The following is a 72,089-nucleotide window of genomic DNA, read 5'->3' as shown; positions in this document are numbered from 1 at the left end:
ATTTTTGACATACCCTGCGGGGCTTCGCAGCGGGGTGGAGTAGGTAATGTGGCATCAGGAGGCAAAAGCGCTTCCTGAAGCTCTGGTGCTGAGAGAAGACTCGAAGCACTTACCTTGCTCCACACACCTGGCGGGGGGCGGGTTAGTGACTGAGGAGGAGGTCCCGCGGAGGCGTCCTCTAGACTTGTCAGAACCGGGGGACAACAGTCTTGGGGCTGGAGGCGAGAGGTCTGCGTCCAATGTACCGGGACTGTTGAGGTGTGGCGGCAGAGTGTCGTTAGAACGGCATTTGCGGGCCATGTGATCCAGAGACAAAGGGAATTGCAGCTGTGAGCGGGCGCGAAGACCCGAGGAACCAATCATCCATCAGCTAAGGCTGTGGGGAGGACGGAGGGTTCCAGTCCAGCCCCACACTGACGGCGGCCCGGGAAGCATGTTGGACATCTGGGCGTCAATCTCAGACTGGGCGTGCTGGCCCGAAGGTGGTAGCCCAGTCGAGTCATCCGCGTCAGATGCCGGACCACCCTCCGATGCAGCGTCGAGCTCATCCGGCTCAGGGGGCTCAATAGGTAGCTGGCTGTGAGGTGAGCCGCTGTTGCCTCAATCCCAGACGGAAGTCAACCAGCATGTCGGGGTGGTTCGCGGGGACGTACCCGGAGAAACCGTGTTCGCTGCCATCCCCAAATCGCCTTCATTGCCAGCCGGGAGCGACGCGGGGGTCGGCTGGAGTGGTGTTCCTTCTGAGGAAGGAAAGCCACGACCGCAATGTTGCCATGGTCATGTTGATGGTCATGTGGATGGCTCATGAGAACATGAGCCATCCACAAACGCTGCCTCGATGTGATCGCTGCCCAGACACACGAGACAGCGGCTGTGGCCGTCAGGAGCATAGAGCACTCTACCGTATCCAGGAACTACACAGGGGCGGAAGGGCATCTTTATAAAGACGTGTCCTGAATAGGATGTTCAACGGCAGCTGTGTATATGCTCTTTTAGAGAAAATTTTTTTTTTTAGAGAAATAACTCTTTTACTGCGCTGTTGAAGCGCCCAGGGGCAAAGCTGCACTGCCGTGCAGAGAAGGAGAAAGCCACTGATATGCGGTGTAGATCCAACAGCAATCGCTCAGAGATGGGAAGAACAGTGTGTGACTCGCAGCTCGCTGCATACACAACCAGTCGGCTCCGAAGAAAGTTTCTGAATGAAACAGACGCATTTCCCTCCCTTTATACCTGTATGTCCGGGGCGGGACATGCAAATTCTGTCTGCCAATTTCTCATTAGCCTTTTCTCATAGATCAGAGATGCAAAAGGCTCTCAAGAGGGAGCCCTAGTGTCGCTTCCTCGACACAACGTTGAAGTGAGCGACAGACGAGGAACTAGGTCAAGTAATTAATGAAATCCATGGTTATGACTATTTTAAAAAGCTAAGCTATACTAAACTAATGTGTCTTTAAACTAAACTTTAATAGTAAGTAATATACTACTCAGTGTAATGCATAAAACCAAAAACATCCTCTACGTTACCCAAATTCACTACACAGAGTGTAGTCATCATGCTACAGTCTGCAGCAAGGACCCTCTCGATGAAAAAAGCTGAATATTGTTGACCCTCCTCAATGTGAAATGTCCACAGGGTGTTGAGTTGTTTTTTTTAGTTGCAAATGATGTAATACAGTCAACCGGAATGCATATTTTATTATGCCTAACACAAACCTCAACCCTAAACCAAACTTTCAGAGTTAAAATGTAATTTTACAGGGAAAATAGTTGGTCAATGAGTGGTTAATACATCAGAGATATCTATGATGTTATTGCTGATTTCCCTTTAAACACTTGGCTGTTTTCCATTTATTAGAACATTGGATTTCAGACAGAGCAAATTCTGGAAGAACATAATCCATCATTTAGACATCAAAAATCCACTTGGCTTCAAAAGAGACGCAGAGATGTTGGCTCTGCCTGATAGTGTTGACAGCACATCCATACATCTAAGAATAGAAGAGTACAGCTTGTGGTCTTCATGTTTAGTCCTAAAGGCTCTCATGAATGGATAGGGACCACTGGGGGGATTAATTATCCTATTACTGAGCATGCCCAGATCTCAAAAGGGCTTTTCTTGTGTTTTACCATTACTTGCTGAACTGGTGGATTGGAGCTCTAAGCACACCATGTTTTGATTCAAAGGCTTTAATTTGTTTAGTATAGCATAATGCTTGTGCTTTGTTGCACTGTTGAAAACACTTTTCATTATATTGGTGATTCACAACCAGGGTTGGGAGGGTTACTTTTGAAATGTTTTCCATGACAGATTACAGATTACATGCTGTAAAATATAATTTGTAATGTATTGTGTTAGATTACTCAAGGTCAGTAACGTATTCTAAATACTTTGGATTACTTCTTCAGCACTGGTAGATTTTTTTTATTTGTTTTGACTATAAAAACTGTTCCCTTTACAAAAAGCTTCACTATGATGCTGCGCTGAAGAACGCATTGGGAACACGTCTCAGTTGTGACCAGCTGTGAATATATATGCAACATTGAATGGAATTTATAGCCTCTGCTGATGTAATCATTGGACGCACCTGGCACAGTGGCTATAAATAGATGTGTCACCGGTTCATCATCAGATTTTTCGTCTTCAGAGCCATTCTGTGCTGTATGCTATCACAAAGCTGTCAAACTTTCTTTCCTCTGTTAGGAGTTAGATTCTGTTAGGCAGTGTGCAGTGAATCTTTTCTCCTTTCTCTGCTTTCTATAAATATATATATAAATAGAGAGAGAATGACTGAGAATCAGAGTAAACGATGCATGTTCCCTTGTTTACGCTCTATTGCCAAGAGGGACACGCATCAGTTTTGCTTTGTTTGTTTGGGGGAAGAGCAAGCTGCTCTCGCATTGGAAGGGGGCGTATGCGAGCATTGCGATCTGCTTTCGTGCGAAATGCTTCGCGCTCGCCTCGCTTACTTCCGGGAGTCAGCGCCCACTCTTTCATCGTGGGGCTCTCGCATATATCTGGCTGAGGAGCGAGAGACGGGTCCGTCCCTATCGCTCGCTCTCTCCCCAGATCCAGCTGATCCTTCTCGTAAGCCTGAAGTGTGCCTCGGCGCCTCTTTGTTTCATGAGGGGGGCGCTGAACCTCTGTACATTCCACGCATAATAATAAAGCGGCTGAGAAATTACTCTTTGGTGGTTACTCGGGCTGTGGCCAGACTACAGCTGGACTGGCCACTCGAACAAGAGACCCCCCCAAACACTCCAAACTATAAGACAAATTTCTGTCTGGTGGCAAAAAAAAAAAAAAAAAAAAAAGGAAGGGAAGGGAACGCTATATTAGTCCCTTCCTTTCTTTGATGACCTCTATGACGAGCGCTCATGGAGGAACCCATATACTTCCCATGTCCACGTACCCTCGACGTCTTTATACTCGACTATCGTGGGTGCTGAGACACGGGGGTATTCAATGATGCCACCGGTCGAAGAGTTCGGCATCATCTTTTAAAAAGCCCTCCCTCCCCACGAAGCCGTGCAGGACCACCTCCACACTAGTGGGGAAGGCGTATCAAGCTAGCGGGTCAGGCAGGCCGCCCATGGCGGTGTTGCAGGCATACCAGGCTGATCTGCTTAAGGACCTGAGTGCAGGTTCCGACCTCAACGAGGAAGCGTTTTCTGAGCTTCGTCGAGCCACGGACCTATCTCTACGCGTGACCAAACAGACAGCCCGTGCTATTGGCTATGTCGGTCTATGTCCACTTTGGTCAGCACGGACCTATCTCTACGCGTGACCAAACAGACAGCCCGTGCTATTGGCTATGTCAGTCTATGTCCGCTTTGGTCAGCACGGAAAGACACCTGTGGCTCAACCTATCGGGCATCAAGGACAAAGATAAAACTTTTCTCCTTGATGCCCCAGTTTCGCCTTCTGGACTTTTTGGAGACACCATGACTACGGTTATCTCCAGGTTCCAGGAGGCAAAAAGCCACGAGGAAGCATTCGGGCAATTCTTCCCTCGCCGCACTCAGGGGGCGGGGCCACCCAGTCCCGCCCCAGTCCTGCTAGAAGGGAGGCTCAAAAACAGAGCGTGGCGAGTCATGCTCCCCCTCGTAAACGACTGGGGACAGGTTCACCGCCCCCCAACAGCCTCCAAAGCAAGACCCCAGGGAGGTTATTTAAAAAAGGAAAAAACCCTGAGGGTCTTGCGCTCAACACGGTGGGGGTAGCTCCCATCGGGACGGGGCGCGTGTACTATCCACTTCGCCCCTCCCGGTACCCTCACGAATCCTCTCCTTTCCCTCCACCTCTGGTGTTTCGGGAGACAGAAGCTTCCAACTAAATGTTGGGTGTACCGCTGTTACCTGCCTTATTCCAGGATGCGGAACACCCGACATCCCTTCAACAGAAAGTGTCGAAATTAGTATCCATTTCAAAAAACCTGGCAGCGTGGAAATTTCTGCCCGGTATTTCTATGTGGGCTCTAAGAACAGTAGAAAGAGGCTACAGAATTAAATTCTCTCGCCATCCTCCGCGCTTCAACGGTGTGGTCGCCATTTCCGTGAAACCGGAGCAGGCATGCCTACTGTGGAAAGGACTCAAAGACTCTTGGTCTAAGGGGCCATAGAATGTGTTCCCCTTCCAGAGAAAGAGTCAGGCTATTACAGCAAATGCTTCTTGGTCCCCAAGAAGGGTGGGGGGTTGCGTCCGATCTTAGATCCTCGAGGCTTGAACCACTCAGTCAGGGCGTTCAAGTTCAAGATGCTAAATATCAAGATGGTCGCGTCACAAGCCCAACATCACGTTTTGGCTGGTCACGATCGATCTCATGGATGCATATTTTCTTATAGAAATTCTCCCACAGCACAGGAAGTTCCTGAGGTTCGTATCGGGTTCTTCCATTCGGCCTAGCCCTATTTACCCCGCACATTTACAAAATGCATGGATACAGCACTGGCTCCTTTGTGACTCCGGGGTATCCGCATTCTGAATTACATGGACAACCGGCTGATCATTGCGCAGTTCCAAAAACTGGCAGTTCATCACAGGGATATCATCTTAGCTCATCTTGTTTCTATGGGTCTGAGACTCAACGTCAAAAGAGCGTTCTCCCTCCCACCCAGGGAGTTACCTATCTGGGAGTTATCCATCCATCCATCCATCCATCGTCAACCGCTTATCCTGTGTACAGGGTCGCGGGGGGCTGGAGCCTATCCCAGCTAACATCGGGCGAAAGGCGGGGGACACCCTGGACAGGTCGCCAGTCCATCGCAGGATCTGGGAGTTATATGGAATTTAATCACGATGCGGGCTCATTTGTCTCCCACTCTAATCATTTCCATACAGAACACCCTGAGCATATTCAGGCTAGGTAAAGTCTGCACTGCTCATCAGTATCAACGAACGTTTTTGTTGTGGCTCAGAGCCAGGGGGGTTTCTTCCAAGGGCCAAATCCCCTATGCTAATAAGGGTTACGCGCCGCAGGCTTCGTTCCCTTTCTATGTGGTTCAGAACCCGGTTTCTTACATTGGGTCCCACTCTAGGTGCGTCTCATTGTCGCAGGCTGCTAACGACAGACGCCTCACTGATGGGCTGGTAGCGGCCTTAAGTGGTCGTTCAGCTTAAAGGGAATAGGAGGGTCGTCAGCTCGGTTGTCACAGTAACTGTCTTGAGTTGATGGCTGTATTTCTGGCCCTGAAATACTTCCTCCAGAGGCTACCATGTCTTGGTGCGGGTGGGCAATACAGCGGTAGTCTCTTACATAAACCATCAGGGAGATCCACATTCATGTCAGCTGAATTTCTGACACGTTGGATTCTCCTTGGGCCCAGGGAAGCTCCTGTCACTCAGGGCGGTTTATATCCCTGGATGCCCGTATATGCAAGCAGATTTACTGTCCAGACAGAAAATACCAATGGGGGAGTGGAAACTCTACTCTGAGGTAGCGGGTGAGATTTTTCCCGGGCAGAAGAGGACCTCTTCGCCTCTATGAACAGCGCAATGTCTCCTCTGCTTCTCCCAGAGTCACCCAGCCCCCTTGGATCTGGACGTAAAGGCACATACATGACCCGGAATGCATCTGTATGCATTTCTTTCCCCGGTTTTTCTGCTCACGTGAGTCTTCGCCAAGGTTCGCCAGCAAGGGTCTTGCCTCCTACTGATAACGCCGCGCTGGCTGAACAGGTTATGGCTCTCGGAGCTAAATTCTCCCCTCGACGGCTCGCCTCGGGCGATTCCGAACAGGAAGGACCTTCTTTCTCAGGCACAGGGGACTGTATTTCATCCCCGTCCCGACTTGTGGAACCTTCTCATGCTTGGCCCCTGTTGGGTACCAACTGAGGTACACAGGGCCTTCTCCTGAGGTTACCGATACCATTTTAAGTGCTAGGGCTCCCTCCACTTGGAAAAAATCTGGGTAGATTTTACAGGGCAGAACAGGACCTCTTCGCCTCTATGAACGGCGCAATGTCTCCTCTACTTCTCCCCGAGTCACTCAGTCCCCCCCTCTGGGGCTGAACACGGTGGCACATACATGGCCCAGAATGCGCCTGTATGCGTTTACCTTTATTAAAAGTTCATATTGCAGAACCAGTTAACTGCCAGATTGCTTCAGTTCTGGACTTTCTGCAGGAAGAACCGCCAGCAAGCCCCACCACTCTCAGGGTCTATGTGGCCGCCACTTCGGCTTGCCATGCCTTGATGGACAGAGTGCCCTTCAGAGGCACCCTCTACTTGCTCGCTTCATTCGTGGAGCCATGCGACTGTGGCCTCCTGCTAGGACCATGACCTCTTCATAGGACTTGGCAATAGTCCTTGACAGACTTCTGACTCTCAAGATGGTTTTTCTTATGGCGATTATCTCTAGAGAGAATTGGGGACCTACAGGCTCTGTCTGTTTTGCCAGCTTGTTTAGAGTTTGCCTCAGGAATGACCAAAGCAATTTTGCACCCTCATCCTGACTACCTGCCTAAGGTGCCTTTCGCGACCCTACATCAGGTCACTCTCTAAGCCTTCTGCTCCCTGCCGTTTGCAACGCCGGAGCAGCAAAGGCTTCCCAGACTGTGCCCAGTCTGTGCCCTTCAGACTTATGTCCACTGCTGTAGCCAGTGGTGTAAGTCAGGGCAACAGCTCTTTGCAATGGGAGCTGCATGAGTGGCCACCCCCAAGCAGACCATGTCGCATTGGGTGAGGGATACTGCTGCTCTGACCTTCGTGGCGCGCTGTCAAGCATCGCCAGTAGGTGTCAGGGCTCACTCTACCAGAGGGCTTGCCTCCTCTAAAGCCTTGGCTAGAGGTCTCCCTCTGCAGCAAGTCTGTGATGCAGCAGGTTGGTCCTCTCCGCACACATTCATTAGATTTTTATAGTTTGGATGTTGCCACTCCGGGCTCTTATGTCCTTGAGTCGACATCTCAAGCTCATGTCTGAGGCCTCTTACGCTCTTGTGAGCACACTACACAACTGTAGGGGGTCTGGACAGCCACAGTGCAGTGGCATGGGTATTCTCGTTCCCAAAGCGCTCTTCAGAGCAGCATCATAGTGAAGCTTTTTGTAAAGGGAACGTCTCGGGTTACATATGAAACCCTTGTTCCCTGAAAAAAGGGGAATGAGATGCTGCGCTTTTCTGCCGGACTGGGATGCCCCGGGACTGCTCTTCAGACGAAATATCTGACGATGCACCAGTGACACATCTATTTATAGCCACTGCGCCAGGTGCATCCAATGATTACATTGCAGTTACAATTACATTACAGGCTATAAATTCCAGTCAATGTTCACTGACGTGTTGCATACATATTCACAGCTGGACACACTTGCCAAAGTGCTTTTCAGCGCAGCATCTCATTCCGCTTTTTTCAGGAAACAAGGGTTACATATGTAACCCGAGATGTTTTAATGATTTGTAGATATTTTTAGAGGAAAACAATACAAAGATTATTATCAAGAATTATTATTATTATTATTATTTTGTCCAAATATCAAAAGTCTTACTAGAAAAAAAGATATTATGATCCAACATTTGTTGGCCTGTTTAGAGTTTGCCTCAGGAATGACCAAAGCAATTTTGCACCCTCATCCTGACTACTGTTGGCCTGGTAACGTGCATGCAAAATGGCTAGAAATAGCATTTTATCTTAGTGTAAAGCTGACAATTTACACAAGGTTTATTTCTATTTCTTCTGCTCCAAACTTCAAACTTACTTCTCTGTCTGCTGGTATGAATGTAACACATCATAAGAAAGTGTTTCATCGCTGTTCAAATGCACTTTTGATCACATCATTTATATGTACAAATGTTTTCCATCTGAAAGGACTAAATATTAAATGAAACAAATGACAATATAACGCAAAGTAATCTCTTCAGTAATTAAAACACTTTTTGAATGTAACTGGATTCTAATTGTAACTGTAGTGGAATAAATTTACATTTTGTATTTTAAATATGTAATCCTGTTACATGTATTTAATTACATGTACTCTGTTACTCCCCAACCCTGTTAACAACTGATCTGTCACAGAAGCAAACTGCTAGTGAGGGCCAGAAGTTGAGACTTGTGAGGATGTCAGAGGAACAAATTTAAATTAGCTACATGGTGACTTGTAAATGTAAATTACATCATTTTGACAGTCAGCATGTCTAAAGATTGTCATAGAAGTGTTCTGGAATGTTATCAATGTGTGCTGGATATGGGCTGGGACTCAACTCACAGTCAGCATGTATTCATGCACTTTAATTGTTCGATTTAAGCTGGTCTAAAGCAATTATTCCTCTTTTAAAATGTCATGTGAATGCTAGTCCAACTTTTGCAAAGTTGGATTGACAGACCTAGATAATATGATTATAGCTCAGCTTCGTCCAGCATGTACACGTGTTATTTGGACCAAAATTGGCCTGCCATTGTGTACATACTAGTGGTGCTAAAAGTGAGTTGTAAAGCAAGTTGTCTTTAGTTTGTAAATGATGTAATACAGTCAACAGCAATGCATATTTTAACCATAACAGACATTTTAACCATATGCCCTAACCCAAATGCCAACCCTAAACCTAACTGTCAGTTAAGTAAAAATACAACTTTAGAGTGAAAATGCAACCCCCAAATCACACTTAGCATTATTAAGTTAATGCAATTACAGTACTTCCTGATTACGATGGGACCAGAACCCATATTTCAGTAGTGCCAGAGTAAAAGTTAAACATCTTTGAATTGAAGCAAAATTTTCTGATGGGAGATGCCGCAGAATGGGTTCGATGTCACCTGCTGGTGCTTGATTAGGCCTATAACTGCGCATGTAAACATATTGAGAGATTGTAATGTGTACTAGGGTGTATTTGAACACTTCCAGGAGTGTGCTGGGAATTGTATTGGAATGTGGTGGGAGTACAATGGAAGACTATCAAGTTTTTAAACAAATGTTCATGTCTACCAAACAAAAAGCATTAAAGTGATAAATGAACCTTGTATAAGGGAGTTCAAACCATGCTTTGTAGTTTGACCTTGAGAATACTGGAGTATTTAGTGTTTTTCAAGGCTGCTTTGAAAAGCTATACAAAGATTTAGATATTCTGATGCCAACTGGGCTGTCTAGCATATCTGTTTTTTGTCTGACATATAACTCTTAATAGGTTTTGTACTAACATTATGATACACTGCCAAAACATTGCCTTGATTAAGTCCTCCCTGAAACCACACACACCTTCTCAAACACATGCCACATTGGTTTCTTTGGTGTGGCTGGCGCAAGTTTCATCAATTTTACTACTCCCATGAGTTACTGAATAATACTGTGTTGCTTCCATAAAAAATAAAAAAAATCTGGTACAGAACAGACCAAAAAAAAAAAAAAAAAAGAAAAAGAAAAAAAAAATACATCTTTGTGGAGCTTAAATTGGGCAGTTGTGCAAGAGCTCTGAATTGAGCCAGAAATATCTCAAGGCCATTACCTCATACTGAATACAGAACATTAACAGACCAATGATTGAGAAGACTGACAAAACACTGAAGGCTTTTACAAGACATACCTGACCCAGGTGTAATCAACCAAGATGTTAAGAGGAATAGTGAAAATTCTGTTATTACTTGTCCCAAACACATTTGACTTACTTTATGCAGAACACAAAAGGAGATGTTTTAATAAATATTGCGGTCCCTCTTTTAATACAATGGCTGTTGATAGCAACTCTCTTCAAAGCTTTAAAATTACCCAAAGTATCATACATTTATGAGACTTCTAAAGGAATACGATTTGGTCAGAAACAACCTGAAATGTTTTTTTGTAATTTTTCAGTGAAAATCTTGACATCTTTTGCACATTCTTGAGCGCTATGTAAGGAGCTTGTTCACAGTGACTCATATGTTCATGCGCAAACTTGCTTTATTCCATACTTCTTTCATAGAACTCATAAATGTGCTATGGAAGTCAGAATTACAATTTTCGGGTGAACTATTGCAGTTCAGAAACTGTGCAGGTAAATGCACTAATAAAATAATTTGTTAGGAAACCAAATATATATATATATTTGGTTTCCTAACAAATCACTATGTACAAATACAAATCTGTTACATACAGATATACTAAGCTGTGTATTGCATGTAATTATTGCTCAATGGGGCTGTTTTAACTGTTCATGAGATGGATAGCCTGAGTGAAAAAACAATTCTTGTGCCTGACAGTTCTGGTGCTCAGTGCTCTGTGGCGCTGGTCAGAAGGCAACAGTTCAAAGAGGTAGTGGGCTGGGTGAATGGGGTCTAGAGTGAGTTTTCCTCACTCTGGAAGTGTAGGGTGGGGGGCAACCAATAATCAACTCAGCAGTCCAAACCATCCATCGTAGTCTTCTGATGTCCGATTTCATAGCTGAACCAAACCAGACAGTTATTGAAGTGCAGAGCTCAATGACTGTTAAGTAGACCTGTATCAGCAGTGCCTGTGGCAGGTTGAACTTTCTCAAATGGCAAAGGAAGTACAACCTCTGGTAGACCTTTTTCAGAGTCAATGTGGGTCTCCCACTTCAGAGAGCTGGTAGAGCCCAGGAATTTGAATGACTCCACTATTGCCACGGTGCTGTTAAGTATGGTGAGCGGGGTCAATGTTGGGGTGTTCCTCCTAAAGTCCACTATCATCTCCTCTGTTTTGAGTGTGATCATCTCCAGGTTGTTTTGACTGCACCAGACAGCCAGCTATTCAACCTCTTTTATGTATGCAGACTCATCGTCATCGTGAGGCCGATGACAATAGTGGTGTCTCCAAACTTCAGGAGCTTGACAGATGGGTCCTTAGTGGTGCAGTTCATTTGTGTACAGGGAGAAGTGTATTGGGGAGAGCACACATCCCTGAGGGGCACCAGTGCTGATCGTTTGATGCAGCAGGGAACTTCACAGTTCTCCAGTAGTTCACCCCAAAATGTAAAACTATATTTAAAGTCTTCTGAAGCCATATGCTCACATTTTGTAATGAACAGAATTAAATTTAAGTCATTATTCACTATCAAATAAAATGATTAATAAAGTGCTGAAATCACATATGGTGAATACATAAATATAAATGAATACTTTGGCAACGCCATCACCTACGTCACAGTTGGAAGTGGTGGCAAAAAGACTGGTGTTGCACCAGCGCAAATTGTAAAACAAACCTGTAGTTAGCTGACCCAACAGTCCCTTAAAAAGGGGTTTTACCTTTAAATTGTCTGGTTAAGCTAAATGAAATGCTGTAAAACTGTAAAAAACCAAGGGCTTCACTTTTATCGGATTCCATCAACAAAGCAGATTAAACTGAGGAGATAATTTTCAACTTAATGTTTGCAGCAAACATTTTATTAAAGGTATGTTATTAACTATTATTATAATAATAGTATAGCTAAGAATAATTATTTATTTATGAAGGCTTTGTGTAGTACTTTCATTTAATCAATGATTATAACTAGCTATGTTACTAGCAATAGTGTACCCAAACCTAGCTAGTTTTGAACCTGAAGGCAAATTTTATTCTATATTATCCTTAAGTGATATTTAGAGGTGCTATATATCGCTAGCTGTCAAACCTAACAAAACAGTGTGCCAGCTTTCTGCCATCAACTACTGCGCATGTGCTGCAATGTTTGTAAACAATGGTCTATAATCAAACCCCTAAGTGGCCATATTTGTGACTCCTCCAGGCAGCTGCTTTCTACTTAGCTGTTATACACTTGAATAGTGAAATATTGGTCAAGATTTTATTCAAATTACATTTTACATATCAGCAATAAAATCCATAATAGTGCTTCTTTAGCTCAAATCACATTGAAAATGCAGTTCTTTCAGCGTATTCGTGAGGCTAGCTAATGCACATGTAAACTGTCCTGCTTGACCTGCTCTGAGCGAGATCCGAATCGGCTTCTTCGGCATGGGAGTCGGGCATGCTAACGAGGAGGCTAAAGGCTACAGCCTCTAGCATCAGTTGCCAGTGCTCCTCTTAAGGCAAGGGGAGTGAGGTTTACATACTGCACAGCTACCTATCAGCTGGCTCCCATTTCACACATATGTATTCTCGAGTAAACTGACAGGCAATGTCTCTCTTAAAAAGGTAAATGGCTCTTTTAGATGAAAGACAGGACCTCATTTTAGTTGCCATATTTGTTGTTATGATTTCTCCCATACATGAGTGACCAGTCTCATCTTTATAATATTTCTGGTTAAACCAACAAAAGTAATTTTTAAAAGGTCAGATCAGGTAGAAATAGTTCCTTAAGGTAACAACTGGATTTTTTACTTTTTACAGTGAACCTGCTGAAATATGAGAAATAACATTTGTCATTCTGCTATGGTTTAATGCAATGATAAAAAACTTGATATGTGAGAAAGATATAATGACTTCAGTGTTATTATGTAAATGTTTTAGTATGCGAATCGCCAAGAAACAAAGAACAACATTGAGTTTTTATTAAAACACATACAGTATAATGTAGGTGGTGAATCGTCATTGCAATATAAACCTTTCTATTGTTTGGACATTTCCTGAGACTGATAGAGTCTAGGCAATTTTAATTTTTTTTACATCCGGTATCAAACTGTTTTTATGTCAACCCCATCACTCAGTTTGTCCCGTGTGCTCGTTGTCTGCTTAAGTATAATGAATTAAATGTATTGTTTGTAAAAATAAGCTACATAGAACTTTGACATGATTAAAGAGAGACTGCTAAGACTACCATTCCCCTTTTTTGTCTTTTTTTGTTTATTTGTTTTGTAGTCTTGAATAATTATTGTCTGAAATTGCTGAGGGTTTTAAGAGGTAACTCGCCATCTGGCTTTATTCACTGAAAAAGAGAACTTCTCAAACTGCAGTAGAGATCAGTTAATTGTATTCCTTACAAGCTCTTTAATATGGCAACTCTGAATAATAATGTTAAAATCACTTGAAGGGTGAAAGCCTCCCAGTTGTATTACTCCCATCCATTCATGGCAGAGTAAGTGTCTGGTTAAATTACCTCCTTTGCCAGCACAGATTTTTGTTCACTACTTCGCTTAACACGACACCCTTATCAGAGCCCGGTGTCTGTAATCTCCCCCTTGTCAATTTGCCATGCAATCACCACAAATTAAGATTAAACCCACACTGTTCTCTCCTGTATGATGAAATCATATTAACAGAAACAATCCAGTGGTCCAGCTGTGGAAATGCAATAACTTTTTGCCTTGTAAAACATTTGTTGCACTGATTAACTGGTATTGAATGTATTGGTCATTCATTATGTAATTTTGTATCTAATTTAATGCACTTGTGATTTACCTTATTTTGATGAAAATTACTACTTTCAGCTTTATAAAGGCCAAGCATCAGTGAAGACAGTCTTGGGGATTTAAGATTTGGCATTGCTTGTGGATTCCTGGCATCCATTGGTTCCACAACCTTAAGATAACAAAAGGCAGTTTTGTTGTGCAAGGGCATGAAAGCGTTGAAATTGTGCAATGACTGGCTGACAAGAGAAGCAGCTATGGTTCACATCTTATAATCACTGTTGAGAGAGAAGCACAACATGAAAATTTTAGTTAGTCAGAGCTAATCCAAATATAGTATTTCTTGTGAATTAAAACTTAAAATAAAACTACTGGAGGGATAGAAATGTCAGTTAAACAGACTTAAGCACTCATTGCTTTTAAAATTGGTTACTACTTAATGAAAATACAATTATAAAAATGATTCATTATGGACACAGTATACCATTTAGTCAGAAACAACCCACAATTGAAATCATTTTGCAGTGGAAATCCTGACATATATTGTGCAATCATGAGCGCTATGAGAGAAGCTCATTCACAACAACTTGCATTGTTTAGCACAGAAAACAATGGAAGTTCATGTAAAGCAATCATATGACTTCAGAAGACTTGGAAAATGACACACAACTTGCATGGGTTACTTTTATGATACTTTTCAGTCCATTTTAAGCTTTAAAGTGAGGCACTATGGACAACCATTGTTAGGGCTGTTGCAAAATGAAAATTCTCTCATCATTTACTCACCCTAAATTCATCATCCCAGGTATGTATGACATTCTTTCTTCTGCTGAACACATTTTAAGATAAATAGAAGAATATCTCAGGTAGGTCCTTAAAATGGAAGTGGATGGTGATTAGTCCTTTGAATCTCTAAAAAGAACAGACAGTCAGCATAAATGTCTTCCATATGACTTCACTGCTTAAATTAATGTCTCCTAAAGCGAAATGTTCCCTTTACAAAAAGCTTCACTATGATGCTGTGCTGAAGAGCGTTTTGGGAACACGTCTCAGTTGTGACCAGCTGTGAATATATATGCAACACTGACTGGAATGTATAGCCTCTGCCGATGTAATCATTGGACGCACATGGCGCAGTGGCTATAAATAGATGTGTCACCGGCGCATCATCAGATTTTTCGTCCTCAGAGCCATTCTGTGCTGTGTGCTATCACGAGCCTGGCAAATTTTCTTTCCACTGTTAGGAGTTAGATGGGGGGGAGGAAAAAAAAAATATATATAAATATGACAGAGGGTCAAGACAAACGATTCGTGTTTCCCTGCCTCCGCTCTATATCCGAGAGGGACGGCTTCAGTTTTGTTTGTCTGGGGGAAGAGCATGCTGCTCTCGCGTTGGGGCGGGGCGGGTGCGCGCATTGCGATCTGCTTTCGGGCAAAATGCTTTGCGCTCGCCTCGCTTACTTCCGGGAGTCAGCGCCCACTCCTTCATCGTGGGGCTCTCGCATATATCTGGCTGAGGAGCGAGAGACGGGTCCGTCCCTATCGCTCGCTCTCTCCCCAGATCCAGCTGATGCTTCTCGTAAGCCTGAAGCGCGCCTCGGCGCCTCTTCGTTTCACGAGGGGGCGCTGAACCTCTGTACATTCCACGCATAATAATAAAGCGGCTGAGAAATTACTCGAGGTGGTTACGCGGGCTGTGGCCAGACTACAGCTAGATTGGCCACGCGACCAAGAGACATTTGAGTGTGGGTGCTGCGCTCGACGAGCAAGCTTTTTCTGAGCTTCGTCGAGCCACAGATATTTCTCTCCGCGCGACCAAGCAAACAGCCCATGCTACTGGCCGGTCTATGTCTGCCTTGGTCAGCGCGGCGTGGCACCTTTGGCTCAACCTTTCGGGTATCAAGGACAAGGATAAAGTTTTCCTCTTTGATGCCCCGGTTTCGCCTGCTGGCATATTCAGAGACGCCATGAGCACGGTTATCTCCAGGTTCCAAGAGGTGAAAAGCCACGAGGAGGCCTTCGGGCAGTTCCTCCCTCGCCGCACTCAGGGGTCCGGTCCGTCGGCCACCCAGACCCGCCTCGGTACTGTTAGTAGGGAGGCTCAAAGGCAAAGTGTGACGAGTCGTGATCCTCCTCCCAGGAATTGGGGACAGTCTCGTCACCCTCAGCACCCCCAAAGAAAGACCTCAGGACCCTAATTTCTAAAAGAAGAAAACCCTGACGAAACCCTGTTCGCTTTCAGGGGCAAAGCCTTCCAGTATCGGGTTCTTCCATTCAGCCTAGACCTTTTTACCCGCACATTCACAAATGCATGATGCAGTGCCAGCTCCTTTGCGACTGAATTACATAGACAACTGGCTGATCTAGCGCAGTTCCAGGAACTGGGAGTTCAGCACAGGGATATCATCTTAGGTCATCTAGTTTCTCTGGGGTTGAGGCTCAACGCCAAGAAAAGCGTCCTCTCTCCCACTCAGAACGCTGTGTTTCGGGGGATTTCTGTCTTTTCTTGTATGGAGTTCGATCACAATGCGGGCACAACTGTCTCCCTCTAGAATCGAGTCCACTAAGAATACCCTGCGCGAAGTCAGGCTAGGTCAAGGTTGTACTAGGTCTCAGGATTTTTCCCAGGCAGAAGAGGACCTCTTCTCTTTAGCATGTGCTGATTATCAGACCAACAACGCTCTTGCATGTATCATACTGCTTAAATAATAACCCCCCCCCCAAAAAAAAAAAACATCAGAAACTAATATAAATCCTTCATCAATTACATGTTTTCAAATAAATGCTTCTCAGCAGTGGCTTAACAGGCAACTACAAGTAATCACTAGAATTAGAACTTCTTTGCAAACTTTTACGTATTAAACGGTCCACCAACTCAGTGTTAGACCCCCTGTAACAGAAGGTCCTGTTCATTTTCGAAGCCTGAACTCTCAAATGACATAGATTGAAAACAGGTCCCTGAAACAGGCAAGTGAAGCCAAAGAAAATCTAGATGTGGCCTCTTTGTTCACAGAGCTATTCTTCTTGTTTAACTAGCTGGCTGTCTTCACGCTTGGCTTATGATTTCTTTGGTGGTCCATAAAAGACTTAATGGCTAAAAATGGGTTAAAAGGTTACAGTGAGATTACACCATCCTCTAGCTTTCACTAAATGTGTGAATGTATGTGATGAGTTGGGGTTTAATTTTGTTAATCAAACATAAAATGGTTAATTCAATGTTATTTTTGCTATTTATTAGACTAAATACACAACAGGTATTTCAAATTCTGTGTCTTGGAAAAAACAGTGTCTGTTTTTCTTTCATTTATTTGCCACGTGGTAATTTCTTTGACTTCAAAATAGGTCCAAACTTCCTCTGCCATCTTGAAGAATTAACCTCAGTAACGCTTATCTTCTAGATTTTCATGGGTATTCTCAAAGTTGAACTGCAGGTGAGGTCAATCCCGAGGCAGAATAGATCCGAAGCAGCTGAGAGTTTTAATGTACTGGAGTTGCACAAACTGTGTGCGCTGTTTGGATAGGAGAATGGCCTTTCATTGCATTAAGACATTCCCGATTCATCAAAATAAGAATTAATGCATCCAACATTTTCTGGATTAGTTAAACATTTGACAATTGGTTTAGATCATTTGGCACCATGATTACAGTATAACAATGTTTTTTTAATGTGCACTGTGCAATGCTGAAAAACTTCACTTCCTTTTTTGTTGGTGTTTAACGTAATCGCTATTTAATGTTAGACCTGAAATGTGAAGTTATTTGTTCCCTATCGAGAGGTCTCTCCTATTGCGTAAGTAGCTTACGCTATGGGAAAACTCAGTTTCTCGAGAAATATTGAAGTCTTTATGTAAAACGCATTGCAGCTGCACAGCAGACAGCAATGAGCGAGGCAGCTCGGTCATTGGCTGTGCTGCAGCAACTTGCTCGAACCAATGACGGGGCGACTCTGAACGCGTGACCAATGGGCGTGTGCTTCGCGCTCGCGCGCTCAGAGCCCGCCAAGATGGGCGTGGCTTAGGGCTATATATTAGGCACCCCGTCATGAGAGTTCTTTAGATTTAATCTCCTTCAGCAAAGACCTTCTCTTCGCTGGATCCTCCGGATTGTTGGAGTCTTTCGCCCGCCGTCGAAAAGCCTACCGCTATATCCTTTTACTGCAAGCGCTCGCCTCTGCGACGCTTTTTGATTGAGTAAAAGTGTAATTTTTCAAGGCGTTGTTGCAAATGCCTTCAGCCTGCGCCTCGTGCAGAGGCCCTCTTCCTGACGGGGATCGTCACATCATTTGCACTCGCTGCCTGGGACCTGACCACGCAGAAGCTGCTATCACTCGAGGCGGATGCCCCGAATGTGACTCCCTGGGCCTCACCGAGCTGCGTGCTCGCTTTGCCACCTTCGCCGCGAACGAGCCTGCTACCACCGTGCTGCCGTCCCCTCTGTTCGAGCCGCGCAAGAAAAAGTGGCGCTCACGGAGGCCGCCAGAGCACACGGACTTCAGTGACGTCACGCCGGGCCAGTCCCCGCGTGTTTCACCACAGAACTCCCCGCCGCCAGTCCATTTCAACGCAGGCGGACCAGCACCCCTCCAACAGAGCGGTGGGTCTCGTCTCGTTCGGCGCGTCAGGGGACGACGGTGAAAAGGATGACAGCCTTTCCATTGATGCTGCATCCGACGACTGGCCGGGCTCGGCCTTCGACCCCGCGCCGTCGACATTAGCGGACATGAGCACGGGCACCAGCATGGACTCAGAGATCGTCCGCATCCTGTCTAAAACGGTAAGAGAGTTCACTGAACGCTTCACTGAAGCTCGGAAGGATTCGCAGGCTATGCGTCACTTCCTGCCCAAGCGCTCCAGCTCGTCAGAGAGCCGACAGAGACCGCCTCAGCAGCAGCAGCGAGCCAGGGCGGCGCCTCCCGTCTCCAAAACGTGTAAAACATTACACAGTCCCCTTACAGGCGGCTGGAAATGTCTGTACAGCAGTCAATGGGCCAGTCACAGAACTCGCTCACCTGCAATCAAACGCCGTTTTAACGGCAACACACAGAAATCACATTTTCTGCCTGTGTCACCAAGGGGTCACGTGTTCACACTAAAGTGCACATTCCAATGTAGATCGTGTGCCTATTGTCATGTATGCACCACTACACACAAGCACTGTTCCCACAGTTATAAACACTTCCCCAGTAAAAGCGGGAAATACTATAAAAGTAGCACGCGTGCCTGCTGCCTTGCATGCACCCCTACACACAAACACTGTATGCATAGCCAAAAAAAAACCCCGCCGCGAGCGGAAGACTTTATGAAAGTGGCGCGCGTGCCTACTACAGTATATGCACCCCCACCCATAAGCGCTGCCCATACAGTTTCAAACAGTTCTCTGTCTCATGCCGCAAACATCACAGATGTGATGCGCGAGCCAAGAGACTCCCGCTAAGAGCGGGAAGCTTTATGAATGTGGCGCGCATGCCTATTACGATGTATGCACCCCCACCCGAAAACTCTGTCCATACAGTTTCAAGCATTTCTCCGACTCATGCTGCAAGCATTTCGGAGATAGCGCACGTGCCTGTACTCTCACATGCACCCCTGCACTCGGCACTCAACACGGCTGCTCAGCGCGCACCTGCGCCTCTGAGAGCTGTAAACTCAGTGTTAGCACAAGGCAATTTGCCGGTGGGGCCAATACGTCACTGCGACACGCCCCCAGCCAGCATTCAGCCCATATCTGTGCGAGCAAAAGCCTGGGAAAAAATCCCCGACATGCCGAAATGGGTTTTGAACATAATAAAACACGGTTACTCACTTCAATTTGCTCGCAGACCACCCCGCTTTTCAGCGGTGGTCGAGACGAAAGTGAGGAAAGTGAGGTGTCACATGTTCTACGCACCGAGGTGCTCAAACTGATAGAGAAGGGCGCTATAGAAACTGTTCCTCCCTCTATGAGCAAGGCGGGTTTTTACAGCCGCTATTTTCTCGTCCCGAAAAAGGACGGTGGCCTCCGCCCCATCCTAGATCTCAGACATCTGAACAAAGCTTTAATGATTCGCTCGTTCAGAATGTTAACAACCAAACATATCCTCGCGTAAGTTCGCCCCGGGGATTGGTTTCTATCAGTGGATTTGAAAGACGCTTACTTTCACATTCCGATAGCGCCTCATCACAGGCCTTTTCTGAGATTCGCTTTCGAGGGACAGTCATACCAGTACACGGTACTACCATTCAGCCTATCATTGGCCCCCCATACATTCACGAAATGTATGGACCCGGCACTTTCCCCCCTGAGACAGCGGGGAGTGCGAATACTGAATTACCTCGACGATTGGCTAATCATAGCACAATCAGAGGGTCAGTTAACGACGCACAGATCTTGGATTATCAGCCATCTAGAATGCCTGGGTCTGAGAATCAATTTTGCAAAGAGCGTGCTATCCCCCAGCCAGAATATCTCTTTTCCGGGAATAGTGCTAGACTCAGTGCAGATGACAGCGCGCCTCTCATCAGAGTGCGCGCTCTCTATTCGACGCCTTGCAACATCATTCAGAACGGGCGCGCGCACCCCCGTCAAACGATTTCAAAGAATGCTCGGTCTCATGGCCTCGGCATCAGCTGTACTCCAGCTAGGATTGTTGCACATGCGTCCTCTCCAGCGCTGGCTCAAGAGCCGTGTCCCCACTCACGCGTGGCGCTCGGGCCACTTTTTGATCAGAGCGAATCACGGCTGTATAAAAGCCCTGATGCCCTGGAAAGCCGTCAACTGGTATCAAACCGGCGTGAGTCTGGGCGTGAATACGCAGAGAAAAATGATCACGACAGATGCCTCCAAAATAGGATGGGGGGCCCTTTACGAGGGCAGGCCTGTCTCCGGCTTTTGGTCAAACCCGGAAAAGCGCCTACATATAAACTGTCTGGAAATGAAAGCGGTCTCCTTGGCCCTCAGAGCCCTGCTTCCGTACCTGAAAAACGAACACGTCCTGGTCCGAACGGACAACATGACGGTAGTTTCGAATATAAATCGCCAGGGTGGACTCAGGTCGAGCTCCCTGCACTCTATGGCCAGGGAGCTCATCTTATGGTCACAGCACCACCTGCGCTCGCTGAGAGCAGCGCATGTGCTAGGCGCCCTGAACCAGGGAGCGGACATGCTGTCCAGAGACAAGGTTCTCCCAGGAGAATGGTCTCTCCACCCCCTGACGGTTCAGTGGTTATGGCAAACCTTTGGCGAGGCAGAGGTCGACCTCTTCGCCTCCAGGGAAAATGCGCACTGCCCCCTTTTCTTCTCAAAGAGCACGGACGCGCTCGCCCAAGTCTGGCCGAGCCGCCCCTTGTATGCTTTTCCCCCGATCGCGATGCTACCTCAGGTCATCAGTCGGATCAGGGAAGTGAAATGTGCAGTGCTCCTGGTAGCCCCACTCTGGAAAAACCAGACGTGGTTTCCAGAACTGATGCAGATGATGCAATCTGCCCCATGGCCGATTCCGTTGAGGCTAGACCTCCTCAGGCAGGAAAACGGGATGAGTCTTCATCCCCGCCCCGATCTGTGGGCCCTCCATGCATGGCCCCTCAACGGGTTCCTGAGAACCTCCCCAGTGGAGTTTTGAGAACCATCACTGAGGCGCGAGCGCCCTCTACAAGGCGCTTATATGCCCGAAAGTGTTCAGTGACTGGTGTGATACCAACAGCTTGAACCCCAAATCGTGCGAGATACCAAGTGTACTCGCCTTTTTTGCAAGAGCTGCTGGAGGCGGGCCGCACACCCTCCACGCTCAAAGTCTATGTGGCTGCCATAGCGGCGTCACACAATCCTGATAAAGGACGTTCATTAGGGAAAAACGACCTAATCATTCGTTTCCTAAGAGGCGCTAGGAGGATGAACCCTCCTCGCCCCCCCTCGGTGCCGATCAGGGACCTGGCCACGGTCCTGGACGCACTCAAGAGTGCCCCGTTCGAACCTCTCCGAACCGTGCACCTTAAACAGCTCTCGCTCAAAACTGCGCTCTTGGTGGTGCTCGCCTCAGTCAAGAGAGTGGGCGACCTGCACGTGCTGTCATCAAGTGCTGCTTGCCTGGAATTTGGACCTAACGACTGCAGAGTTGTCCTTAGGCCAAAGCACGGGTATATTCCTAAAGTGCTCTCCACACCCTTCAGAGTACAGGTGATATCTCTGGCAGCCTATCGTCCCCAGCAGGCGAAGCGACGCTAATTTACTCTGCCCGGTCAGGGCGCTCAGAGTATATTTGGAACGTTCTGCCCTGTTCAGACAGACAGAACAATTATTCGTATGCTTTGGCGGCCGCACTAAAGGTCTCGCAGTTTCAAAGCAAAGAATATCGTGCTGGATAGTGGATGCTATAGCGCTGGCTTATGAAGCCAAGGGCCTTCAATGCCCCTTAGGCGTCAGAGCTCACTCTACGAGGAGCATGGCCTCCTCGTGGGCGTGGTCGAGTGGGATACCCATTGAAGATATTTGTGCGGTGGCAGGCTGGGCCTCACCTTCGACATTTATCAGGTTTTATAACCTACAGGTCCCCTCATTGCATTCCAACATTCTATCAGCCTGACTATAGAATGGACTAGAGTATGTATATGCTGAGCATTATCTCCTCCCTTATAGGTCCGTCTCTGACTGACTTAAAGGATTTTTTATGCATATCAGTACATAAAAAACTCAGTACATAAGATATGTGCTTGTGTTTGTACTATGAGCACCCCACCATGGACCACCTTGGAAGGCTCTATACTATCCCATTATGTAGCTCGCCGTTGGCCGGCTCGTGGAATAATCACTTTGCTTTAAGGCTCAGGCATCTGCCTCTGGCTTTATAGAGCGAAGTCCGCATGCACGGCGTTTTGCATGGTGTTCCCATAGCGTAAGCTACTTACGCAATAGGAGAGACCTCTCGATAGGGAACGACTCGGTTACTAACGTAACCTCGGTTCCCTGAGAGGAGGGAACGAGTATTGCGTAAGCTGCCGTGCTAGTACTTGGTCAGTTCGCTTCAGTTGATTGAACCTAAAGAACTCTCATGACGGGGCGCCTAATATATAGCCCTAAGCCACGCCAATCTTGGCGGGCTCTGAGCGCGCGAGCGCGAAGCACGCGCCCATTGGTCGCGCGTTCAGAGTCGCCCCGTCATTGGTTCGAGCAAGCTGCTGCAGCACAGCCAATGACGAGCTGCCTCGCTCATTGCTGTCTGCTGTGCAGCTGCAATGCGTTTTACATAAAGACTTCAATATTTCTCGAGAAACTGAGTTTTCCCATAGCGTAAGCTACTTATGCAATACTCGTTCCTTCCTCTCAGGGAACCGAGGTTATGTTAGTAACCGAGTTGTTTCATTGCCTAAAACGCTTTTATTGCATTTGTGCTGTATGTGCGCATCATCCTCATTATGTAAGAACTGTAGTAGTTCTTGTGACTATATGGAAACTATGTTTCTCCTTTGAATTTAATCCTCTCAGTAGTGGAAATATTGCTTTTGTCTTTAGTGGAAATATTCTTTATTTTTAGCAATTGGAATGACCCCACATTCTCACCATATCCAGTATGCCAGAAATCATCACTCTTAGATTAGTTAGCATAGTTTAGGTGTAACTATGCACACTTCCACATGAATTCAACAAATCAAGCAAACAAAAAAAAAAAAGAAGAAGAAGAAAAAAAGCAATGCAAGTGAATGGTGGCCAGAATTTTGAAGCTTCAAAAAGCACATAAAGGCATCATAAAAGTAATCCATAAGACTCCAGTGGTTTCATCTATATCTTCAGAAGCGATATGATAGTTCTAGGTGAGAAACTGATCAATATTTAAGTAATTTTTTGCAATAAATTGTCCTCCCTGCCTAGTATCTGGCGATATCAAAAAGAAAGCTGCTTTGAAACGAGGTGTGTTGTGAAAGGCGCTATACAAATAAAATTGACTTGACTTGATATGCACAAAGAATTTGAATCGTAAAAAAAACACAAAAAAAAGAACAATGTGAAAGTGAAAGTGGAGATTTATATAAAAAGGACTTAAATATTTATTTTTTTCACTCACATCAATCATATCACTGCTAAAGTCATTGATTGAACCCCTGGGGTTGTGTGGATTACTTTTATGCTGCCTTTCTGTGCTTAATGGACTTTCAAAGTTCTGGCCTCCATTCACTTGCACTCCTATGGACCTACTGAGATGAGATATTCTTCTAAAATATTTGTTTGTGTTCTGCAGCAGAAAGAAACTCATACACATCCAGGATGGCATCATGGTGAGTAATTGATGAGAAAATTGACATTTTTGGATGAACTATACCTTTAACTGTCTGCTTATGAATGCAGATATTTATGGCTTCCACGCACATTTAGGTCATAGCTGAAATATATCCCCCATCCAACTGTATTAACACATTTCCTTAAAGAGATCATTTACCCACCCTCATTTTGTTCTAAATACCTCACACTTTTTTCTTTATTTGAACACGAAAGGAGATTTTTTTTCCCTTAAAGTGAAAGTGAATATTAACTTCTTTTTGTGTGTTCCGCAAAATAATTGCAGTTGAACATGTGAATAAACATGAGGGTGCATAATGTTTAAGTTTAAAAATAAGTTTAAGCATCAAGTTGAGATGATAACAGTGAATCTTTTACACATGCTTTGATCCTTTAACTTTCCATATGTTTCCGATTTTTGTCTTGTTAGTAAAGTGTTTGAGCAGTAGCCCTAACAACGCATTATCTCACCTGTGGCTCAGCCTGATATGTGAAGCAAGGGAGATGACTGAGCTCTCTCACACAATAGGAGAGGATTATCAGGCCTGAGGTAGTCAGTTTTTTTTGGCCCTTTTTCCCAGGATAGTCAGAACAGTCGTATCAGCAGAATTCCAATGTCACTGAATGCCATGGAATTGTCCATGACGCTTCATCCGGCCTTTGTTGAAGAGATTAGTAAGTGTGGCATGACAAAATGACCTGAGCCACTACACTTTTTGGCACAGTTTGAGGCTTTCCATTAACGTATACATGCATACACATTTCCCCAGAGTGAGGGGACGCCTTGAAACATTTTGTGTCATTTCTGTATTTATTTGTGCACAGTTGATGAATGTATACATAGTATACAATGGATTCCAATAAACATAAGTGCCTTTCGGTGTATTAACACCAAAAATGAAACAAGGAAGCACCTTTTAGATGAATAAGAGTAAACAGGAACAATAGATCTGGTTTACATTGGTCATTTGCACAAGTTACAATACATCTTCATATATCCAGCAGAGAATAGATCTAATACATACTCAATAAAACATTGTTAATTGTCTATAGATTGTGATTTTTACAGCTATCAAGTCATAGTGGACATAGCAGACAGAAAAGACAATATACGTTTTCATGTTATTGAGGGAAATATTAAAGATCAAATGTGTACATCTGACTTTTTTTTCTGATCAAATTCAAGAGAAAAAAAGATAAAGTCTTTTAGATGTGGCAAAGAAATCACTTTTCTGTAATGACAAACCATTGCCTGTTTAGTAAAATTTGTAAAGCCTTTATGTACAATCATTTGCAGTAGAAAGGCTGTATCAACATCAGTGTCTTTAACAGAAATACATTTAGAAAGAAAATCAAGACAACTAAGGACATTCTTATGAAATACTTACATACTTAGCTGAATTAATAAAGTTGTATATTAATTACTTTTGTCCTTTTGTGTACAGTACCATATAGTGTCATCAAGCTTAATACTTTAGTTTTATACATTAACATTTTAATTCTTATTAATGTAAATATGTGTTTAGTATTTGTCCTCTTCCATCCCAAAATTACAAGGTAATTTACTCATAATGTTTTGCCCCAAAAGTCTTTTTTGTGCGTGATCTAAAATCTGCTAGTTGAACCTTCAATGATTTAAAACACTTTACAACTCTATTTATCTATTGGCTAGCTCAGCTTTATATATGAATACAAATTAATAATAGTGCATGGACCGAGTTGCCCTATTTGCGCATATAACATGCTTCACATTTAGATCAAATTCTTCACATGTATATTTAAACAAAATCTGAATGCTACAAACCCACACTTTTGCCACAATTTTTACCGATATCTTCACTTCATCTACAAACCACCTGCAGAGATGCTGTTTTTTTTTTTTAATGGCACTTTTACAAAAACGTGCAACAATTTACAACTTAACGTGGTCTGTGTTATTTGGCTGCTTTGAAACACATTGTCCTTTTCGAGGTAGGTGATATCGAACTGTACCTTACAACATAACATACAATGAAACAGTTTGCTCCTTTCCAAACTTATCAGTTAACAATTTTTTCTTGATATTATACCTGTTGCAAAGGTCAGCCACCTGATGCAGGGCCACAGATAAGGGGGGACAACTGGACCTTTTATTCCAGGCCTGGGCTTGAGGGGGGCCCGGACTGAAGGGGGGGGTCTACAGAAGGGCTATTCCATATTGTAGAGCACATCTAAAATGCGTTCAGCGGGACATTCAGGGCTTGACATTAATACACCTGCACACATGCCAAATGCAGGTAGAAATTCTGTCGCTCTTACTAGCCACTAATTGTATTCATCTCCTGTTCTGCGCTTTACAAGCAGTAAATATGCTTCTCAAACCTGATACATACATCTGTGTGACACACAAACACACAGACACACAAACAGACACACACACAAAGAGATCCAACCTGGTGTCATAGAGTCACATTACTACACCTATATTTTGCTAAATAATTTTTATGTCGCTCTTGAATGTATTGAGGCAGTTTCCTGGTGAAATGAACACTATAGGCACTACAACAACGATGACTTCTTTTCATTTTCACACAAATCACTAGAGAAATGGCTGTGTGGTAAATGATTATCAGTTCATCATTATCAGTTTTACTATAGTGCATGACTTCTTAGGTGATACATTTGAATGCTTATTCGAATTCAATCAAGTTGCTCGGTAGCTCAACTGATAAAGTGTTATACCTGCAATGCAAAGGACTAGGCTACGAGTCCTAAAGTAGCATAAGTGACGTAGAAGCCACTTAAGAATCTGCCTTTTTCAACTCACATCTGCTTTTTTTGACACTACTAGTGAGCTTGACTGCTACGTGCATTTTCCATTTCCCTTTTTGATTTGTGTTCAAATCAAATTCATGTTTTTACAGCTGATTTTCTGTAAAGCTGCATTGGTGCATTGTTTTTTTTTTTCTACTTTGGCAACAAAATCTCAATGTTCTCTCTTTGCACTGTCAAACAAACAAGTGATAGCCAGTGCTGGAGCATTTCACCAATCAGAAATTAGCCAAAAGTAATGGCCAGCATCTTCCAATCACTGCCAACCATTTAAAAATAAATACAATGATACACTATAAATTCTGAATCTATACTGATTAACATTATCCCATGTCTGCAAAGCATGTTGAGTGGTCCAAAAATCCTCTGCAGCCTGAAACTTAACTTTTGAAAGGCAGTTTGGATTTAATGCACTTGGCTTCATAGGAAAGATATAGGATGCTCCCTTGCTATTTAGTGAATGACTTAACCTCCCTTATGCTGTCTGCCTACCCTGGTCTCAGAACAGTTTGAAATGCACCATATTTTCATCCTAAAACAATATAAAGCCTCTGAAAGCATATATTTTTTTCTCAATGTGAAAATGCTGTTGTACACATTATTTTACATTGTATTCAGGAGCGTGGCATTTCGTGATAAATCGCCCAAATCTTAAAAATAGCATATCGGGTGAAACTAGATACTCAAATCTTTTCACTAAAACAGGTTTAATTGTACAAACTTAATTAGGTTTCTTACCAGTTTTGTTGGCATTTCTCCCAAAGACAAACTCTTCTGTGATCAGCGCCATTTTTTTTTGTCACATGACTCTGCACGTCGGAAGTTTAACCCTTTACTTACAATCCAGAGTCTCCTGAACTGAGATCAGTAATTTTAAATTTAAATGAAATTATGTGTTGCATATAGCAAAGCCAAAAAACAATGTCCACGCATGTTTATGTGGGGTAGCACAAGGTTAAGTTTTAGCATAGGGTAGATTTTGTTGATTTAAAACTCGATAGAGTATCAACCTTGAAAACCTCATCTGTTTGTGAGAACATTTTACTCACTTTTAGTGCTACAAAGTGGACATTTCACCTTGGAACTGCAGTGATACATGTAATAAACCACGTAATGTCATTTTGCAAAAATGTCTCCATGTTCATGTAATTTTCATGAGATTAGGCTGAAGGGATCACAATTTTTCTCCAACTGACGGCAATGGTCACTAGCAGGGCTTAACAGTGCAAAAGTCCAGTTCTTGTGGCTTTCTTTTGCTCGAGCAGTGATCTCTGGGTAAAAGCAGCCCTGTCTGAGTTATGCAGCGCAGTGGACGTCTCTTAAAGCCTTTCCCACAGGTTTTAGAACATGTGGACCATTCACCGATGCTCCATATAGGGCAGGGTTCACCACACACCCGCATGGGACTGGGTTTTTGGGTGCTATCACAGTGTGTGGCTGTTTGCCCGTCTGAGTTCAAACACTGTATTCGTCTGCTCTGGACCCCATTCCCACAGGTAACAGAGCACTTATCCCAATCCGCCACTACCCATTTATAAGAAGGCATCTGATAGGCTGGCTTTTTCAGTTCCACTTTATTGCTGTTCTCCAACACACTGTTCTGCGCATGGCTCCTATGTTCCTTCTTTAAGATCTTGTCCTCCTTATTCCCCACAGTCAGGTAGAAGGAGTACCGCACACGAGGAGGTGTCATTTTACCCACTGACAACAATTCCACTGTTAGGGGCTCTTTCAGAGGTCTGGAGGCTTGTAGAATCTCCACTGATGTGCCGGTTCCACTGTAGCGCAGTAGACTTCCCTTTACAATAATGTCTTTTTCTACGGCTGACACCACAAAATTTCCATTCAGGAGATACTTGCCATAGACATTCTTTACTGCTAAATAGTTGTCATCATTGACCAAACCACGGTAACCACGCTGCCTTACGTCCACGTTTGCGGCCCCAACAGGTAGAGTCACCACAAAGTTATACCCATGTCTAAAAAATTAGATCAGAGTATTGCTTCAACTGATGTTAACCCTTTAAGCAAGTGGTTCTCAACTGGTGGGGCTGTTGCTGTCTGCAACACTGCTAAATGAAAATAATACAATGCAACTAACTGTATAGTTTGAAGGATAGCAAAATAAACAGGCTTATTGACTTTAGAAAAGGAGATAATGCTTTCCATATCTTTAATTATTAATGGGATAGTTGATCCAAAAAATTAAAATTCTGTCATTATTACTCGCCCTTATGCCATCTAAGATCTTTCTTTTGCAGAGCACAAATGAAGAGTTTTAGAAGAATATTGAATGCAAGTGAATTGTGACCAAACATTTGAAGGTCCATAAAGCACATAAAGACAGAATAAAAGTAATCCATATGGCTCCATTGTTTTAATATATGTCTTCTGAAGCAATGCAATCACTTTGGGTGAGAAACAGGTCAATATTTAAGCCTTGTTTTACTTATAAATCTCCACTTTTTTTTAGTGGAGATAGTGGAGTGGAGATTTATAGTAAAAATGACTTAAATATTGATCTGTTTCTCACCCATACCTATCACATTGGCCCTAAAGATATAGATTTAACCACTGGAGTCATATGGATTACTTTTATGCTGCCTTGTGATTTTTGGAGCTTGCAAGGTCTGTTAACCATTCACTTGCATTAAATGAATCTACAGCGCTGAAATACTCTATTAAAAATCTTTGTTCTTCTAAAAATCTTCATACACATCTGAATGAGAATTCTCTTTTTAGGATGAACTATCCCATTAATGTCAAAACCTGTCTCAAATCAAACTCTACAGTATCTTGGTGCTTGATCTGCAACTTGATAAATTAGCTAAAACAAATACAATATTTGAACCAGTGTTTGTTCTATGTTTTAGACTGGTAAATCACACTGTTCTTGCAGTGTTTTTCTTTTGTTTTTCTATGTAAACATGCACTAGGCTAGACGGACGTCTTTGACCTTTGCCCCCCATTTCACTGTGTCGCCTACAATATTTTAGACAGCCGTATCAGGTTAAATAGAATGTTAACTTTTAAAAATGTGAAATTAAACAAATTATTTGTGCTGCGTCAAGCCTTTTTTTTTGTGCAAAAATGCATTCATTCTGACATGGCCCTAAAACTTCTAAAATCTAATGTTTCATATTGTGCAGTTCATAGAAGCATTTATACATTTCATTGATTGATTATAAGGACATTTTTCTTTCAGTATGTACGATAAATAATTTTGGAACTGTTTCAGGTCGCCACTTTAATGTAAAATTTGGTTTCTGAAGCAAAACCAGTTGAGAACCACTGCTTTAGACTCTTTTTGACACTGTTAAAACATACAAAGTGAGAAAGCACTTACATAGGTTTTGTAAACATTCCAGAGACTTTTTTGCAGTTTTTGTTGTCTCCGCCACATACACCACACTTGTCAAACTTCATGTCGGAGCTCAGCTTGCCATCACAGCCAGCCTTAATGCACTTTCCTTGAACACAAACCGCTGAGGTATCGGGCGAACAAGGTGTTCCGTCCACCACCTGTTATATAGTGGTAGATAACCTTTACTTTTAGTACTTGCACCACACATATAGACACTGGGAACCATAAAAGGAAACACAGAATGGGAGAGGCTCATCTGTTATTAGTTTTAGATCAAAATTAATTGTGTAACCATTGTAAACTGATACACTATAACTTTATTTGTTACTGATCTATGAGTTGTGCTCTCTTTCCATCTATGAGTTAAAATGAAAGCAACCCTGCACTTCATCACTCCACACGGCCATATCTGAGAGATAAGCGGCCACCATTTTTACAAGCCTCTACCTTGCTTTGAAAAGGGGATGTTATTATTTCTCCTGAACAAATGAACCACTAATTTCAAAACCACTTAGACCTTAGAAAATTAAGCAATTTTTTGCAGAAATATCAATTTACCAACCTTTTGTGCAAGGACATAAAAGTATCCAGTTCCATTGGCTCGGCAGATAAGCTTGCATCTGTCCTTAACAGAGACTCCAGAGTATTTAGGAACCCATACAACAGAGGGGCTAAGTCTGTTAGTATTGAGATTAAAGCCATTGAATGCCTCACACTGCTCCTCTCTAAAGCTCTTTCCTGCCAATGACAATGAATTAATCAATCAATCAATGTTAAACAGGACTAAACCATGTTATTCCTCATGAGTTGGAAACAGTTTACCTGACTCTTTACAAAACTCCAAGTTGCAGGAGCGATGCTTCACTCGCAATCCATGGCAGTACTTGCCCCCATTTGCAGAGATGGGGTTGTTACAATCTCTTTTAGCCAGCTGTACCCCTCCCCCACACGTACGGGAACACGGACCATATGGACCCCACCGACCCCAACGACCATCTACCTGCAGAAACAGTCCACATTGCTCAGAAACAATGACATCCTTGCTGAAAAGACAAATGTAGCTGGTGTTTTGGATGCTGGTCTATAGTATGGGATACTGGTGTACTCATGTTCCAATCAAGCTGCTTAAATAATATAACCAAGAAGTCCAGACAGACCATGATGGTCGACCAGCTAACGGTTACAGTAACATTTCCACTTTGGTGTGCATGGTTTTGTACAGTTTGGTTACAAACCGTTCCTGGCCTGGATTTGTTAACATTGTAGCTATCCATGCTTAGGACAGAGAACCATTCTGGTGGAACAGCTGTAGTGTTTGGGTAAATCATGATTGATAACTAGCCCAGTCAGTCCATTCTAATCCTGATTATTATAGATAAATCCTATAATATTGAGGATCACTCACCTTAACTGTGGTGGCATTTTGCTTATCAGTACAACTCCCTTGGTAGCATAGCTTGTTGTTGCCACAGTTAGTACCATCGGCCCAAGGAAAGTGGCGAGTCTGGCACACCAGCTGTTGTTTAGCTTTCCCAGTGCACCACAGTTTGGAGCAGGGCTGCATGTATGGACAGGGCTTAGATCCTGCACCGAAGGCCAGCTCGCATTGACGGCTGAGTGAGTAGCTGATGCCTGGAGGGTCCTCTGGTAGAGCCAATAGCTTTTGGGGCTGATCTAGCAGACAGTCACCTAGAAGTAAAAGTTAGTTCATACAAATTGTATATCTGATATGTCCATAATTTGTGTAGTGTACCATATCCTTGATGTATTCATTGATATTGTCTTCTTGTATTTCTTTTTATTTTGTATGTCTCTGCACATTCCATGGCTGGATATCATCCCTAATTGCTTTCTCCCTCTTCTCTATTATATTCTGGTCCCTATATGACTCATTCAATGTAATTCTGTCAGTTGAACATTGCTTACAAAAGTTATAGAATGCTGAAGTTTGGGTTTGTTCAAATCCCTAACCTAAGATATAAATATCTTTCTATTAAATATTAAGCATTTGCAGACATTTGGCTCTGTATAACATCATACCAAGGCATTACAAAGGAATATAGATCATAGATGTTCTATTTGCTAAACCAATTTTGACTGTGTCAGTACTCAGTAACCAGTCTTTGATTCAAATATTTCATGGCAGCTTTTCATCTTGTCTCAAATCACGCTGCGTTGCCAAGAGGCATATTGTCTTGGCTGCCATCTAATCATGGATGAGGTACACATAATCGTATATGACAAGAGTTGATTGAAACAGAGCAGCCAAACTTACCATGTCCAGAATCTAGGAAGTCTGTGATGATGGCAGCACTGCAGATGGACCAGGGACTGTGGTGGTCAATCTGGATCAGTGTGGGGGACATCATATGGTTGTCCCTCAACTTTCCAAATACCTCTTCACAAGCCTTCACATTGTCATGTGGCATACTGAAGACATGCCCTGGACATGAGAAAGAGTCAACCAAAACCTTGTCAGTCTTGATCTGTTTTCTTTGTCTTTCTTTCTTTCTTTCTTTCTCCACCCACCCACCCACCCAAACCCACCCATCCATCCATCCATCCATCTATCTATCTGTCTGTCTGTCTGTCTATCTATCATGTATCATCCATCCATCCATCTGTTCTATCATCCATCCAGCCATCCATCCCCATCCCCCCTCTTCTGTTTGCAAGGTGTAAGATAATGTCAGGTGAGTGACTAACACATATGTATGTATAAAGAAATTAATAGACCTGAACACACAATATAAGGATGGTACTGGTGGACTCACCCCACCAAGTGCCATTCTTTCAGCATCTGCTAATGTTTCCCCATCTGTCTTTTGTTAAAACCTTGTTTTCATAGGGTTCAAGAGATGAGGAAAACTTTTGATTGCAGTTGTCGTTGTTTTAGTTATTACTGTAATAATAAAGCCTTGACAGTAATTTTTTCTCTTGAAACTGCTGGCACTTAAGCTAAACAATAGACATGTTTGAAGATCAAGGAATCAGAGATAGGATTTCAGGAGTGAAAAGAATCTATCGAAATTCCATCACAGTAAAGGATTCAATTTGCAGTAATTTTACCACAGAAAGAGTCTCAGTGTGGGCACTGGCCAGAAAACTCAGTACCACGGGGTGAACCATGTTCAGGGACCTTCAGTTCACCTTTTACTTGGTCCACAGGATCCAATTTTGCTTTATTTATAATAACATTTATAAACTTTTGATCACAGCATTTTTTATGCTAGTCTCTCATGAAAAATCTTTTAAGCCAAATAGGCTTCTCACCTAGTTCGTGTGCAGTTGTAAAGGCTGATGGGAGGCCATCATCTTCAATTACTGAGCAGCTCCTTTTAGGATCACACATGGTGCCTACATCAGCCATACCAAGAGTGTCACACGTAGTAGCCCCACACAGGTCCTGTAAGAGAGAATGATAATGGTGTGAAACCAGCGATGATCTGAAAACATCTGAAACAATGTGACACAACAAGTATCAAGTGATTCAGTAATAGTTACTCACTCCTTTCAATAATATATTGATGCCAGGGTGACATCAGTTAACTTTATTCCAGCCTGTGTAATCACTACATTAATCTCCAGGCTTCCTCAATGAACTTTTCTCAGTGATTAGGTATGATTCAAATTGTGTGTCTGGACCGTCTTTTACCAATCTGTCAGATTTGAATATAAACTTTAGTGGTTGACCAATATATTGCCAAAGCTGATAAATTGGTCAATATTCTGCATTTTGTAATTATCGCCATTGGCCGATACATTTACCTGTTTGGCCGATTTGTTTCTTTAAGGGGGCTGAGAATTGCCTGCTTGCATTTGAAGCTACTGAGACATGTAATCGACCAGTCACGGTTCGTTTTATTGTTACGTTCCATTGTGATACTACAATAATAGACCAGTGTGCAACCCAGTGTCATTTAAACAGTACACATATCAGACTCGCAGCAGACCCATTTGAGTTAATAATGTTAATGTGCTCACCTGTTTCATTCTCCCTCTCTCTCCTTAATAGTTTCCTGTAACTTTTAACTCTCTTGTTTAATAAAAAAGCAAATATCAATAAAACTAATATCATATAACGTCTGCAAATATGCTCATATCTCATTTAAACAGATGTAATAAACCAACCTCACACAACTTCAGCAGATCCAGCATCCTGTGGAACACTCATAAATCTTCCTCTGAAGCACGTATTCTAACAGTCTCTCCTCACAGTTCCCTGTAACTTGTTTAATGATAAAAGGCAAATTTCAATAAAACTTCTTGTGATGAGGAGGAGGGCAGGGCCAGGCTGTGAGTGTGCACAGCCGGTCCCCAAACGGGCTAATGAGCTGAGGAGTTGGCAGTTCGAGGAGAGAAAAAACCACATGCAGCTGCCATGTGTGTGTATGTTTGTATCTTTTTAAGTTTTCATTAAACATTATTATATGCAGATATCTTGTTTAAAAAGATGTAATTCACAAACCTCACAAAAATTCACAGTTGTCTTCCCATCGAGTGCTCATCTAATATCTTCCTCTTAAGTGTGTATTCTATCAGCCAGAGTAAAAACTTTAGGATCAGGATCAAAAGTTCACAAATCATGATGGTCAATCCGTGACAATCCAAGCAGGCCATCCAGGCCGTTTAAACTGTCAGGAGATTGCTGCTTGCGCTGGAAGTGCTTGAGTTCAATTTCAAAGTAAAAGAGCTTCACATGTGCTATAAATAAATATTTTATTCACTGTGCAGTGTATAAACAATTGGTTTGAATCTGTATTTTTGGAGAAAATGCAATTGTTAACATGGACATGCCATCCATGGTTGCTGGTCTACTGTGTGTACTTTTATTTCCTTCTTCCTAATATATTAACATTTTCTTCATGTGCAAATAAATTACTGAAATTTGATGACTAAACAGAAATCAGAAAAAAATGCTTTCTACCATTTAAAATACAATATAATTTTTTTATATTCTTTTTACAAAGTGTGAAATTGAGTAAATATAGTGCTAAAAAAAATTGTTTATTAAATTTTTTTTTTTTTTTTTTTTTAGCAATTTCATGTTTATGTTTACTATACTAAATTGTGGGATATATCGGCATTGTATCTACCAATTGACCACCCTGCACTCTGGTTATCTGCATTGGCATCTGCCATTAAAAAACCCATATCGGTGGATCACTAAAAAGCTTAAATTATACACTATCCACATAATGAGAAACACAGAGCTGCCAGCAAGGGTGGCCAAGAATGCCTGTAAACAGCTGTAGTTACGACATAGTTAAGTGGGCATACAGAACTATAGCGCAAGAACATCATAATGCAGCCACCTTGTGCTTTTAGGTATAACATTTTAGAAGGCTGAATGCATTCCAAGATTCTCTTTACATCAAAGGTTTGTCTTTCTCATAAAGTCAAACATTTCATGACCAATGCAATTGGCTTTTAGAAGATCAGAATATCAATGTGTGCGGGTGTAACGAATGTAGCAATGAAGGCAGACGAGGAGGTGCGGATCCAAAAGCAGGTTCCTTATTATAAACCAAAGTGAGGGCAAACAAACAGGAACAAAGAAATATCCACGAGGGGAAAACAACATGAACATGAACATGAAAAACATCCACAGGCAGGAGAAACAACCATAACATTCACGTACAACAACATTCAACAACCGACAAGGGAATGAAGGAACAAACAGGGTTTAAATACACAAGGACAAGGGTAACAAGGCCAATCAACAAACAGAACTCAAACAGGCTAACAAGATAATTAACTAAAACCAATGACAAACAAGAACTGAATCAAGGTAATCAAACAATGAACCAATAAAACCCAGATACAAAACATGGAGGGAAAACAGGATGTGACAAAACTAGGAACTGAACAGGAATTTTCAAAATAAAAGTACACAAAAGAACAAAGGACAACAATGAACATGACAGAATCCCCCCTCAAAAGGATCGGATTCCAGACGATCCTGAAACAAAAAACAAAAACCCACAAAAACAACATAAGGGCACCAGGGGCAAACAGACAGTCCAAGTGGGCACATGGGCAGACAGACAGACCAGGGGGGCACAATGGGCAGGCTGGAAGTCCAGGGGGGCGCAGAGGGCAAGACAGGCAGGTCACGGAGGTGCAAGGGGCAGACAGGAAGTCCAAGGGGGCACAGAGGGCAGGCAGGAAGTCCAAGGGGGAAATGAGACAGTCCACGGGGGCACAAATGGAGATGAGACAGTCCACGGGGCCCATTAGGCAGCCCCGGAGGGCACAAAGGGACAGGGTTAGGGGGCCAGGGAGGTATCGACCGGGCAAGGATAGGTCTGGGGGACCGGGGAGGAGGCCACAGGACAGGAACAGGGTCAGGGGGCCTGGGAAGAGGCCACCGGACAGGGGGCCAGAGGTCTAGGAGGAGGCCTGGGAGGCAGGAGGCCAGGCAGGGCCACGGAGGAACAGGTCTAGGAGGCCTGGGAGGCAGCCTCAGGACAGGGACAGGTTTAGATGGCCCGGGGGCTGGCCATAAGGCAAGGGCCAGCTCAGGGGGCCTAGGAGGAGGCCACAGGATAGAGGCCGATCTAGGTGGCCTAGGAGATGGCCATGGGGCAAGGACCGGTTCAGGAGGTCTGGGAGCTGGCCTCAGAGCAAGGACGGGCTCAGGGGGCCTGGGAGTGGGCCACAGGGCAAGAATAGGTTCAGGAGGCCTGGGGGTTGACCACGGGATGTGGGTAGGTTTGGGGGACCTGGGTGGTGGCCGCCAGATAGGGACCAGTGGAGCCGCGTGAGGCGGAGCCAAGGAGGACTTCGGAGGCAGAGCCGTAGAAGATTTGGGAGGCTGCGTCGAAGGAGGCGTAGGCAGGACCGTGGGGGGCTTAGGAGGCGGAGCCGAGGGAGGTGGCGCCGTAGGAGGTTTTCAGGCGGTGAGCTGGAAGGCTTCGGAGGTGGAGCCGAGGAAGGTTGAGCCGTAGGAGACTGGAGAGGCAGAGCCGTGGTAGGCGGAGCCGTAGGAGGCTCGGGAGGTGGAGCCGCAGGAGGCTCGGTGGGGCGGAGCCGCAGGAGGCTGAGCCATAGGAGGCGGAGCCATGAGAGGCTCGGGAGGCGGAGCAGTAGGAGGCTGAGCCATAGGAGGCGGAGCCCTGGAAGGCTCGAGAGGCTTGAGGGGCGGTGCCCTGGTAGGCTCGAGAGGCTTGAGGGGCGGAGCCCTAGAAGGCTCGAGAGGCTTGAGGGGCGGAGCCCTGGAAGGCTCGAGAAACTTGAGTGGCGGAGCCCTGGAAGGTTCGAGAGACTTGAGAGGCGGAGCCCTGGGAGGCTCGGGAGGAGGAGCCCTGGAACGCTCGAGAGGCTCAAGAGACTTGAGGCGGAGCCCTGGGAGGCTCGGGGGGCGGAGCTCTGGGAAGCTCAGGATGCTCGGTAGGCGGGGCTCTGGAAAGCTCGGGAAACTCGGAAGGCGGAGCTCTGGAAAGCTCGGGAAACTCGGAAGGCGGAGCTCTGGAAAGCTCGGGAAACTCGGAAGGCGGAGCTCTGGAAAGCTCGGGAAACTCGGGAGGAGGAGCCCTAGAAGACGAGAGACTTGAGAGGGGGAGCCCTGGGAGGCTCGAGTGGTGGAGCCCTGGAAGACTCGAGAGACTTGGGAGGGGGAGCCCTGGGAGGCTCGAGTGGCGGAGCCCTGGAAGACTCGAGAGACTTGGGAGGCGGAGCCCTGGAAGGCTCAGGAGGAGGAGTCCTGGAAGACTCGAGAGACTTGGGAGGAGGAGCCCTGGAAGGCTCGGGAGGCGCTGGCTCTGGGACGGTCGAGGCTACAGGCGCTGGCTCTGGGACGGTCGAGGCTACAGGCGCTGGCTCATGGATATCTGAGGCTACAGGCACTGGCTGGGTGACCGAGGCATGCGCTGGCTTGGGTTCGCTGACCGTGGCTGACGAGGACTCAGGATCGCTCACGGTGACATGCGTGGGCTCTGGCTCGCTCACGGTGACATGCGTGGGCTCTGGCTCGCTCACGGTGACATGCGTGGGCTCTGGCTCGCAGACCGGGGCAGGCGCGAACCGGGAGGCAGAACCCCGTCTTCTCACCCTCCTCCGGGCAGACGAAGTGGACCGTGCAGGCTCGATGACGGCAACAGGCGTGGGGGTTTGCACACTGACCGTAGGGGCTGGCGTGACAGGGAGAGCTAGGGACGACTGGAGAGTCACCACCGTGGGAGGGGAGGCAGGATCCTCATCCACAACATCCACAGTAAGTGGCGAGCCGCATACCAGCAGCGTCTCCGCCACAAAATCACAGAGCGTCCAGCCGCGTGTCGCCGGTGGCAACCGCTCCTTCAGTGAGGGGTTCAGGTTACCCCAGAAGAAAACCACCAAGGCCGAAGTCCGGAAGTCGGAGATGTTTGCCAGCTCAAGGAAGTCACGGATGTGGTCCTCCATCGGTCGGTCCTCTTGCTTTAGGCAAAGCAGCTGGTAGTTCGCTTGCTGAACCGCTGGATCTATAGTGTGGTCGGTCGTTCTGTAACGAATGTAGGAGTGAAGGCAGACGAGGAGGTGCGGATCCAAAAGCAGGTTCTTTATTATAAATCAAAGTGAGGGCAAACAAACAGGAACAAAGCAATATCCACGAGGGGAAAACAACATGAACATGAAAAACATCCACAGGCAGGAGAAACAACCATAACATTCACGTACAACAACATTCAACAACCGACAAGGGAATGAAGGAACAAACAGGGTTTAAATACACAAGAACAAGGGTAACAAGGCCAGTCAACAAACAGAACTCTGAAACAGGCTAACAAGATCATTAACTAAAACCAATGACAAACAAGAACTGAATCAAGGTAATCAAACAATGAACCAATAAAACCCAGATACAAAACATGGAGGGAAAACAGGATGTGACAAAACTAGGAACTGAACAGGAATTTTCAAAATAAAAGTACACAAAAGAACAAAGGACAACAATGAACATGACAGCTGGTTAATGACGTGACATAGATTATTTTAATTTTTATCCATGTCTATTAAAAAACTTTATAATTCACACAAAACTAAATTAATAGTTTTGTGTGAATTATAAAGTTTTTTAATAGACATGGATAAAAATTAAATGCACCTCTGCTATGATGAACGTGTTTCAAAAGTAATACAAGTATACAGTACTATTTAACTATAACATTTTAAAAAAATTTTGTGGGGTTTAAATTTCAAGTGTAATTTATTTCAAACTGTTTTCTGAACACACTCTTCATCTGACATTGGAGGAACTAGCAGATGGTTCAGCCCCCAATTTCCGCCATTGGTTGAGTCAATGTTGTTGAGTCGGCCGGGTTGCATTTCCCAAAACCTTAGTCAGCCAACCAATGTTGCAAGTTCCGTCGTTATCAACATAGTTTAACAATTTGGTGTTTCTTGAAACCATTATTCAAACAAACATTCACAAACAACATCCCAAAGTTATGTGGATGGAACTACAGATGAATAGTTTCTGTTAAGACTTTGACCACGTTTACATGCACTCAAAAAATAATTTATTCTGGGGTTTTGCAGAAAGCGGGGTTCTGAAATGTCACAGGAATGCAAATGTAGCCATTTAGGGATTAAAAGACTGTTAAGAGATAGCACTTCAACACAAACGGTTTCTGTCGGACAACACAGCTTTTGTGCATTAATGCATAAGTGCCGTCCTTAAGGAGTCCATAGGGAGAACGGACCTGTAGAGTGAAAAAAGTGGGATGTAGAGTGAAACTATTGCAGTGGAATGTATTTAGTCCCTTTCACACTGCAGGAACTAAAGCCCGTTTTAGGTAAGTCTACCCGGAACCAGTACTTTTTAGTTGTTTTTGCACATGAGGAACTATAGTTCCTCTTAGCCAATTAGAGGGACTTTTTAGCTCCTATTCTGGGGTAGAAGACTCTGGGAGGATGTTGCAACCTGTGATTGGACAAACACGTATGACGCTCAAATAGGTGAGAAACTCGAAGAGTTGGCAGCCACCATGAGTAAATGAACTTTAGCTGCTACCTTGCTACTCAGAGGACTGTGCTAATTTTCCAAGTCCTTAACAGAAATAACATGAAACCGACAAAGTATCTAAAAGGTATCGCCTGTTTCACATATTATGTGTATGCAAGGGGTGAGCAGAGCTCCTATTAAGCGTTCTCATCTAGAAAGTTACTAAGGGTAAAGTACCGGGACTGTATGTGGGAAACGGGGTTCTGTTGCATCATGACAGTGCTTTCATGTTGTCAACAGCTTTTCAGGAAATCAACCTATGAATGGTTTACTTATAATTGTTTCTGCATCTTAAACTGGGAGAGGAGAAAGTATTTTAACATAAAAAAATGAAAACACACTTCAGTTTTAAAGTCAGAAATGTCTAATAGAGCTGTTCAGCCATGACGCCAATTTGTAGGGAACACAAAATTCTAATTTGCCATGGGTTCCCTCTGGATTTTCCTATGGGTTTTTTTTTAATAGGTGTTTCAAGCTTATGAGTAAAATATTAACATTACTTGACGATATGTGGGTGTTTTATTCTACAACATAAATTGCACCCAGTCATACCTCAAATGTGAATTTTGAAGCTGCCATGTGTGTGTTTTTTTTAAATAATTGTATTTAAGCAAACAAATATAGTTATAAACAAATAAGCAAACAATATAGTTATATGGCTAGTTATTTGTACTTCCTGAATGTATAATGTAAAGATATTTTCAAAATATTTAAAACAATAGAAAATAAGAATTTTAATAAGAGGATCAAGGCATTCGGTTATGGTAAAATAACAGGTGCAGCGCAGACCATCGTACTTCAGAGACCATTCTAATGACGGCTGACTTGGATCACTCCGTGTGCTTGAGTCAGTATTACATTCAGTGTTTTGGCACGAACTCTTGGCGTGTCCTCTCAACTTTCGGGTGATGTAATGTGCACTTTTAAGTTTACATTGGCATTCAAGGGTAATGAAGCAAATTACATTTGCTTTTAGGGGCACTCCCAAGCCATTACATATTTCCTCAAACATTTCACTATTTTCTATAGAAGGTATGTCATGTTATCAAGCTAAATCTCTGAAAGCGCCTACACTGTTAAAAGTGGTGACATGCAACTTACCTTAAAGGCCTATTTCTACCTGATCTAAGCCTATTCAGAAGAAATGTCATGTAAAATATGGGAGCATCATTTCTTACCTGTTTTGTAAACAAAATAGCCGTGTCCCAGTACTCTGGATGTTTGTCGTTGTTCTTATTGAGCTTCTTCTGCCAGGTGCAGAAATTGCGCAGGGTTAGCGCCGCGTTACTGGATACTCTAGGTCCTTTCTCAGCCTCATTAATCACCATAAGCTTCACGACCACTATACTGATGGCGTTCAAGATACTGGGGTGTTTGTACAGCTTTGCAGTGACAGACATAAGGGTCAAAAGATAATGCTTGAGGTCGTCACCGTGGAATTTTGCCATAGACTCATCAGCAACAACCAGGACCTCGACGTATCTTGGCAAAGAGGCGAATCTTTTTGATCTGCTCATGCTTTTCATCAAAGTTTCTGTGTGTCCCTTTAAATGTTGGTACTTTTCTATGGACCCCACAACGCCGTGGTTTGAACCAGATGTAACTCCGCACCAAGATGTTGAGTTTGGAGTGAATGGACTGTTAATGTATCTTCTGCGGATGATGTGCGTTTTTTCAGCATCATCTGAAGTCAGTCCTAGTGTTGTATTGCTCGACCTGAGTTCGAGCTGGTATTCCATCCCGTTGTACGAAAACGCCCCTCGGACACCTCGACAGACACTGAGGGCTGCGTAAGAATTCATGTCTGTGTTAACATCACCGGAGTAAAAGCACCGTCTAAAATCAGATCCTAAAGACGAGGTGTCATACTGAAATGTGCCATCAGGAGCAAGAAAACTAGAGTCAGGCAGAAGATTAAGATACAATTCCTGATTAAAAGCGCTTATTCTGTAAACAACTAGTTCTTTGCTCAGTTTGACACTCTTTTTGATGAGGTGACTTGGGAAATGTTCACGGTCAAGTCGCACAGGTTCACAAAATTCACTTTCCAGACAGAGGTATGTCTTCGTTAAAAACAGCATTAGTAAGAGAGTTAACAAACAAACTTGGAAAACCGACATCGTTGTTGGTGGTGATTAAATATCCCTCAAAGTGTCACTGACACCGTGATGCTCTTGATCACGGTTTTGAAAATCCGAGAATTATGGATTGCGGCAATATTCCATCGCCATGCTGTTTCTCTCCATGTAGGCTATGCGTCATATGTAAACATTGCAAATTGTAATGAGAGTTTTGAGCAGGTTCAAATGAGAGCTCATGGTTCATATTCATGAACACCGCAGTCACGTCTAGCTCTCTAAATACGAGCATCACTAACCCAAGCGCGTGCGCTTCATAGGTTACCTCCCACTCTGTAGAAATGTGCATGTGTGATTTGCAGAGATGTGTGGCATATTCTGCACATAATTTTGAGGGGAAACAAGGTGAATAGGTCTATTTATTCATAGTTATTTTATTTAGCCTCAAATTTGAACAACCCGTGCCTTTTAGGCCAAAATGAAATGCACGTGTTTGTTATGAATACACAGAACTATAACTGCACGTATGCTACTTCGTTACAACACTGTAATAAATAAATAAATACATTGAGTGGGGTTTAATTAAAAAACCTAGAAAACAATTTCCAACGCAGAAATTGCTAGAAAATGTAATATACCATATTGTCTACTTAACTACTTTATAAGAAATTAAGCCATGATTTTAAAAGTGTAGCATTACAATGCTGTTTAATGCATTTAGTCATGTACCAGATCCCACATGGAAGTCTTGCATATAGAAATACATGCTAAATAATCTATTAGGCAACATATATTGCTTTAATGGCGTTAGAAATAAGGACTAGAGTTGCGCATGTTGACCTGAACTCTTGGTGCACAAAACACAATGACGGTAACAATCAGCAGATCTTTTTTTTTTTTTTTTTATCATGAACAGATAATTTTGAGTAGATATTAAACTTCAGACTTCAAAACAAGAAGTTACTAAGCGTAAAAGCAAAATCAAAAGATTTGAAAAGTTAAGTCAAATTTACTTATTTCATTTACTTGTGAAATCTTCTCAAAATGATGAATAAATACGACAAGTTTTCTCCTTTAGGATTGATACATGATGACGCATTTTGAAAAGATAAACAAACAAAAAAATATTTGCTTATAAGCTAGAGCATTCATTTTTACATGATTGGATTGAGAACCAATGTAGAATTTACTTAATATTTTCAAGTTCACATTTAAACTAGCTTATTTCATGTAGAAAGTATCTAATCTTTTTTGCTTTTTTTTATTCACCACCAATTTTTTTTTTTTTTTTTTGTACAGTCAAGAGTGTATGTCAGCTGTAACAGATAACTTCATATTTGTAATTTTAACATATAGCTATGTTTTATACACTAATTTTAACATATAGCTATGTTTTATACACTAATTTTAACATATAGCTATGTTTTATACACTAATTTTAACATATAGCTATGCATACACTAGAAGCTAAAAATATTTAGCTTCTAGTGTATGCACTCTTAGAGAGGTAGTGGAAGTAATTGGTTCACTCAAATGGTTAATTTCAAAGGACTGGTTAAAAAAAATTGGATTTGTGTGATGAGTAATCACGTAGAAATAGAATAAGCGGGATATTATATTCTGTAAAAATTATAACATATGTCTACGCATTAAAATTTGTATGACAGAGATAAACAAATCAATGCAAAAATGCATCGCACGTCTAAAGTTCTGAAACAAATTAGGCCTCTAATCAGGGCTGTAACAAGGTAACCTGGGCCCGCTGACTCTTTTTTTACTCTGGGCCCCTTTCCTATTAAAAACTACAGTTCAGAATTTGTTGTGGGGCCTCCTGGACCTTTGGGCCCCTAGAATCGTTGTCATTTTTCACTCTACTAGCTACAGGCCTGCCTATAATGCTGCATTCCATTCAAGGTTGGATGTGGGATATTCCTACTTGATATCTTCCATCTCCAACCATAAAGTCATTATCAAAAGAGGGCATAATTGACCATGTTTTATACACCTGTGTCTGCAAATGTTTGTTAAACAAGCTGTAATATCATGTAATATCATATTATTTAATAAAAGAGAATGCTTAATATTACTGTTGCGCACCGGCATCTAGGCAAAATCGGAGATGAAAATGTCCGCATGAGTTTCCAAGTTGAAATTTCGACTTTAAGTGGTGTTCCATTGCACTTTTCCTAGTAGGAAGTTGGAAAATCTGACTTTCCGAGTTGAATGGAATGCAGCATAATACAATTAATATATATATATATTAAAAAAAAGCTAAAGCTTTGTGCACATAGTGTTTGTAATTTTTGTATGTATATTACTGACATGTGTGGACCACACAGACAAGTTTTTCACTCATCATTACACTTGTGCACATGATAACAATAAAGTGATTTGATATGAAGTAGTGACAATTCTATTTACTGCCATATCTCAGGAAGAAAGAAACAAAATAAAAGTCAAACAAATGCAGTATAAAACAGGGGGTTATATGGTCAGTGCATATTCAGAGATTCGTAATGTATAGGGCCATCCTTTGATGAAATATTGGAATATAATTCATTTATAATATAATACATTTCATATAAAAAATTAAATGTTAAATCTGTGCGGTATCATTTAAATAAAGTAAACTTTTTAAATCTTTAAAAAAGGCCTCAATAGCTTTTGTCTCATTCTCAGATACTCTCAAACATTAGAAGTTGCATGCTTTCAACACTTTGACTTTAACGCGTACTTTAAAACGTGATTTTAAAAACTGCTCAAGGGGGACCCCTGAAAAAATTTGGGGCTTTACTAAATATCAACTCCTTGTGTCGCCCATGCTATGGAATAATAATGAGCTATACGTAATTCTAAACATGTGCCATTTTCCTGACTCTCTCCAGTCATTCCTCTTCTTCATGCTTCCACAGTCTTGGAAGTCATCACCACACTTTTTACAAGCATACTGTTCATACTTCTGCTAATTTCTGCATTCCCTTTGGTAGTGCTTTCTTGCCTGCTGCTTTCCTCTATAGACAATTTTTAACCCTGAACGCTTCTAGACCTTATGAAATGCTTCAAAACGTTGGTGCTTCAATGAACCAGAGAAGTCAGTTGACAAGGCAAGTAATGTGTCTTATGTCAATAGTATATCAGGCCCCAGGATGGACTAAAATATAACCCAAATGTTGAAAAGCATTTCAACGACATGTACATTTTCTACCCATTTTGCTTGCATAACTCCTGTTTGTGTAACTACTGCAAAACATCTGACACTTAAATAGCACTTTGGCTTAAACATTTGTTTGTTTTACATATTTTCTGGAAAATGTACATAGAAATTTGAATGGCACTCAAGATGATTTACCAAAAAGTGGCCCAATATACACCACTCTAAAACTCTAAAAAAGTTTTTATGATCATTTCAGAGCTTTCGACATCATAAAGTGTGAGGTATTCCTTCAATATGCTCCTCCTTTTTCTAATATGTCTAATTCATTGCACAAATAAACCTGGGCATTAAGTGATTTTTATTATTATTAATTGTATCTATCAACAATGTTATATTTTATCAGTTTATTTTATAAAGCATAGCCACATAAATTTAGAACTCACACATGGATCCTGATACCTCTGCTCTTCATTTGCTCTGATGATATAGTGCCTGGTTTTTGGATTTTGTCAAACATAACATAATCAATAGATAGTAATCAGATTCATCCTTGATTAAATCCATAATTTGCGTACATACAGGTTTTTTTCTCCAATAAATAATTTTCCATTTAATTGTGTTCATGATGACCAACAAACCAATGGAGGAACATACTGTAAATACTAAAAAGATTGAAGTGAGTGTATATGTGTTTATGAGAAAAATATATCAGGATAATTCACTGTGAGTGGATTTTCTCTCTCTCTGATGTAATTCTAGGCAAGTATATTGACCAAGAGGTTTCAGGCCCTGCTTGTTTGTGTAGTCTTGCTACTACACGAAGCATCCTTCAGATTGTCCCCAACCCCCCTCTTGATGGCTGCTCTTGTCTCCTGAGCTCCACATATGCAGTGGTGACAGGGCATTGTAAGCTCTTTAGAAGCAGCACATGCAGTGGATGACTGTCCATGATGACACCAGCTGACTGTGAACTGCTGTATGCTTGTCAGATGACCCACATGTAGAGCATTGCAACTGCTTTGCCCTTGCCCACAGTAAAACAGAAAGATAGTGATACTATGGAGGAGCCTCTCTGGAATTGCTCCATCATTTTGCTTTTGCACAGCAGGATCTTTCCAGGGACCTTGCATACATGCATGCCATACACTGAAAATAACAGGAAAATGCAGGTTGTCCGATTTTCTGAATTATATTATTTGTGATCTTTAAAACAAAATAATTTTTCTCTTCCAAACTTGTTTTCTTTGTTTTTGATTATTGTAATTGTCTAAAATGTACACTCTACTCTATATTATGTCGAGTGAATTTAAACCAATTAAGTTCAATAACATGGGCAAGTTGATTTGGGCAAGGCCCAAATGCTTTGCATGTGACCTGATGTGGAGAGAATTTTTTTTAATTAGTTGTTATTTTATGCATTTTTGAGCAAGATAAGAAAAGAGGTAGATTTAATAGTTTAATGTTGTTATTTTGGGATTTAGATCTGATTCTGATATGCTGGGTTACCATTGTGGTGAAGAATGGAGCTTTTGCTTCGTTTGAGGATGGTGTACAAACATCTTGCTATATGTTGCTTTCCTCATACTACTTAGCATTTAGTATGCTAATGCATGTGATTGATAGCTAGCTAGCAGTTAGGTAACTGCTAGCTAACAAAACTTTATAACAAATCAGTAATGTGACATAAAAATGTTATGTTAAATTGAAGAAATGAATCATGTGAAGGACACATAAAAATCTACTTAATTGGGTAATTTAAAATGTATTTTATTCCATTGTGTTGAAATGAAATGAACAAATGATTGATTGATGGATTGCTTGATTTATTGATTGATTGAATGATTGATTGAAACACTTTATTAATCCCTTAAATGGAAATTACTTTGTTACAGTAGCACATAAATATAAAAGTGCATTTAGCAAAATACAATACATTATTCACTGGTGGCCAAAAGTTTGGAATAATGTACAGATTTTAATCTTATGGAATGAAATTGGTACATTTATTCACCAAAGTGGCATTCAACTGATCACAATGTATAGTCAGGACATTAATAATGTGAAAAATTACTATTGCAATTGAAAAAAAAACTACTTCAAAGATTTCTCATCAAAAAATCCTCCACATGCAGCAATAACAGCTTTGTCAGTTTGTCCAGATACTCAGGTGACATTTCACCCCACACTTCCTGTAGCACTTGCCATAGATGTGTCTGTCTTGCCTGGCACTTCTCACACATCTTACAGTCTAACTGATCCCGCAAAAGCTCAATGGGGTGAAGATCCATAACACTCTTTTCCAATTATCTGTTGTCCAATGTCTGTTTCTTTGCCCACTCTAACCTTTTCTTTTTGTTTCAAAAGTGGCTTTTTCTTTGCAATTCTTCCCATAAGGCCTGCACCCCTGAGTCTTCTTTACTGTTGTACATGAAACTGGTGTTGAGAAGGTAGAATTAAATGAAGCTGTCAGGGGACATGTGAGGCATCTATTTCTCAAACTAGATACTCTGATGTACTTATCCTCTTGGTTAGTTGTACATCTGGCCTTCCACATCTCTTTATGTCCTTGTTAGAGACAGTTGTTCTTTGTCTTTGAAGACTGTAGTGTACACCTTACAGAGTTTCTAGAGAAAGCTGGTTTTCTTTGGCAAACTGTGGCAACTCAAAAACAAACACAAAGACAATGTTAAGCTTCATTTCATGAACCAAATAGCTTTCAACTGTGTTTGCAAGTGATTTTCTAGTACCAGATTAGCCATTTATTATGATTACTCAAGGATAAGGTGTTGGAGTGATGGCTGCTGGAAATGCGGCCTGTCTAGATTTGATCAAATATAACTTTTTCAAATAGCGATTGTGCGGTTTTTTACATTATTAATGTCCTGACTATACTTTGTGATCAGTTGAATGCCACTTTGGTAAACTGAAGTACCAATTTCCTTCCAATACAGCAGAATCTGTACATTATTCCAAACTTTTGGCCGCCAGTGTACTTACATCAACATTATACAACAAATATATGTTTTTTGACAAAGAATTATTGTGCTAACCCAAGAGGATTTTTTTTTTTTTATGTAACTAAATTGATTCATGTGTAACCGATATACATGATTAAATCATGTAAATTCAAAAGCATTTTTTTCAGTGGAAATTACTCAGCAAGATTTTATCGCTTGAAAAAGAGATTGCCAGTAATCTCTAAAAACTGTAAATGCAACTTTTACAGAATGTATATTTATCCTAATTGTGGTTCTATATATCGCAAGCCCTTTTGATTTGGAGGATATGAATTATAGGTACCCACAATTCAGTTTTCACAAGTTAAAATACAAATTCTTGATTTCAAAATGTTTAGTGTGGTATTTATCAATTTCCAGACATATCTGGAAATGGATTTCAGATATAAATAAATTGAACAGTAATTAAAGATTAAAAGACTTTCTTACTAGTTACAATAATATTATAGATATCAGAAATTATCATTGCCACTTGTTAAAATCAAATTACAGATATAAAAAAAAATGGCATTTTTGGTAGTTGCAATTCAGCTGTTGATATCAGGAATGGTCATTTGCACTAGTAACAGTGTAATAATTATTGATATCAGAAATGAGCGATTACCATGAATAATGACAACATTTTTATATCAAGATATAAACTAGTTCCACTAGATACTAGTGCAAACCTAATTACTGATATCAAGAAATAGCATTTTATCTTTTGAAATTTGAATTGTAAATAGCTATAATTCATATCCTTCACATGATTAAATATCAAAAGGGCCTTGAGATACAAGTATCTTTTGGATTTTTTTTTGTGTTTCAACCTCATCAAGATCAACGTCGCCCTCTGGTGTCTGACAGAGCAGATACACTCTGAATGAAAAAAAAGCAATGAAGCGAATAATAATCCTTGCTGCCACCATGTGGGGATAATAGTAAATGCTTCTCTACATAGTCTCACCTAGAGTCAACAACGATTACGATCATAGATTAAGGCATTGTAAATTAGTTATCAATTAGTCATGTAGCTTATACTTTATCTAAAGCGACTTACAATGCATCTATTACAGGGGCAGCACCAGTGGAGCATCCAGAGAGTGTGTTGCTCAAGGAAACAATAACTCATGGGCAATTCGTGGAACATCCAGACTTTCATTTATCTACTAGTACAGATGTTTACCTACTAAACTACACCTCCCTATAGATATTAATCTAAGTAGTTAAGCTCTATTTTTGATGCCAGTTTATTAAAAAAGCAAAACAACTTTTAAGATCTTTGAGGAACATATTAGTCACTTTGATACCTGCAATATACAAGCCTAATATTAAAGGAATAATTCACCCAAAAAATGAAAATTCTCTCATCGTTTACTCACACTCATGCCATCCCAGATATGTATGACTTTCTTCAGCAGAACACAAAGAAAGATTTTAAGAAGAATATTTAAGCTCTGTAGGTCCATATAATGCAAGTGAATGGTGACCAAAATTTTTAAGCTCGAAAACGCACATAAATGCAGCATAAGAGTAATCAGTAAGACTCCAGTTGTTTAATCCATGTCTTCTGAAGTGATCCAATTGGTTTCAGGTGAGAACAGATCTAAATATAACTCCTTTTTCACTATAAATCTTGACATCAGTAGTCCCCTTGGTGATCATGATTTCAAGCTCGATTACACTTCCTAGCGGCATCTAGCGCTTTGCGCATGCATCAAGGCAGAGGTGCAAAAACCATATATGCAAGGTATGCAACACATAGGGGTTGCCATGTAAAGGGGGTGCCACCTGCTCACTAAAGGGGGTGCAATTAGGTCCCCCCACCTCCACTAAACGCTGGGGACGATAATCAACAATTAGTTTAAAAATCTTTGTTTATGTTCAGCAGAAGAAAGAAAGCCATACACATCTAGCATGGCATGAGGGTGAGTAAATGATGAGAGAACTTTCATTTTTGGGTGAATTATTCCTTTAACTCAGTTGACATACTGTTGCTATTTAGGAAGGGACGTGCTCTCAGTTTTCATTGGACAAATCCGATCCAGAGGTTTTATACAGGCTCACAGTGGGAGGAGAAAGTGCAGCAGCGCTGGATATCAAAAATAAACCTCTCATTTCCCAGAAAGTATAAATACGAGCGTCACAATCCCGAGACAGTGCTGTGGACTTATGAGGCACACGAATTTGGCTCCGATTTAGCTTTAACTCTATTTGTAGCTACACGTATTAGGCACCAGGGATATTGACAAATAATCAACCACATTTTCGGAATAGATGGATAACTAATTGGCATGTGCTGTATAATTCTAAAAGTTTGTCTTCTTGTTTATTTTAAGACAAACAAGACCCGAGCTTCAGCCCAATTTATGAGAGTTTTACTTAATTTATAACTGTAGATAGGCAGATAATAAATTAATTTATTAATTTACTCAAAATTCACCTAAATTCATTATTATTATTAAATATCAATACATTTATAAAATGTGGTCACATTGGGTCATTTCAACCTTAATTGTTTGCCTCTTAACGGAAACACTTTCTCACTCGTTTGAGACTGAGGAAATTACACCTGTGCGGTTGACGGGACGGACCGGTGGACGAGTGGCAAGAAGGAGCGAAGAACAGCCGAGCTTCAGACTCACGGCTTTCGGCAAGAATTTCACACTCAATTTGACGCCGGACAACACGTTTATATCTCCAACACTAAAGGTTTATCGTATCAAAGCCAAACACTTGGCTGAGTCCAACAGCAACTTGACAGAGTCCTTGAATCAGACTGAAGAGGATGGGACTGAATTACTGAAAGGCTGTTTTTACACCGGGGATGTTGACTCTAACGAAGACTCCATTGTCTCCGTCAGTTTATGTCAAGGGATTTTAGGATCATTTATCACTGATGGTAGAGAATATATTGTCGAACCAAAAGGTTTCAGCCTTGGGAAACATGGAAAATTCACAGAACATTTGCATACCATTAAAAGAAGAAATGTTACCAAGTCCCAGCATGTCTCAGAACCGCTGTCTGTTCTCAGAGAAGATGAGAATGATCCAGATTTGATGAGGCAGATGTCCTCCAGGCGTAAACGGTTTGTCTCTACACCCAGATTTATTGAGACTTTAGTGGTCGCTGACGCTTCCCTGACCCATTTCTATGGAGATGAGATCAAGGTAAGGAATCTCTCAGGTAGATATAAAACTATTTGGAGTCAGGTGACAAATTGACAAATTTTGACAACTGAATAAGATATAGATGCTTTAAATAATAGCATTTACTAACACGTTGGCTAAGAACCGTTTCCTAACAATGCACCAATGTATCGGCTGCCGATATTTATTGGCCAGTTATTGACCAGATTAAAACAACTGGCATATCTGTAATAAGCACGAAAATGCTGATATGCATAACCGATGGTTTATTTAGTAACACACATTGTAAAAACTCTGTGAATTCAAATGCACAATCCCGAAATAATAAAAGCCACACTATCTAGAATGGTTGGCACTCCTAAGAACATGTAATATTAAATTTTTATTCTTTCTTGTTCTCTTGTTAATGCAGAAAACAGATGTTACAGATACCTGAAACCAGCAAACTTTGACTTCTGAGATAGCGAAAATTACATATATGCATATATATATATATATTGGACAATCTTTATTTACTGTTTGAACAGTAAAAAAAAAAACTTTTGTGCCTCCTTATACATTTTTATGCATTCCTAAATAAAACAATAACCTGATGACGAGCTAATGCCAAAATATCGGTATCATTATCAGCATATAGTTTTTTGTTAAGATCTGTATCGACCAAAAATGTTCAAATCAGTGCTAGATTTGTGGCTAGATTTACAAATATGTCCTTTAGACCTCAAATAATGGCCCATTACAATGACAGTTCACACAAAAATTAAAATTCTGTCATTATTTACTCACCCTCAATGTGTTTCTAACCTGTATGATTTTCTTTCTTCTGTGGAACACAAAAAGAGATGTTAGGCAAAATGTTAACCTTAGGCACCACTCACTTTAAAGGAATATTCTGGGTTCAATACAAGCTTAATTGAAAGCATTTGTGGCTAAATGTTTATTACCACAAACATTTATTTCAACTTCCTCCTTTTCTTAAGAATACCTGCGATGTATAGAGGCACTTGAATAGGGCCAATGGGGCAAGTACTTAAATGTTAAAATACTCACTGTTTCAAAATTATAGCCACAAGACGTAAACAATATGCTTGCTAACATGATTTTAGTGTGATAAAATCACTTTCCTTTTCTGTGTAAATCTATATCTAATTTTACAACTTTGTTACCATGATGACAAAACACTGTGAACCATGTAATACCGCAAAAACGTTGATTTAAACAACATTACAGCTCAACAGAAGAATTAATGCAAGTGCTTTTATGAAATTATAAGCTTCACATTTTTGCCTTTAAACCTTCCAAAAATCAGTCTGATGTCATGAAAATTAAGTGACCGTGGCAAAAAGTTTGCAAAACAAAATTACACACTTCATTAAACGTTTCGCTGCAGTTTCCCAGTAAAATGTCCAGCAAGGGGGCGCCGAAAGCGAGTGAAATGGTGAGGCTTTTAAGGTGAATGTTAGATGGAGGTTTTAATGAGTGTACCATACTTTCCTAACCTAAAACTTTAACCTACACTTAACCAAAAGTGTCCTAAAAGCAAATGAGAGGTAAACAAAGCAGACATCCTTACCCCTATTCCAACATTTAAACCTAAAAGATAAACCACGTAATTTTTGTGTTGTTTCTATGAGATAATCAACATTATGCCACAAATGCTGTTGATTAAGCTTAACTTGTGTTGAATATTCCTTTAATTGCATATTATTTCCATACAATGAAAGTGAACGAGGACATAGGCTAACATTGTGCCTGAAATCTACTTTTATGTTCCATTGAAAAAGAAAAAAGGTAGAAGGGTTTGGAACAACATTTGGAAGAGTAAATGTTGACAGATCAGTTATTTTTTGGGTTAACAGTCCTTTAAAATGTTTTAAATACTAATAATTTATAGCATTTTGCACACCCATACAAACACTGTAAAATATATATTGTATACTTGTTCAGCATACTTAAATGGAAATAGATGGAATGAAACAATGAGAGGTATTTCATTTACTCTAAGGGATATGTAAAAATGTATATAACAAAAGCTACAATTCAAGAGTGAGTCACAACTCATTGGAACTGCACGGATTTTCACACCCACATATGGTCCACCACCCCCTCCAAATTCTCCTTCATTGAGTCATCGAAAACAAATGATTGGAATTGGCAGTAGTGTGAATAAATGGACAGTCTGGATAGCGATTATGAGGCAGATAGCAATCCAGATGTTCCTGTCGGGATCCAAAAGTTCCTAATTTGCAGTAATGGAAACACAATTCCTTATAAAGAAATGCACGTCAGTGTGGACCACCAGTGGCTGGCGTTCCAAATGTGTTGTCAGCGCAGTACAATAAACAAACTTGTCTCTGGCTATATTGGCAGAAAATTATTCCCATTTACAGACAGTTGAACCAGTTTCAACCTTTTTTCAGTCAATTATTATAAGACAGTTTGACTGTTTTATGTCCATACAGCTATACAAGTAGACTATAATCCCTTGTTTTCAAAAGTATTTTAACATACACTGTGTAGGCCTATAGCAGTGCTTTAAATTTGGTTATGATTTGCCTGAAGCAGCAAGTTACTGTAATATACAATAATATGTAGAACGAAAGCCATTCTTTTCAGCAACTATGAGGTGTGCTGGCAAGGTGTCATGCATTTACACTTTACATTCTGCTGCACACTTGCTAAAGTGAGCTACTTATGATATTCTCTCTTTAGCACTACATGCTTACCTTGATATCAGTGGCTGCTCAGATTTACAAGCATCCCAGCATTAAGAACTCCATAAACATAGTGCTTGTGAAGATACTGATTGTGGAAGATGAGGAGGTTGGGCCATCCATCTCCACTAATGGAGGCGTTGCACTGCGCAACTTCTGTGCCTGGCAACAGCTTTTCAACCCGCCCAACCACAGGCATCCTGAGCACTACGATACCGCCATCCTTTTTACTAGAGAGGTAAGCAATATGTATGAATTTCGGGTCACATTGCTTTGGTGGGTCAAAATAGTGTGGCAATATCCATTTATGGGTCCTATTTTAATCTTTATAATGAAACTGAATACGCTGAGAATCCTGAGCTGAGTTGAATTTAGAATAGCTACAAATTAAGTTTGCATTGCTGATACTTCTCTAAAAACTGAAATACAGTTTCCACGACATAGCCTGAGCTTGACCTGTTTGTCTAGAGCAGACATTGGGCCGTTTTGAAACTGAAGTCTAGGCTGAAAATAGAAGCACTTTGCGCTGGCTTACTACAGACTGCAGATCCTCTGAAATGTGCACACGTGAGATCAACTCTCTGGCTGTGCCAAGGCCAGATGTGCCTTGAATCATGTGTGTTTTGTGGTCCTGTCTTCTGCTTTGGAAACATTTGTCTCAGTCTCAGATCACTGGTCGAAGGGATGGAAAAGGCTCAAGGCATGTTTTTGAGATACATTTCAGACACCACACAGTTACAGTTTCTCACTTCATAGGGCTGCTGTCTGCCAAAATTATTTATTTGCTTCGTTTTATGATGGAAACACTGGCAAAATATTTTTCGGTCTTGCTAATAACCAGAGACCTTAACATTTTTTGTGGCAGCAAATAAAATTTGATATATATATATTTATTTATACTAAACTGCCTTACAGGACATCTGTGGACATCAGAGCTGTGACACCTTGGGTGTAGCTGATGTTGGGACCATATGTGATACTAAAAGGAGCTGTTCTGTTATTGAAGACAACGGTCTTCAGGCTGCTTTCACAACTACCCACGAGCTAGGTGTGGATATGCTCTGATGAGCTGAATTTGTAAACATTGAACTGGCCCTTCTTGAACTATGAATAGTGAGGTGTTTTCCTCTTTCAGGCCATGTTCTAAGTATGCCCCATGATGACACTAAGAACTGTGTGCAGCTTTTTGGACATCTGGGAGAGGACCATATCATGGCCCCTGTATTCAATCAGTTCAATAAGAATTCTCCTTGGTCTCCCTGCAGCGCTTTATACGTCACACAGTTTTTTGACAATGGACATGGTATGTACACATTTCTCCTTTATAAAGAATACACACTTTTTGGTTTTAAGTATTTTATTTATTATTGCTTCATTGTATGTTTTTTGTGAAGTCTTTACAATAGCAATTAAAAAACAGCATTAAATATTGGTTAAATTATCACTGTAAATACAAGGGCTGGGTATTTACACTCACTGAGCACTTTATTAGGACCATGGTGTTCCTAATAAAGTGCTCAATGAGTGTCCAAACATGGTCTTCTGCTTTTGTAGCCCATCTGAGATGCTATTCTGCTCACTACAATTGTACAGAGTGGTTATCTGAGTTACTGTAGCTTTTCTGTCAGCTCAAACCAGTCTGGCCATTCTCCGTTGATCTCTCTCATCAACAAGGTGTTTATGTCTGCAGAACTGCCGCTCACTGGATGTTTTTGTTTTTGATACCATTCCGAGTAAACTCTAGAGACTGTTGTACGTGAAAATCCCAGGAGATCAGCACTTTACAGAAACATTTAAACCAGCCTGTCTGGCACCAACAATCATGCCACAGTTGAAATCACTGAGATCAAATTTTTTCCCCATTCTGATGGTTGATGTGAACATTAACAGAAGCTCCTGACCCGTATCTGGATGATTTTATGCACTGCACTTCTGCCACATGCTCAGTGTGTGTATACAGATTCCCAGATTCAATTTGATTCCGTTTCACAAGCGCTCAAATCGATTTTATTTTGATTTCCATTTGATTAGATTCCAATTCTACTGGGTATATTTCAGTTGTCCAGTTTGCTTGCATATGAAAGAAATTCTCTCTCAGCTAAGTAAGGGATAATGTACAGTCAACCAGTTGTTATCGCACAATAAACCCCGATAAGGCGATCGGTATCACCATGAAGGGATGTTACATTATCCCACTTATTACATGGCTACTAACCAAGTAAATAAATACATAAATAAATACATACATGGACATACAATATTGATTTACATTGAAATTCTGTAATTATGTGAGGAGAAAGAAATCGCTGAACAGTTGGAATCAACCTCTGGTTTGCGTTGGAGTTCTGTTGGTGTTTATTTGTAAAAATGACCATCTGTCTCCTCATTATCCAGGCTATTACAAGACTACTTGCCAAATAAACAAAGAAATGGACATGACAATTTTATTTGAGTTGAATGTTTTTCTAAACTTTCTTGGAGAGATCACACAGTGATCCAAGAAGCAGCAGAGAAGGCACGCAGGGCCCATATGAGCGGTCTGATTCATGAATGTGCGGTTTTTACAGAGCAATAACAGACTGCCAGATGGCGCCATTGACCAATCAGAATCGAGTATTCCAGACAGCCATTTAATAATGCTGTTATTTATACTGGGGACCTTCTTACTAGGTACAATTAGGCTATATATTAATTTTATGTTATAATAATATTTTTATAATATTTTATTGTTAGTTTTTCATTATTTTTACCACATTTTAGCTGTATAAAAATGGACATTCATCAAAAAAAAAAAAAAAACTATTACATGCATAATCTGTACTATTTGCAAGTGTACACATTGATTTTTCTAGAACATATGCTAAAACTGGTACTGTCTCTTTAAGAATACCGTCAGCTCAATGAGAGTCTCTGTGTTTTGGTTGAGCACACATTTATGAGAGAGGAATCAAATGGCTTCTGTGCTATGCATGATTAGAATTAAATGTTTATTTTGTTTTTGATCAACAACTTTACTGTAAAGAACAGAAATAGGGTGACCATACTTCCTCTTTTTCGGATCTGAAAAACGTTTCTGGCTGGGATTTCAAAATTTGCAAAAATTGCCAGGATGTTTCTTCATATTGATGTGACATTTACAGTTAGGCCTATCATACATTCTGTGTATTTCATACTTGCTATGTTTTCATGTGTTTACGATGTACTTGTGTGATTATTTTGGCTGAGATTGGCTGAGCCCTCACTATCTCTCACTCGCCCGCTCGCTATGTACATGCGCGCTGTACGTGTGTACGCAAGAGTTTTCATGAACACGAAGTGTGAAGTTCTCACATTTTTCCTCTCTTAAAAATGTTCCTGGAAAATTCAGGAAACATTATGTAAGAACACTTTTATAAGAACAAATTATTATTATTAATTTGCAATGATCAAATCCCAATGCACTCGAAGTCCTCGTGGTTGCGTAGTGACATCAATCAGGGTGGCGGAGGACGAATCTCAGTTGCCTCCGTGTCTGAGACCGTCAATCCACGCATCTTATCACATGGCTTTTTGAGTGCTTTACCGTGGAGACATAGCGCGTGTGGAGGCTTCACGCTATTCTCTGCGGCATCCACGCACAACTCACCATGCGCCCCACCGAGAGTGAGAACCACACTGTGACAGGGTGGAGGGCGGGTTGTAATTATACACACCCGGTCCCTTATCAGGCTAATTAAGCCTCCGTGAGGGATAAAGGCCAACCGCCTGGAGCGGGAGAACCGCTGCCAGGGGCGGGGAGACCTCTTCTGTTCCCCGAGAACGCGGCGGAGCATTCCGTCCGCCAGGGGCTGGAGGACTGCCTCTGATCCGCCCGGGGATGCGTGGCTGTCGTCCATTAGAGGGTGGAAGAGTGGCCGTTGACCAAGCTACGGTGTATCGGAGATCTGGCGAGTTTTTTTTTGTCATCTCTCTCTCTGCTCTCTCTCTCCCACTGCCTCTCCGCGTTGGCCTTTTCACTCTAATTTTCACTTTTTTTCACTTTAAATTGTACAGTGTTTTTTTTTGGGTGGGTAATACACTGTTAAGGAAGTACCTCCCTATTTTAATTATTTCTGTTTCCCTCCCCTTGTCCCCTCCCTCACCCAGGTAGACGGGGATGACCTACCGGCAGACGGGACAGAAGGCACGCCCCTCCCCAGGGAAAGGGGGGGGGGCTGTACATTATGCCGGGGGCTCCACCGCCTGAGAGAATGAGGGAGGAATGTGACAGGGCGGAGGGCGGGGGGATTGTGATTCTTGATTCTGACATCACTGGACTTCCTGTTGCTGAAGGCAGGCTGCACGAGTGTTTGTTTGTAGCCTGCTTAGGCTGCTTATTCTTATTCTTAAACGTTCATCGTTATATTCATCGTTCATCGTTATATCCTTTGTCATTTTACCTCATTTCAGGTTTTTCCTCTTTTCTACTGATTCATCTGCGTGTATTTTTCCTGTTGCTGCTGGCACCTAGCTAGAGTCTGTGTTTGTAGCCTGCTAGTTTTTTAGCATCGCTTATATATCTGTTTTCATCCTTTAATCTTTAACATCTGCCATTTTTAAGCACGCATCAGGTTTTCCCTCGTATTATTATCCCACCTGCATCCGTGTTCTATTTTTATCGCAATTAAACTGCGTGCATTTTTTCAGCGCACACCCGTTGTTTCTCCTCTGTGGTACACAGATTATTGCATCGATCTCAAAGCACCGCTTATCAGGAACAACCAACAACAACAAACAATTGCGTGAGGGATTCACATCAATCTCAAACCCACACCGCTCAGGAACAACCAACAACAAACAATTTGCAGTAAGTCATGGCATCCGCTCATGTTATTTCTTCCTGCATTGCATGTCACATGTTTACAATAGCCTCCTCGGTCAGCAGTGAGGGATTCACATGTGAATGTAAGGAATTAGTCAGGGTGACAAAGGAGGTTAATGAGTTAGAGACTCGCATCCGAACGCGAGTGGAGGTCAGTGAGAAAGAGAAGCCGGTAGATACTGTTTCGGATGTGAGTAGTACAGAGAGCAACATACACACTTTGGTTTCGGCTGTAGAGCCCCTGCAGCAGGGCGTTTGGGTGACGTCTCGGTGGCATACTTGCTCAGCAAAGAGACACCACTCTCCCATTCCTGTTAGGGCTTCCAATCGATTCTCCCCACTCAGTGATACACCCATTGAGAATCATGAAAGAGCCCTTGCTATTGGCGATTCTATTGTAAGGAACGTGAAAATAGAGACTCCAGCCACTATTGTTAATTGCATTTCGGGGCCAGAGCATCTGACATCAAATCAAATTTACAAGTGCTGGCTAATGCTAAACATAGATTTTCTCAAATTTGTATCTATGTCGGCACTAATGATGTCCGGCTTCACCAGTCGGAGATCACTAAAGATAATGTTAAAGAGGTGTGCGAATTTGCATAAATGATGTCAAACACTGTAATATGCTCTGGTCCCCTCCCTGCTCGTCGTGGTGACGAGGTTTATAGCAGATTAGTGTCACTGAGTTTTTGGGGTAGACCTGACCTGCTACCCCATTGACCGTTTGTAGCAGTAATATGGGTTTTAAGTGTACAGCACTTTGTCAAACACTGGCTGTTTTTAAAAGCGCTTTATAAATAAACTTTGACTTTGACTTTGACTTTAAAGAGAGACGGACTCCATCCCTCCAGGGAAGGTGCCGCTCTCCTTTCTATTAATTTGGCTCATTGTCTTAATAATGATAGTATTTGACTAACTGGGGCCCAGGTCAGGAAGCAGGCAAAATGGTTAATCTGAACATCTTCTAGCTGCCTTGAGACGTCACACAGGTCACATAAACTACAACACATAGAGAATGTATCACCTAGATATCTCATAGAGACTGTGTCTGTTCCCTGAATTACCAAACACAATACCCTCACTAAATAATTATTAAGGTCAAACTTAAACAAATAAAAAATACACATCATATAAAAATAGGGCTACTAAACATTAGATCTCTTTCTACCAAATCACTATTTGTTAATGAAATAAAAACAGATCATAGATTGTATGCGCTCTGTTTGCTTAATCCGGATGAATTGGTTTAAATGAATCTACTCCCCCAGGTTATTCTTATAAACATGAGCCTCGTCTGAAGGGTCAAGGAGGAGATGTTGCTACAATTTACAGTGAAGTTTTTGGTGTTACTCAGAGGACAGGATATAAATGTAAGTCTTTTTAACTAATAATGCTTAATGTGACACCGTCAGATATAAATAAAAATTCTCTGTCGTCTTTTGTCCTTGGAGAATTTGCAAATTTTTTATCAGATGTTGTAGTTGCTATAGTTAGAGCTTTAATTGTTGGTGACTTCAACGTTCACATAGATAATGAAAATAACACATTGGGATTAGCATTTATCAATATTCTCAACTCTCTTGGAGTCAGACAAAATCTAACAGGACCAACTCATCGCCATAATCATACGCTAGATTAAATTCTGTCATATGGATTAGATAATATAGATATTCGGCAGCAGAGTGATGACATCTCAGATCATTACGTCGTCTCTTGTATGCTGAAATCAGCTAATGTTACTCAATCTACACCACGCTATCATTCAGGTAGAACTATTCTTTCGACCATAGCTTCACTAATAATCTTCCAGATCTATCTCATACACTCAATAAATCCCAAAGCCCAGGAGAACTTGATGAAATAACAAAAAATATAAATGCAGTCTTCTCTAGCACTCTTGATATTGTCGCCCCACTTTGATTAAAGAAAATGAAAGAAATAAGCCCTGCACCATGGTACAATGATCACACTCATGCTCTCAAGAGAGCAGCTCGGGAAATGGAGTGCATGTGGAAAAATACAAAATTAGAATTATTTCGTGGTGCATGGAAGGATAGTGTCTGTAGCTACAGACAGGCACTAAAAGCTGCCAGGTCAGCATATTTTAGTAAACTCATAGAAAATAACCACAACAATTCTAGATGTTTATTCAGTACTGTTGCTAAATTGGTTTGGAATAAAGCCTCAACAGAACCAGATATTACATTGGAATTATGCAATCATCTGTCATAGCACTTCAGAAAACAGTGTTAATAATTTTCCTCACATGCAACTTCAATCCTTCTCTGTCATAGGTTATGAAGAGCTAACAAAACGTATCAAAACATCAAAAGCCACAACATGTTTGTTAGATCCTATACCAACTAAGTTCTTAAAAGAGGTATCTCCTGTAATTTCAGAACCTCTTCTTAATATTATTAACTCCTCACTATGCTTAGGACATGTCCCAAGAAACTTTAAAATGGCAGTTATCAAACCGCTTATTAAGAAGCCACAACTTGATCCTGGAGAACTGGCTAATTATAGACAGATTTCAAATCTCCCGTTTATGTCAAAAATACTAGAAAAGGTAGTATTCTCCCAAATATATTCATTTCTACAGAGAAATAGTATATACGAAGAATTTCAGTCAGGATTATCACAGTACAGAGACTGCACTTATCAGAGTTATAAATGACTTGCTCTTATCATCTGATCGCGGCTGCATTTCTCTTCTAGTGCTTTTAGAGCGTAGTGCTGCATTCGACACGATAGATCACAACATTCGCTTGAATAGGCTTGAGAATTATGTTGGCATTTGTGGAGTTGTATTAGTATGGTTTAGGTCATATTTAGCAGACCGCTACCACTTTGTCTATGTAAATGAGGAATTGTCAAACCAAACAAAAGTAAAATATGGAGTGCCACAGGGATCAGTTTTAGGGCCTCTGCTTTTCTACTTGCATATGCTTCCCCTGGGAGATATTATCAGGAATCGTGGAATAAGTTTCCACTGCTATGCCGACGATACACAACTTTATATTTCTTCAAAACCTGAAGAGATTTCACAATTCTCGAAATTAGCAGAGTGTATCAGTGAAATAAAAGATTGGATGACCATAAATTTCCTTCTACTCAATTCTGACAAAATAGAGGTACTAATTATTGGACCAGAAAACTCTAAAAATAAGCCACTACAATATAATTTGACTCTTGATGTATGTACTGTTACATCATCTTCAACAGTGAAGAACTTAGGTGTTATATTTGATACCAATCTGTCCTTTGAAAATCAATTACCAATGTTTGTAGAACAGCATTCTTCCACCTAAGAAATATTGCTAAATTAAGGCACATGCTCTCTGTTACTGATGGCAAAAAACTAATTAATGCGTTCATGATGTCAAGACTAGATTATTGTAATGCATTACTGGGAGGATGTCCAGCAAGATCAATAAATAAACTTCAATTGCTTCAAAATGCAGCAGCCAGATTGCTAACGAGAACCAAGAAATATGATCATATTAACCCCATTTTATCCTCGTTACATTGGCTACCTGTTAAATTCTGTATTCATTTTAAAATTCTGTTTACTACGTACAAAGCTTTGAATGGTCTAGCTCCGCAGTACTTGCAAAGTGACCTTCTACCACGCTATATTCCATCACGTTCATTACGATCGCAAAATTCTGGCCTGTTAATAGTTCCTAGAATATCAAAATCCACAAATGGAGGTAGATCCTTTTCATATTTGGCACCTAAACTATGGAATAGTCTCCCTAACACTGTTCAAGATACAGACACACTCCCTCAGTTTAAGTCTAGACTAAAGACTCATCTATTTAGCCAGGTATACACCTAATTTATCCTCCAACAAACAATGGTCTGCTTTAGTTTAGTCTGCCAGAATCAGAAACCAGAAACATTGATCATGATTTATATCTCTGCAATAAATTGAATGGCATCTAGGCTTATATTATTTTATTTGTTTCACTGTCTCAACCTCGGGGACTCCTATCCTGAGGTCACCAGAACCGACTGGATCCAGCACCATTCCTGCTTCATGTTGGACTCCACTTCTACATGTCGCAGAATGATGATGACTAAATGCAGCTGTTGCCAGCCAAACATCACTTCAGTCTATTATGATGGACATCAGAGGATGAACTGATGCCAACCCCAACCATAAGACATGGGATACTTCATATGCCATTGTCTGAACCTTGGATTTAGGATGGACCACTTGAACCTCACTGAAATTACTGGCCAGGTTGAACTGCGTTTCACATCCCTGATCTCTGCCTGCATCACCTCGGTCTATTGATGGACTACGATCTTGAAATGGAATACATAGACTAACAATTGCCAACAAAAGCCTTCATCAGCCAATTAACAAGGACAATTGCATCTATGTGAACTTCTGCAGTTAATCCAGGATGGACTTCAAAGACATTGGTCATTAATCTTACAGTTCAAACAAAATCGATGTTTAAACACTGACTCTTAACACTTACTTAGTTTAATCATTTTAAACCATGACTTTAACTATTCCTAAGTAATATTTACATTATATTCATGATGTTAGCCAGCGGGGATCTGGCCCCCACTGTGAGTCTGTGAGGTTATTTTTCTCCATTAATCAATATCTTATGGATTTTTGTGTTCCTTGCCACAGTCGCCTTCAGCTTGCTCACTGGGGTTATTAATACAATTATTATTTAATTACCTATTTTTAAACACAATTACAATCGTATTTTATCTAATTACACAATGATGATTCATCGACATTATAGACATTACAGTTTTATTGTCTGTTAATGCCTGATCTTCTGTAAAGCTGCTTTGAAACGATGTGTGTTGTGAAAGGCACTATACAAATAAAATTGACTTGACTTGACTTGACACACCCGGTCCCTTATGAGGCTAATTAAGCCTCAGAGACGGATAAAGGCTGACTGCGGAATGTGGTGCGATGAGAGAGAGATTGTTTATGGTCAGGTGACAGCCGTGTGTGTTTGTGTCTTTTGTTTAAGTTTCTCATGAATCTGTTATTTATATTGTTAAGCCGGTTCTCGCCTCCTCCTTTCCCTTATATCCCTTTACAGACACATTATATCGACCATGAGGAGGTTACCCCGTGTGACTCTACCCTCCATAGCAACCGGGCCAATTTGCCCCCCCGACTCTGTGAATGATTAAATGGAACACTTTTTTCACCAGACTGATGCTTATTAAGCATTGTAATTTTTTAACTGGACATGTTGACTAAATCGAGACAACATATATATCAAATATATACTATGTCAGGGAAATGTTAACTAATATGACTGATATAAATAGACCAATATGGAAATTTTACAACTCAGTCCATCAAATAGTTGTAGTGCAACCTCTGTATGTGATCTCTAAAGCTTTTTTTGGATATCAACATTATGGTCACCCTAACAGAAAGTATATTAAAAGAGACATTATTCAATGACAAATGGTTTGCATGGATCTCGTCTTTGGAAACACATTACACAAAATGAGTCGGACCAAACGTTTACCTGTACTACTTCACTGGTTAGTGAAATCTGAAAACTTATCAAACAGTCGTTAATCACAGTGGTTGTCCCATAGTGCAAAATTTGTCCATATGCCAGTAATCTACTCGTATTGTATAGGGTTGCCGCATACATTAAAAGATTCATTTTGAGATTCAAGAATCAATATAGAGATCATTCAAATGAAGATCATGATGGTGATGCATCGCAAAAAGTCTATATTTTTACCCAGTCCTAGTAATTACACTGGCTGATGCCATGTAATTTTGGTTCAGTAAGTAAACTGATTCTAGTAAACTCCAATAAAAGTCAGCTTAAATCTGAAATATTTTATTTTTGAGTAACAAGCGCCACTAAATGGAATTGTACAAATATTTACAGAAAACATAAATCTGACCACATTGAGAATTCAGCAACATTAAGTTTTGCTTCTAAAATCAGTCTGTGATTACCGAAATTTGAAATCACTGTGGCCTAGTAGCCGAATCTGGAAGGGTTGTTGAATGTGCAGTATGAACATTTTGAGCTCCAGTCGTCCAATTTCCTGTGTTATCCTGATGGAAACTTCACCCATCTTCCATTGGATGCACAAATGTATAATTCTGCCCCAAAAACCAAAATGCCAGTGGTCAAGCCAATATTGCTGTGTCGGGTAGGACAGTGCCATAGAGCCACAGTGCTACACTATTAGTTTAAATCTATCTACAAATGGAAATGGCATACTTATAGATCTCTCAGCATATTAAGCTGGGATAAGAAAAAAGAAAACATAGAAAAATTACAAAAATCAGTTTAAACTTTTGAATTGAGTGTATGTAGCTTGTTTATAGTAATACACTAGAACGCTGCATCAACTTATGCTTATCGCTTTATTCCAACTCATAAAAAAGAATTATAACAAATGTTTTCTTTCCACCGGGCCATGTCTCTGTAGTATTGGTCTCACGCATTTCATTTTTTAACTGCTGCATCATTTGAAGTGGGCAGTGGCCCATTGCACCACGTGGATATTTGCTCACTCGTGTTTCTCCTCGCAACTCACTCCTCCAGATGTGCATTCCTGCAGGTCTCCCTAAATGTCAGCTCCAGGAGCCGAATGTTCCTACTGCTACACAATCCTTTGATTTCTTGCTTTACTACTCCCTAACTCTTCCTCTGGATAATAACAGGAGACTGCTTACTGGACACCCCTGAGACGATAGTGGCCTTGCCCACTGAGCTGCCAGGCATAACTTACACCCTGGACCGCCAATGCCAGCAGATATTTGGAGAGGAGTATTCACATTGTCCCAACACTTCAGCCAGTGAGGTGTGCAGACAGCTTTGGTGCCAGGAGGAAGGCCAGTCTGTTTGTACAACTAGGAATGGGAGTCTACCCTGGGCAGATGGCACAAGCTGTGCCCCTAACATGACCTGTCTGAACAGTGTATGCATGTCCTCTGAAGAAGTCATGAATCCTAAGGTACTTCAAGTTTAATCTTTAAACAACCCTATGTGTAACATAAATTGAATTGTTGACATGTCATTTTTTATTTCAGTACTATGGTTACAAAACATTATTAAAGGTGATGTGTGTAATTTTGGAAAAATGTTCTCCTATCTCAGCTTATAGGAAGAGTTCATCACAAAATGAAAATTCTCTCATTATTTACTCACCCTCATGCCATCCCTGATGTGTATGACTTTCTTTCTTTTGCTGAACACAAACAAAGCTTTTTAGGAGAATATCTCAGCTCTGTCCATACAATGCAAGTGAATAGTGGCCAGAACTTTGAAGGTCCAAGAAGCATATTAAGGCAGTATAAAAGTAATCCATATCTTCAGAAGTGATATGATAAGTGTGGGTGAGAAACATATCAATATTTAAGTCCATTTTTATAAATTCTCCTCCCTGCCCAGTAGGTGGCGATATGCACGAAGAATCGCCAATAACAAAATAAGAAGAATGTGAAATGAAAGTGGAGATTTATGTGATGAGAAAATTATGAGGGAATTAAAATTTTTGGGTGAACTACCCTTTAATATGCAGAGCATTTAAGCCAACTATAAGGCCTTTGTAGTTTGATTGTAGGCTGAAAGCGTAAACATTGAAGCTCTGTGGTGATCCCAACCAGAAACATTAGCTCAACCAATGGCTTGAGTTTGTGGTGGGACTATCTGTTTTTCCGACCATTGGTAGATGGGGCGAGTGTCCCGGAAACCCGTTGGAAAACAATGCTATTTTTTGAAATTCTCTTTGGTGACACTAGTAGGCCCCGCGACCCTGTACACAGGATAAGCGGTTGACGATGGATGGATGGATGGATGGACACTAGTAGGGCAGATGTTACATACTTTAGCTTTAAGGTACTTTTAAACTAAAAGTAATCTACCATATAAAGAATTTACATTTCAACAATTTGAGCTTGGTCATATCTGTTCAACTAAGACAACAGAAGTTATAAAATGTCACCCCAATGTTAATAGTTTGCAGAATAGACATATAGAATGAATCTAGAACACAGTAACTGTGTCTTTTAGTAGCATACAAAGTATATGATCTGATTGCATACTTGCAGCTTATACAGAGATTCTAGAGTGTTCATTTGGTTGTGAAAGTTGTGTGGTATGGACTTTGGTTCAGTTGGCTGTGGATGGAGGCTGGGAAGAGTGGGGACCATGGCAACCATGTTCCAGATCATGCGGAGGAGGAGTGATGTTCTCCTACAGAGAGTGCACCCAGCCATCACCTCAGAATGGGGGAAAGTACTGTTTGGGCCAGAGAGTGAAGTACCAGTCCTGCAACAAACAAACCTGTGAGAATATCCTAGGTATGTTTTTTTCTTCAGTCTCAACCATTACTGGTATATGACTGCCATTATTCTAGCTAAGAATTCTTGTTATTGCAGGAAAAAGTTTTAGAGAGGAACAATGTGAGAAGTACAACAATCCCAATCACTTCGATGTTCATGGAAACGTAAAGGAGTGGATACCAAAATATGCCGGAGTATCGCTGCGGGACAGATGTAAACTATTTTGCAGAGCAAGAGGCAGCAGTGAATTTAGAGTGTTTGAAGCTAAAGTAAGTCCAGATTATTTAAAAAATGTATAGAGCGTAACAGTCTGGTTCCGGAAGTAAAAAATCAAATTAATTTTCCCCATAAGTGAATAGATTTCTAACGCTAACTTAGAAACCTTTAAAGACAGACCCATAGTGAGCTCAAAGGTTGTTAAGCAATGGTATCTCCTTCTGTTGAAGCCATCAGTCTATTTTAACTTAAAGGTAAAAAGCCATGTTCAATAGCGCAATTCCTGGTCAAGAACTACACTAGTTCTTCATGATCCAGGGGGGAAACGATCTACCAATCAGAGAGTTGCAGCAAACAAATCACGGCAAAAGAGCTATGTAGCAACTGCCCACTCACGTGATAACACCAGTTGTTTGATATTTTTCCATCGATTTAATTTGATTTCATTGTCACAAATGCTTCATGGCACTGTAGCCATGTCCTCATAAAAGGTGTAAAGTACACAGTCTTGTACATTTGTCTTTTTGTCCATATTTTTTTTTATATATATTTTTGTGCTTCATACTAAAGTTTGTAATGTTATGATTCACCTTGGAGCTGGTTGGTTTCATTCATGGTTTTTGCTTTTATCTTTGCTGGTTTGTTTTTACACTTGTCATAAGAATTAGTACTGTTCAATCCTAGGTAATTGATGGAACCCCATGTGGACCGGATACCACATCATTCTGTGTGCAAGGTCAGTGTATCAAAGCTGGCTGTGACTTGGAGATCGATTCTAGTAAGAAGCTGGACAAATGTGGCATTTGTGGAGGGAATGGCCTGAGCTGCAGGATGATATCTGGCTCATTCAACAAAGTTGTGTAAGGATATCTCACTGCTATCTTTAACGTGCAATGTCTTAAAGTTTATTGTGTTGCTGTACAGAATGACATTTATTATGGCCACAGTAATTTAGATCTTCCCTTTCTTTAGCCATGGATATAGGGACATTGTGACGATTCCAAGTGGGGCCACCACCATTAACATCAAACAGCAGAGTCATGGAAGTTTACCAAATGATGGGCATTACTTGGCCGTTCGAAGAGAAAATGGCGAATATATCTTAAATGGGAACTACTCAGTATCCACCGTGGAGCAGTATATTCCAGTGCATGGGGCTGTGCTTAAGTACAGTGGCTCGTTTACCACACTGGAGCGAATTCAGAGTTTCCGCCAGCTCCAGGAACCAATCACCATACAGCTGCTTTCCACTACTGGAGAAACAATCCCACCAAAAGTCAAATACACATTCTACATCTCCAAAACAATGTATTTCAGCAAACCCAAAGACAAAAAGATTTCTGTCAAATTGATTCATCCATTTGGGGTGCCAGAGTGGGTCTCGGGAGAGTGGTCTGAATGCTCCAAATCCTGTGGATCAGGATGGTCCAGGAGAAATGTGGAATGCAAAGATAATGCTGGATTTTATTCAAACCAATGCAATAAAGAGCTCAAACCTTCTGATATAAGAGCCTGTGCAGACCTGCCATGTCCCATATGGCAGTCAGGACCTTGGTCTTCATGCTCACAAATCTGTGGCCATGGGGAACGCCACCGCAGGATTTTATGCATTGATTACTCTGGGAAGGCTGTGGAACCAGAGAATTGTGACCCTGCAAAAAAGCCAGAATCACTATCTGAAAAGTGTTTCTACCAAGAGTGCTAAAGAATATCTGATTATTCTGAGGTGAAAAGAGATTCCTGAGAAACAGGAACAATATACAGATCATTTTGACCATGCTTCAGGTTGGAGCAGGATAATATTTACAGTAACTTCAGAAGGACAAATGGTTGAGCTGTACTGAGAGAACTTGGTCATTAGTGATTAATGAACTAATCACATTGTTGTCTAAATGTTTATATTTATAACCACTATTGAAGGTTTTCCAATGAAGATCTACCTCAGTAAGCAATACTTTATTGCCATTTTCCTAGTTTCCTGTCTCCTAATCATGTTTTCTCAGAGTGTGGCTCTTTGTCAAAAAACAATACCGGTAGCTCCATTCCATATAATATTGCGCGCCCGGTCCCACCCCCCTCCGCTCCACACACGTTTTCCATACCCACATCAAAAACAAGTACCTCTCATGTTTATTGACAGTGGAAGATGTTTTACGACCCACAAATTAGGATTATGTGCTCTCAGAACAGGCTCAATCGTCACACTGAATACAGTAAGCTAAGGTCTATATATTTTATGTATCAATATGCATATAGCGTGGATAAGCTTTGTTATAATATTTAAATAGTGAGTCAAGTAGTATGTCGAGAGAGGGTGCTAGCACTGCCATTTCTCAATGGATTTTGGGGTTAAATGGGGTTAGTGGGGATGCAAGCTCATGTCCTTATAGTCCAAGTGAAGCTCCTTTACGAACACAGTTCGATTTGGTGTTTTAACGAATTTCCTACTGAAACAAGAATTGGGAACAGGTCATCTCTTATGACTCGTCCCATGTATAAAAATAGCCAATTAGATTTAGTTTATATCTACACATACATACCCCTTCCCAACATGCTGCTCATGTCAGAGCCGCTTACTGAGAAATCTTGAGAAGCAATCTCAATACCGGCAAGCGTTTTCATAGACTTTAGAAGCGAACGATGATCTAACTGACAATATTAATCCATAACCAGCCCACAAACACACGCAGCACATCACGGTCTTTGATTATGACGAGGCTGAAGCCGTTGTGCAAGTCAAATGCAGATTCACCATGGCTTGCATTTTTCAGAGCCTTATTTTTACTTTCATTTTCAAATCTCACTAATGTCAAGAATATTTGATTAAAGCATGGTCATATAAATACTGTATATTAAACTGTTTAATGAATACTGAAATCTTTGTCAAAGGTAAACAGTGGTTGAGTCTGCAATCACCTGCTAATTTATAGAAGTTTAAGTAGTACAATTACTGTAGGTGTTTTATATAAAGACCTTTTAGTTCAGGAACCTTTAAGTTTACTTCTATAAGGTTATTGCCTATTCAGAAGGTTGAATGCAATCTATTATTAGCTATTAGTGTTCTTTATAAACACTGTTTACTTAAAAAGTGCACATCACAAATTGTTGTGAAATGCTCTGTGAATGAAAACTAGGAATTTCTCTGTAAGCAATCAAATGAGACGTTGCTGGTTTTTCTTGCTCTTTTCTCTGCTAGGTATGAAACCCGTAGTTTGTTTGACTGATGACATTAGTTAGAGCTGATTTGTCTATGAGGTTTATAAAGCTGTAGATGTGAAAATGTTATTAAGCAAAAACAGTACAGCATGAAATAAAACAGGTTGGACCCCCTATCATCACAGATAATGCTTAAGAAATGCTCCAGTAACTGTTAATGATTGGATATAAATGTTAATGTGGCATTGATCATTCCAGTTATATTACAAATACAGCTAAATGTATTATCCCTTCAGTGAAGGACTGTGCTTTGTTACTCTAACATAATTGTAAAGCTATTTATTTTTGTAAAGTTTTTGTTGTCTAAAATTAATACAAATGATGCAAAGTTTTGAGATGCTGCTTTCTTTTGATTTTATAAGTCAATGAAGTGTAAATAAAAATGCATAACTATACCAAACGCGTCTTTTTGAAGGGATGTATTTAATTGAATGAATACTATAGTGTAATCAAGTGCATAAAAACACCAGGTTTCAGTTCATTTGAAATTAAGTATTTAGAACAGTTGCATTTACATTACTGCGATGAGGAGGAGGGTGTGGCCGGGTGTGCATCCTCTCGGCCTGGCCACGCCCTCCTCCTCGTGAAAAGCAAACTGGACCTGTCTGTGTGTTGAATGTTACGGTTGAAAAGCCTTATTGTGTGACACTTAAAGCGCATGTGCAATGAATGTCTACGTGTTTTGTCAAGCCGGTCCCAGCTTCCTCCTTCCCATGCATTCCTTGAACCCCGTTACATTGGTGCCAAAACATAATGGCACATCAACTAACACACACACACACACACACACACACACACACACACACACACACACACACACACACACACACGTTGTGTTTCCATGTTTTATGGGGACTTTCCATAGACATAATGGTTTTTATACTGTACAAACTTTATATTCTAACCCCTAAACCTAACCCTACCCCTAATCCTAACCCTCACAGAAAACTTTCTGCATTTTTACATTTTCAAAAAACATAATTTAGTATGATTTATAAGCTGTTTTCCTCATGGGGACCGACAAAATGTCCCCACAAGGTCAAAAATTTCGGGTTTTACTATCCTTATGGGGACATTTGGTCCCCACAAAGTGATAAATACACGCTCACACACACACACACACACACACACACACACACACACACACACACACACACACGTGTGCACACAGAGTGGCCATGTGCGTCTCTCTCTCTCTCTGGTGTCCCCGGCTCCTCCTTTATCCCTCTCCCATTGATTGATCAACTCAGTGCCAGGCATGCATCCTCTCGGCCCGGCCACACCCTCCTCCTCATCACAAT

General features: G+C 41.4%; 2 protein-coding genes and 1 long non-coding RNA gene across 3 annotated transcripts; 1 reads left to right on the top strand and 2 right to left on the bottom strand.

Annotated features, from left to right (window-relative positions):
* Positions 1–12,892: 12,892 nt before the first annotated feature.
* On the bottom strand, positions 12,893–15,591 carry LOC127629855 (uncharacterized). The gene is made up of 2 exons (XR_007968805.1): positions 14,489–15,591; positions 12,893–13,980 (listed from the first exon to the last, which is right to left on the bottom strand). It is a non-coding gene; the product is annotated as an uncharacterized LOC127629855 (long non-coding RNA).
* A 9,157-nt stretch (positions 15,592–24,748) lies between these two features.
* LOC127629854 (A disintegrin and metalloproteinase with thrombospondin motifs 15-like) lies at positions 24,749–42,447 on the bottom strand. Its single transcript, XM_052107131.1, has 8 exons — positions 41,286–42,447; positions 33,396–33,528; positions 32,398–32,565; positions 31,528–31,811; positions 30,945–31,122; positions 30,685–30,860; positions 30,105–30,280; positions 24,749–28,737 (listed from the first exon to the last, which is right to left on the bottom strand). The coding sequence occupies exons 1-8, from the start codon at positions 42,225–42,227 to the stop codon at positions 27,966–27,968; spliced, it is 2,829 nt and encodes a 942-aa protein (XP_051963091.1). The 5' UTR covers positions 42,228–42,447; the 3' UTR covers positions 24,749–27,965.
* Positions 42,448–50,487: 8,040 nt separating this feature from the next.
* On the top strand, positions 50,488–71,200 carry LOC127629762 (A disintegrin and metalloproteinase with thrombospondin motifs 8-like). Its single transcript, XM_052106990.1, has 9 exons — positions 50,488–51,506; positions 54,198–54,437; positions 55,115–55,247; positions 55,335–55,502; positions 65,734–66,026; positions 67,188–67,374; positions 67,453–67,625; positions 68,257–68,432; positions 68,545–71,200. The coding sequence occupies exons 1-9, from the start codon at positions 50,820–50,822 to the stop codon at positions 69,275–69,277; spliced, it is 2,790 nt and encodes a 929-aa protein (XP_051962950.1). The 5' UTR covers positions 50,488–50,819; the 3' UTR covers positions 69,278–71,200.
* The last annotated feature ends 889 nt before the right edge of the window (positions 71,201–72,089 follow it).

The sequence above is a fragment of the Xyrauchen texanus genome, chromosome 36 (genome assembly GCF_025860055.1).
Source record: "Xyrauchen texanus isolate HMW12.3.18 chromosome 36, RBS_HiC_50CHRs, whole genome shotgun sequence".
Taxonomy (NCBI): domain Eukaryota; kingdom Metazoa; phylum Chordata; class Actinopteri; order Cypriniformes; family Catostomidae; genus Xyrauchen; species Xyrauchen texanus.
The sequence above is the reverse complement of the archived record's forward strand: the minus strand, read 5'-3'. Positions and strand labels throughout refer to the sequence as shown.

Bases quoted from the DNA above. Each gene is read 5' to 3' on its own strand.
- LOC127629854 (XM_052107131.1), bottom strand. From the start codon at position 42,227: ATGTCGGTTTTCCAAGTTTGTTTGTTAACTCTCTTACTAATGCTGTTT. The intron at 33,529-41,285 runs GTAAGAAATGAT...TCTCTCTTACAG, and splicing joins CTATTTTGTTTACAAAACAG to GACCTGTGTGGGGCTACTAC. The intron at 28,738-30,104 runs GTAAGTGCTTTC...CTAATTTTTTAG, and splicing joins GGAATGTTTACAAAACCTAT to ACATGGGTATAACTTTGTGG.
- LOC127629762 (XM_052106990.1), top strand. From the start codon at position 50,820: ATGTGGTCACATTGGGTCATTTCAACCTTAATTGTTTGCCTCTTAACG. The intron at 55,248-55,334 runs GTGTGGATATGC...TTCCTCTTTCAG, and splicing joins CACAACTACCCACGAGCTAG to GCCATGTTCTAAGTATGCCC. The intron at 66,027-67,187 runs GTACTTCAAGTT...ACTTTGGTTCAG, and splicing joins AAGAAGTCATGAATCCTAAG to TTGGCTGTGGATGGAGGCTG.